This window comes from Schistocerca gregaria, chromosome 6 (assembly GCF_023897955.1).
Source record: "Schistocerca gregaria isolate iqSchGreg1 chromosome 6, iqSchGreg1.2, whole genome shotgun sequence".
Taxonomy (NCBI): Eukaryota; Metazoa; Arthropoda; class Insecta; order Orthoptera; family Acrididae; genus Schistocerca; species Schistocerca gregaria.
The window spans coordinates 48,790,821-48,862,909 of NC_064925.1; the positions used below are offsets into that span (position 1 = coordinate 48,790,821).

The 72,089-nt window shown below is 40.3% G+C and overlaps 1 long non-coding RNA gene across 1 annotated transcript; it reads right to left on the reverse strand.

Annotated features, from left to right (window-relative positions):
• Nucleotides 1-12,541: 12,541 nt before the first annotated feature.
• On the reverse strand, nucleotides 12,542-60,424 carry LOC126278614 (uncharacterized). Its single transcript, XR_007550731.1, has 3 exons — nucleotides 60,406-60,424; nucleotides 24,546-24,616; nucleotides 12,542-12,613 (listed from the first exon to the last, which is right to left on the reverse strand). It is a non-coding gene; the product is annotated as an uncharacterized LOC126278614 (long non-coding RNA).
• Nucleotides 60,425-72,089: the final 11,665 nt, after the last annotated feature.

Sequence of the window (72,089 nt, forward strand, 5' to 3'; positions counted from 1 at the left end):
TCTCTGGATTCTCGCAGATGAGATACAAGGATTCTTTGAAGTAGATTAAGCTACGAAGCAAAAACAATTATATTAGAAAGTGACTGTCTACTGTTGATCCAGAAGAGAATGAAACTGCAGATGTCAGTGGAGAAGATTGTACAGACAAATGGATTTGAAGTAAGGAAGGTGCCGCTGCTTCTAGTGATAATTAAGTTAAGTGAGTCACAAACACTAATAGTAGCAATGACAGTGACAGGGTTGACAAGAACCGTGAAGCTACTTTGTTTTCCGCAGACATTCTACGTGGTAAAGATAGAAATGAATGTCACAATGAAGCTTCTGGGAGAAGAAAATTGCCGAAGCATATAATTTTGTGGGAAATGGTTGATCCGACAACTGCAACAAAAGTTCTTAACATAAAAGATACTTTCAAGTTTGTATTTACAGACAAAATGTTTCATATAATGGTACGTGAAAACAACAGGAAGGTGAAGCTGATATTGCTAAATTATAATCAATTGTGAAGGAGTCGTGAAAGTCTGGAAGTGATTTACAACTAAAGAATTTTGCACTTGTCTCGGTATACTAATTATGGCTAGATTAAAGTTCTCCAACAGTAAACACACAAAGGAAATGTGGAAAGCAAATTCTTTCTCTTTGCATTGTACAAACTTATCCTTCAACAGGTTTTGATAGGTAAGCAAATTTATAATATCTATTAGTGTGAACACTAGGGCTACACTTTTGGAAAGAGAGAAAGCTCCTGCAGTATTTGAAATATCCGATATACTTAATTCAGATTTTGGAAGATGCTATATTCCTACCAATTGCCTAACTGTTGATGACATAGTTTTTTTCCTTAGAAAGGAAAGGCAAGATACACAGAACATACACCCTAAAATCTAGGCAAATATGGCTCAAAGGCTTGCTGGGTTTGTGATTTGCAAAATTCTTACCCAGTAACTGCCCAACTTTATTCACTTAATGAAACATTGATTTCTGCCTTTTATCGTTGTCAAAAACAACTGAATCAATCCTATTGAACTTGGGCTGCTGAACTTCACGGCGTCAGTAGAAAGTGTCGATTTGTTACTGAAGTTCACAAACAATCCATGGTACAGGATGCTATTATCCAATCGGCGCCCAACAAATAATTTTGGCAACATGCCCTTTAGTTGGCAAATCGGACTCTAAATGAAGTCCTATCCGTCACTCCGAATTTTGAAATTTCTCGCACCGTTGGAGTGCAAAGAGAGACATGGGGCGACGTCGCAGAAATACAACCTCTGTGCAATGTTGAGGAAGCGTGTGGCATGTCCCCTCCGGCCAGGTTTGCCGCAGTACGCTCCCAGGCACAGCCTCGGCCTAACTGTAAACGAACCTCTAAGAAACTGCAGAGAAACCCATGACAACTTCCTTCACGTCAGTGGTGTTTTACGAAACATTCACGAGTAGATTGTCCACAACATTTGGCTGTGTGTCACAGATGTGAAAGAAAAAAGGGTCATGTGTCATTCATTTGAAAATCTGACAGCATACATGATGTTTATGAACATGACACTGAATCTGATTCTGTGTTGTCTGTCAATTGCACTTCTTCCCTTTCAGGAAAGCTATTCCTCACTGTCCAAATACTTGGTCGAGATGTTCACATGCAAGTGGATACTGGTTCTGCTGCCACTATCATCAATTCTCAGACGTATCTTCAGTTGGGTTCTCCAATCCTGTCACCTGTTACTAGGAAATTATGGACTTACAATAAACAGAAGCTTTCTCTCTTGGGACAATTTGACACTGAGGTATCTTACAAATCTGTCATTTGCACTGTTCCCTTATTTGTGGTCGACCATAGTAATGAGTAGAATCTTTTTGGTTTTGATGCCCTTTACGTTTTTGGGTTCTCCATTAGATGACTCTGTCAATATCATCTCTGATGCTAATCCTTATGCTCAAATGGATTTCTTGTCACTGACATTTTTGTCCCTTTTTTTCTCTTGGGTTATGCCGTGCAAATCACTTTGAAGTTCCTATCACGCTCAAATCCAGTGCTCATTCTAAGTTTTTTCGGGCTCCACCCATTCTGTGGCTCTTCATGATAGGACAAACGGGAGATGGATTGTCTCCTTGCTTCAGGGGTCTTCCTTCCTGTCACTTCCTGTGAGTGGTCCGCTCCTATCACTGTCGTTGCTGAGCCAAATGGTGAAATTCGTCTTTGTGGTGATTTCAAAGCCACTGTAAATGCTCAATGCCTGAACACTTACCCTATGCCTCAACCTGAAGAATTGTTCACTAAACTTGCTGGGGCCAGTATTTTTCTAAACTTGACCTGTCAGAAGCTTATCATGACACTTCCTCTTGATGCTGCTTCCCGTGAGTTTCTGGTCCTTAACACCCCTTTCAGCCTCTATCAATACCAACGATTGCCATTCGGGGTTGCCAGCACCCCTGCACTCTTTCAGAGATTCTTGGAACAATTATTGTTCACTGTCCCTGCGTGTATAAATTACCAGGACAACATTGTTGTCACTGGCTCCACCACTGAAGAACATATTCAAAATTTCTGCACACTTTTTCACGTCTTACAGACTACCGGTCTTAAGCGTAATCTTCAGAAATCAAATTTTTTTCAGGCATCTATCACATACTTGGGGTTCAACTCTCTTGAGATGGTATTCGTCCACTTCAGCAAACTGTTGCTGCAATCGATGCCCTTCTTCACCCTATATCTGTTAAGTAACTGTAGGCCTTCTTACCATCTGCTGCTTCGGTGGCTCAGCCATTGCAATACCTCTTGCATAAAAACGTGCCTTTTCACTGGTCCGCATCATGCAATGTGGCTTTCCAGAAACTGAAAACTATGCTGAAACTGGCCCCGTGCCTGGCTACTTATCGACCTGGCCAACATCTTGTTCTTGCCACGGACGCCTCTCAATATGGCGTCAGTGCAGTCCTTGCACATCGTTTTTCTGAAGGTTCTGAACAATCCATTGCTTATGCCTCAAAATGCTCACAGATGCCCAACAAAAGTGTCCTCAAATTGAAAAAGAAGCTTTGGCCATTATTTATGATCTTCATAAGTTTGGTGTTTTTCTCTATGGATTCAAATTTCATCTTGTTTCGGATCACAAACCACTTGTTTCCTTGTTTCATCCATCAACATCACTTCCCGAGAGGGTTTGCACACCACCTCCAGCGTTGGGCTCCTTACTTCTCTCATTTGAATTATGAGATTCATATCCGGTCAACAGCTCAACATGCGAATGCTGATGCACTGTCTCACCTTCGCATGGGTCCTGATCTGGCATTTGATAGGGATGAACATTTGTGTTTCCATGTGGATGTTGCCGAGCAGTGGGTTGTGGTTGGGTTCCCTATCACCGGGGACCGCCTGGCAGCTGCTACAGGTTCTGATCTTACCCTCTCCAGGGTTTTACACTGTATTCGGAAGGGTTCACCAGATCATCCATTTGCTAAGACTTCTGATCTGTTGCGGAACTACTACACTTTGCGTTACTGCCTCATGGCTAGGGATGGTGTTATCCTCCTTTCCACCGAAAATGCTTCAATGTGTATTGTGGTACCTGTGTCTTTGTGTGCTTCGGTCTTGCGCCTCCTTAACCAAGGGCACTGGGGTTCTCTCACAAAATCTCTGGCGTGCCTTCATCGACCAGCACCGACTCTGAAATCGCACACAAGATCGCTGCCTGTGGCCATTGTGTGTCACAGGCCACTGCCCTGAAGTCATCTTTGTCACCGTGGCCTATGCCTGAGAAGCCGTGGGAGCATATTCATGCTGACTTCGCAGGACCTTTTTTAGATACTTATTGGCTTCTTGTTATTGACGCCGACTCTAACTTTCCTTTCGTTGTCCTTTGCACATCGCCTACCACCGCTGCAACCACCAATGCTCTAGTTTGTATTTTGTTTTTGGAACGCCTTCTTCTACTCTTGTTACTGATAATGGTCTGCAATTTGCCTCTATCGATTTTGTGGATTTTTTGCCCGTCACGGCGTCATGCATGTCACAGCCCCTCCGTTCCACCTACAGTCAAACAGTAAAGCTGACCGTCTCTTTTGCACATTTAAGGCTCAGATGAAGAAACTCCTGACTTCTTCTTCTGCTGGTGATGATGATGATGTGATTCTCCAACTTCTGGCTTCTTACCATTCCACCCTCATGGGCGACCACAGCCCGGCTGAGCTCTTCAAAGGCCAACAGCCCCACACATTACTTCATCTTCTGCGGCCTTCCACCTTACGGCCGCGGGTGCCTTCACTTGGCCGGTTCACCGCCTAAGACCTTCTATGGTTACAGGGATATGACAGTCAACCAAAATGAAGTCCTAGCCGCATCTTATGACACCGAGGCCATTGCCTGCATGTAATCCAGATGGATACAAGTGTTGCAGTGCATCTTTCGGACCAGCTTCGGCCTCGTATGCTGGCAATGCCTGTTCCAGATGCCGCTACACCACCTTTGGCTCTACCTGATGCTCGGGATACTGGAATCTCTCATTTCTCAGAGGTAGAGGTACAAAGTGGTGCATGTTAACATGTCCAGAGCAATTAAAGAGTTAAGTGCCTAGCAGAGTCCTCAGAGTCATCTTCACAATTGTCTACCATTCCAATCCTGTATAGTTTTGTATCCTTCGGTTTTCCTTATTTTACCACAGTGATCATTTCTCCATATGTCAGTCAGCATCAACGAAATATTTTCACATTTGAAAGAGAAAGTTGGCGATTGAAATTTCATGAGAAGATTCCACTACAGTAAAAAACCTCTGTTTTGGTGATGTCCACCCCAAATCCTGTATCATTTCAGTGTCTCTCTCTCTCTCTCTCTCTCTCTCTCTCTCTCTCTCTCTCTCTCTCTCTCTCTCTCTCTCTCTCTCTCTCCTATTTTGCAACAATACAAAAAGGTGCTGACTTTCCTTTAACTTTCATTATGTACTCCATTAATCCTATCTGGTAAGGACCCCACATCGCATAGCAGTATTACAAAACTGGACGGACAAGCATAGTGTGGCCAGTCTCTTTAGTAGATCTGTTACCCCTGTCCTACCAATAAAACAGTGTCTTCAGTTAGCCTTCACCACAATATTTTCGATGTTTTCCTTCCAATGTAATTAGTTTGTAATTGTAATTCCTATGTATTTAGTCGATTTTACAGTCTTAAGATTTGACTGATTTATCAGTGAACCAGAGTTAAATGGACTCCTTTTGGCACTTACGTGGGTGTCCTATCACTTTTCATTACTTAGGGCCAACTGCAAATTTTTGAACCACACAGATATCTTTTCTAAATTATTCTGCAATTTGTTTTAATTTTCTGATAGCTTAACTAGTTGATAAATGGCAGTGTCATCTGAAAACAACCTAAGAGAGCTGCTCAGATTATCTCCCAAATCATTTATATAGATAAGAAACAGCAAAAAGCCTATAACACTATCTCGTACAATGCCAGAAATTACTTCTGTTTTACTCGATGTCTTTCTGTCAGCTACTATGAACTGTGAGCTTTCTGACAAGAAATCATGAATCCAGTCATGGAACTGAGACCATATTCCATAAGCATGCAATTTCACTACTTGTGTGGTACAATGTCAAAAGCCTTCCAGCAATCCAGAAATACAGAATCAACTTTAAAACTTTTGTCAAAAGCACCTAACACTTCATGTGAATAAAGAGTTAGCTGTGTTTTGCAAGAATGCTCTATTCATACACAGGCAGCACAGATTTAGAAAACATCACTTTCTTCAAGGTAGTGCATAATGTTCAAACACAATATATTTTCCAAAATCCTGTTGAATATAATATGGGCCTGTAATTTATTGGGTTGCTGCTACTACCTTGCTTAAATATTGGTGTAATCTGTTCAGCTTTTCAGTGTATGAATACGATTCTTTTGTCAAGTGAACAGTTGTATGACTGTTAACTATGGAGCTATTGTATGCATAAAGTTTCTTCACTACTCTGAGTATACCTGTTTCTGTGTTACTCATGTTGGCAGCTGTTCTTGATTCAAATACTGGAATATTTACTTGATCTTCTGTGGTGAAGGAATTTTGGAATGGTGTGTTTAGTAACTTTGGTTTGGCAGCACTGTTTTTGATAGTATATTCATTTCAATAGCGGAGAAAATAATCATTTAAAAATGATCAGTGTCATCAGATGCAAGCAGACATTTGTTCTTTTTTCCACATGTGGCCACGAGATATCAGAAGTAAGAACATGATAGCCTTTTACAGAGAAACCTACAAATTGCATTCAAAATATACTCTAATAAATGAAAGCGTTTAGACACTGATACAGAGTGATGAGTTGTTGATTGTGGCACTGAAGATTGAATTATTTACCTTGTTTTGGAGTGATGATAAACCCACTGACATTCTTATCTGGCTTGCAAGCAAACTGAATCTTCTTTGTAAACAAAGGATATGGTGGTCAAACAGTGCTTAGTGTTGGAGTGAATTATTCAAAGCAATATAACAGATACAGCGTCAGAGCTGAAAATGGATATAGAGTATTGTCTCATCAACCAAATTCAGCAATTACATGATTTAACTATCACAGGGCATTAGCTTTATGAACTAGAAAATAAAATCTTGTATTAGTAAATGAATATTTTAGTGTATCAGTAAATGACTGCTGTTAACATCCTTTCACAAAGCTGTATCCCCTTTTGGAGTTTTATAGGTTCAATTGTAGTGATTTTAAGTGCATTTTTCTTTATCTGTCAACACTGCAAATGTGTCAAGATTCTTTTTAGTTCCTGTTTAGAGCAGTGGGTCATTCATGAATGCTGTGAAGAGGATCAATAGTGTATCAGTATCCTACAAGAGAATTGGTGAGATGTAAATCTGCTGAAAATACTACAGAGAGAATAATGTAGAAGTGTTTGAAAGAATATTCATCAGATATGAAATAAGAAGTGTTGGCGATGTAACATCTGAAATAAACTGGGTCCCAAGGTTATATTTGGAGGATATATAGAGAGTATAACCTCTAATGCTAATGTTAATGTTAAGAACAGACAAAAGACCAAAAGATGGTATTATATTCAAAATATAAACAACAAAAGACAGTGCATGTAACTCTATACTATACACATATCGTGTGTTATTCTTGATAAGAAACTGAAGAATTTATCTTTTAAAAGTATGTATTTAAGAAGATTACATGTAAATGTAGGTGTAGGTGTAGATGTAGGTGTAGGTGTAATGTCAGGTGTGCCCCATGGAAGTATGCTGGGACCCTTTCTGTTCATGTTATATATTAACAACCTATCAGAGGAGTTGCTAGTGTAATGGTACTTTAACTACGCAACTATTGTGGCACCTCACCTGAACCTCTCGATACCAGTAATATTCTACTGTATTTCTATTAACTACTTGACATATTTCTGAGCCAACATTCAGATTTGATTTCACTTTTGATAAATCAATATGTTTATATTGCAATGATATTATTCTTATGTGTTTTCTTTCTTTTGTCACTATGATCTTTGACATACTTGTAACTCTGAGTTTTGGGCACGTAAGCAATTGTCAGTTAGTTGTTATGTTGTTAGAGTGTTGGATGTTGAAAAGGTCAAGTGCTGGTCATCATGTTGGAAAGATGCTTAACATAGTCTGCTTATAAAATATGAACTTTAACAGTGACTGTGAGAAAGATGTTTTGTGTTTACATGATATTACAATTAAAAGGAAGTGTAACATGAATTTGGAGTGCAGTTTTTCTTTTTTTTTTATTTATTTATTTTACATCACTATTGTGCTAATTTTGAAAGGTTTAATCTCCAAGAATGGTTTGTGAAGCGCATCTACAAAACTTTTGAATATAGCAGGATAAAACCTAGGCCTCTTTGCATCTGAGCTTGGGATCATAACCACCTAGATTTTCAATGACTGAGCCATGATTTTACATGAGACAAGTGTGGGAAACACGAAAAGATGAGTGCCTAGTATTTTTTATTATTATTACATGAAATGGCTTTATTAACTGTGCTCTAATGACACCTGCCACATAATATGACTGTTGTTGCCCAAAAATGCAGTATTTACCAGCGTAAAATTGTGACCTTTGTTGTGGTAGTGTTGTTAGACTAGTCTCCTCCTTAGCCTCTCTGTAGGTGGTGAATAGGAGGATGCTCACCAGGTATTGTGGGTATCAGGGAAATTAAATACCAGGGGCAGACCAAAACTAGTACCAAGAGCATGATGTTTCCACACACCAGTGGCAGTACCCAACAGCTGCTGTTCTACATGTCAGTGGTGGTGGATTAATATCCTCAGTGGTAGGCAACCTTATCAGGTACACAAAGCTTGCTCCACTCAAGGTTGATAGCCTCTGACAGTCAAATATTAAATGGTCTTCTACAGAAAAATTTCCACTCTCCAATGCAGTAAGGAAGGAGTAGGCAACATCAAATTCAGTGGACAGCCAACTAGGAGACTCAAATGAATCTGAGCATTTCATGTCACTCATCCCTCATCAAGTGCACAATGCCAAAATACAACAAACACACTAATTGCATTACAACACATTAATGCACTAATGAAAACTGGAAAGCTCAAAAATGTAACAAATGAACTGGCAGACAAAACATCATAATAGTACGATTCCAAGAAATAAGAAATATAACAAGAGATCGATTTGAACCTTATGGGTATATAATTTACAATGAAAGAAAAGGGAAAAGAGTTATGAAACAGTGTTCACAATCCAAGACAGGGTTTACAGATCACAATACATTCAACAACTGATTTTGAAGCTATTTCTCCATAAATTGCAATTTTAAGTCTGAAAAACACACACACCAATGAGAAACTTTCCAACAAGAACTATGGTAAAAATAGAAAAATTCTGGGGTTTTTATGATCAGGAAATAAATCAAGTCAGTAAAAACAACATAAAGATCATAATAGAGGATTTTAATGCCCAACTGGGAAAGCAAAATTAATCGAGAGATATTATCAGAAAATGAGCTCCACATACAAAAACTAAAGAAACTGACAAAGACACAAATTTGCAGAATACATGGGCTCATCTCTAAATCTACACATTTTAAAAGAAAGGTGCCAGCTGAACCATGTCTACATTGTTAAATTCTTTCATAAATAAATTTGAAATGAAGTTACTGAGAGGAACCGACAAAGGTTTGGATCATTATTTGGTCAAAAAGCCAAATTCATCCCATTAGGGAAAAAAGGATAGAGAGCAGTAGGAGATAAAGGAAAGTATTACATAATAATTTAATCAAAAATGAGAGCTATAGAAAAACACACAAAATGTAATAGTAATGGATAATATTGAGGGCCTAATACCAACAAAAAAATCATGCTGAAGAATCGGCCACAAAAACCAACATAAGAATTATGCATGGTGGACTATAGCATGGGTTGAACTTCAAGCTCAGATGAAATTTCAAACTCATAAAGTAGAAGAAAATTCAGCTGACCTCAAGACATGAGCAAAAACATGAGAAAAAAATTCTCTCAGATTATCAGAAAAATATGTAAAGGATCTATTGAGTGACTGTGAACAAAACTACCACAAACCAAATCCCAAGTGCATTTCAAAGCCTTTGGTAAAGAACTGCATAATTACAAACCTCAACAATAATTCTGAGAAATAAAGATTCAAGAATAGCTTGCAAAAACAAGGAAATCACAGAAATCTTGGCAAGTGCATTTGAAAAGTGAGAAAATACAAAGCATGTAATGAAAATCAAATTTTTGTGGAAATATGCAGGTAAAACAACTTTGACATCTTTAAATATTACATTCTGATAAGAATGGACCAGAGTTGTAATTAACTCACTTCACATCGTAGGAGACTTAAGTAATTCGGAAAACTATAGACAAATCTCAGTGTTTGACCGTACCTAAAAGATTTCTCCAGGATTTAACACAATAGAGTCACAGAACAACTGGATAACGAACTAGGGGAATACCAAGGAGGCTTCAGACCTTGGAGAGGTTGTGCCAAACAAATAATTACTCTGAAATTAATCATGTCATTACTAAAAATGAAACAAGCCTTTCTCAATTATGTTTGTAGATGTCAAGAAAGCATATGATTCTATCCATAGACCTTCAATGCTAAAATTTTTGAAAAATTTCAAACTCCACACAAAATTAATTAAACTGATAGAAATCACCATAACAAATTAAGACTCGAAAATTATGTTCAGACGAGAAGTTTCTGGATCATTTTTGGAAAAAACTGGTTTAAGGCAGGGAGATGCCTTGTCTCCACTCCTTTTTGATTGTGTCCTCAAATACTTAATGAGGGTACCGTTCGCAGACAACTCGAAGAACATTAGTGTTGGAACACAAAAAGATGGCAAATTTTAATGGTCTAGAATTTGCTGACAACTTCTCTGCTCACCGACAACATTAAATAAACCAAACAAGAAATAAAATTACTAGAGGAAATAGGAAAGAGTATTGGCCTTAAAATATCTTTCGAAACAGCAGAAATAATGCGAACCAGAACCATCACTGGCAAACAAAATTAGAACTGGAGAACATGATGACATAAAAAATTGTTGAAAAGTTTAAATTGGGAGAAATAATAACACACAATATGAATGAGAAACCATCATGACAGAGGAGAATAAACAAATTGATTGAAACGTGTTACCAAGCACACACGTTACAAAAAATACCAATCAGTAGCCACAGAACTGAAACACTACAAGAAAGTCACACAGCCCCAAGTAACATATGCTACAGAAATGTATTTAAAACAACCAACACAGTAGCAGTCAACAGATTACTCAAAATAGTAAAATTATGTTTTTATCTCATAGTGGCAACACAACATTCTTTCATGGTTCTCTGTACTTCAGGAAAAGGAAGATGTCACAGGCAGCCACATCTGGACAATATGATGGCTGAGACACTATAACAGTTTTATCTTTTGCCCAAAAATCACGGACAAGCATTGAAGTGCAAGTGGGAACATTATCACGATGCTATCTTCACAAGTAGTTTTGGCGCAATTCTCGTCATTTTCTTCAGATTGCTCTACAAAAATGGTGCATAACTGCCAAGTAGTGCCTTACTGACCATATGACCATAAGGCAGGAAATCATTATCAACTATCCCATTTCGATCTAAGAAAACAATGAGGAGAACCTTCACATGAGCTCAAACTTTTAGAATTCTTTCTGTCTTGGGTCTTCAGACAGTTTCCATGGGAACAATTTGTCCTCCGTTTCAATTTCATAACCATATACCCACATTTTGTAACCTGTCACACCCTTCTTTGAATGTGCTGGACAATTGTTGACTTCATTCAGCAGTTCCTGAACAATGTCTATGCAATATCTTTTTTAGCAAAAGTTCCACAATGTTGGAAAAAAATTTGCTGCTGCATGTTTCTTGCCTAACATATCAAAAAATTTGCTTGCCATGAGCCAAAGGATATGCCAGGGTCATCAGCAGTCCCTCAAATTCTCCAGAATCATTTTTTTTCTTCACTTCTTCCACAATGTCTACTGCAATTGGTGTGCTAGGGAATCCACAGTTTTCATTGTCTTCATTACCTGCAGTAGAGCACTTGCCCACGAAAGGCATGTGACGAGTTCAAGTCTCGGTCTGGCACACAATTTTAATCTGCCAGGAAGTTTCATATCAGCACACACACACACACACACACACACACACACACACACACAAACACACACACACTGCTGCAGAGTGAAAATCTCATTCTGGAAAGTCGTGAACTCTTTTCACACTCATAGTACATTATTCCATTTTTAAGCAAATTTTAATGCATATTCCTTGATTCATCTTTCTATCAAGTAAAATTTTGTCCAGAACTAAAAAAAAGATGTATAACCATCTCAATTGTCAACAAGAAACTAAATATTCAAAGAACTAAAACTAGAAACACATCAGGAACATACATACGTAAGAGATAAAAAATTGGAAATATGATACATGACACCTGTGAAATTAAAAAATCCCCATTACTTTTTGATCACCTCTTGTACAGTATGTTGCTGCCTCATGAGATTAATGCCAATTTCTTATCCTAAACTTTTGTCTCATCTCAGGTATTGGTCAGAGTTTCCTCTTCCTTTTTGAACACATTTCCTAGCCTGGAAGGTTTCCACCCCATAATTTCACACTCCAACACAAAGAAATTGATGAGCCTGCCACACAATTGCAACTTAAAATCAGGTTACTCTGATCCTGACCCGCAATCAGGATGCTACTGCTGTGAAGGTGTATTTATTACAGAACATGCAGATACCTGTTTATTGTTCTGCTTATTCAGCATTTCCAAATTTATCCCCTGTAATTTTTTTAGTTCATCAGAAGTCATTATATGATTGGTGATGCCAATTAACTACAGGCAGAAAAAAGAAAAAAATGAAATACAAACTTAAATACAAGAAGAAATGAAGGTCCAAATGTAGGAATTTCTAAAAAACACTGTTGACTGACGATATATTTAACCTTTGAAATACTTACGATTATTATCATCCCGCAACTCGCCGAGGAGATGGCAAGTGTTGCCATCGGTGAGTCTGACGTGACTGCAACTCTGGCCCTGGCCAACTCTAGCCTTCACAGCTGCAGTCACATATCTCATTACACTGCCTCGGAAGTACCTAATGACCATAAAAAATGAATTACATCTGTGTATTACTTTACATTAAACTGCATGCAATTTAAAGAAAAAAAAAATGATTTAAGAAATTTTCACTAAAACTTAATAGTTACAAAACTCTGTTTGAGGACTGTAGAAATTTCATATCTCCTGCTTTAGGGTACATAAACTGTATAAACATTTACCTCAGACCTATGGGGCAAGTAGCACCCCAAGGCCCATACAATGTTTTGAGTACTTTTCATTGGGTTTTCTTCTGAATGATGATGGACATTCTCTTCAAAGTCAGGAGTGAGACATGTCCATGTAGCACTCATTATCCTCATACATGTAAATGTACCTGTTTCTTGCAGCCATTGCAGTAGTCAAATGTAAAGTGGTATGTTGTTCTTGTGGTCTTCAGTCCTGAGACTGGTCTGATGCAGCTCTCCATGCTACTCTATCCTGTGCAAGCTTCTTCGTCTCCCAGGACCCACTGCAACCCACATCCTTCTGATCTGCTTAGTGTAGTCACCTCTTGATCTCCCTCTATGATTTTTACCCACTACACTGCCCTCCAATACTAAATTTGTGATCCCTTGATGCCTCAAAACATGTCCTACTAACCAATCCCTTCTTCTAGTCAAGTTGTGCCACAAATTCCTCTTCTCCCCAATCCTATTCAATACTTCCTCATTAGTTATGTGATCTACCGATCTAATATTCAGCATTCTTCTGTAGCACCACATTTCAAAAGCTTCTATTCTCTTCTTGTCCAAACTATTTATCGTCCATGTTTCACTTCCATACATGGCTACACTCCATACATATACTTTCAGAAATGACTTCCTGACACTTATATCTATACTCAATGTTAAAAAATATCTCCTCTCCAGAAATGCTTTCCTTGCCATTGCCAGTCTACATTTTATATCCACTCTACTTCGACCATCATCAGTTATTTTGCTCCACAAATAGCAAAACACCTTTGCTACTTTAAGTGTCTCATTTCCTAATCTAATTCCCTCAGCATCACCAGACTTAATTCGACTACATTCCATTATCCTCGTTTTGCTCTTGTTGATGTTCATCTTATATCCTCCTTTCAAGACACTATCCATTCTGTTCAACTGCTCTTCCAAGTCGTTTGCTGTGTCATTTCCTTTACTGCTTGCTCAATATACAGATTGAATAACATCAGTGAGAGGCTACAGCACTGTCTCACTCCCTTCCCAACCACTGCTTCCCTTTCATGTCCCTCAACTCTTGTAACTGCCATCTGGTTTCTGTACAAATTGTAAATAGCCTTCCGCTCCCTATCTTTTACCCCTGCCACCTTCAGAATTTAGAGTTAAGCATTAGGAAGTCTCTAATGCAGGTATTCGTCTTGAGTGTAGTAAAGTATGGCAGAAACATAGACAATAGCAGAGTAGAAGCTTTTGAAATGTGGTGCTACTGAAGAATGGTGAAGATTCAGATGGGTAGATTGTGTACATAATGAAGAGGTACTGAACGGAATTGGTTGAAGAAGAAATTTCTGTTACAACTTGAGTAAATAAGAGAGAGGTTGATAGAGCACATTATGAGGCATCAAGGCATCACCAGTTTAGGAGCAGAGGGAAGCGGCGGCGGTGGTGGTGGTGAAATTTGACTCTACAGAGAACTATGTGTGCTTGTCTGTCCCTGTTACACATCCTCTGAGAAGCTCTTCTAGTGCATCACTCACAATCCTTCTTAACTGTAGAACATGGTTAGTATAACCCTATTGTAGGTTTGCTGTTTGAACATAAATGGATTTACTTAACATCCGTTAAGTACAAATAATTCTCAGAAAATAACAGATCACTGCTCTTCTTAAACCAAACATAAACAAGATTTCCTAGAGGCAGATACATCTTGGAAGTTGAAGCACTCTCAAAATTTACCAACAACTCTAACATTAGTGCTGGAGAACACTAACATTGCCAGGCTACGAATCCTCTTATATGGAACACACATTCCATGCACACAAAGCTGAGAGTGCACTCACAGTAGGCACTACATGCAGTTGAATAGAGGATGAGGGCTGCCCACATTAGGAAAACAGACATGTCTGCATGCAAGCCAAACAGCAGTGGTTAGGGAAAACAGAGTCCAAATCAGTGTTCATGAATAGCTAAATTTTCTAAGCTCACAATAAATATGTCCTCCAGACACTACGTAACACTCTTCAGCGAGTACATACAATAGGAGCTGAGGTTGACTTTTGCTGCCCTTTCATCTGCTGTTGGTTTTTAGCCACTTGGCCTGGTGTTGACACATTTATCACTACATGCCATCCTCTGTTGTGCCTAGTGACCTCACTGGGTGTGTTTATAATCACTCTGATTGATCCATCTTACTTCCAGTGGAATTATAAGAAATCTCATTTAATAATTGGAGCAAGAGTTGCATCACAGATATTAGTCCAACCTACAGTCAAAGGCAACAACTGGTCATTGTGCTGCTAAACCGCAATGAAACACAGACTAGTGAGGCCTGTTGCATGCTACAATCCATTCACGTCATTTTTAAAGCTGTGATTAATTTATTAACTAAAACACACTGTACCTCCTCCTGTAAGAACCTGAACATCCCATTAGAGAATTTGCTCAAGGCATGTTATTCTCTGAAACGTGGTTAAGTGTGGCACTTTATTTCATGACCATTACAAATATGGGACTCTACACCTACATTTTTTTTTTCTCTACTGTGTGTCTCGCACATCTCCAGTGGCTGTTATCAAGCCGCAAGATTCTTTTCTTTCTATTTTCTAATGTTTATGACAAACATTAATGATATTCCAATGAGTCTGCTGCATTCCATTTTAACAAATTTGATAGCCACTTATTCCAGGCAACAAGCCAAACTCTTTGTTAACCTGAATTGCTGATGTGATTTCTATATTTTTTCATTTTCCTTTTTACTTGTTACTCTTTCCCAGTTCCCATTAGATTTTCTTTTGTCAACCTTTCAATTGTAGCTACATGGTTACTAACTTTGCATGATGTACACTAATACTTGTCCTCTACTCTCTCCTGCCTAACCCACAGCTGTGAGACAGGATCATCAAGCACTTGATCCCTCCTTGTGACCAAACCACAAAATCGATCCATAATCATTACATGCCTTATTGAAGAGGTGCCTATATTATGTCAAACTTCGGCTAAATCACTAGAGGCAAGCACAAGACTGACTTTCTTGAACATCCTCTCTCAGTCCAAGATAGAGTTCCATTTCAAATGACCCGACTGGTGACAGGATATTCAACCTTAGTCGTCTCTCATTCCTTTCTACCTCCCTTACTTCTTATCTTAACTGAATACCCACCTCTGACAATATGCCACTACTTATAGCAGTGACTCACAGGTCACTCTTTCACACTTAAGGACTTTTTGGTGTTAAGATGCCTAGATGGTTAAATGAAGGGACTAAATCTTTGCACAATACCTGTCCAGTCTTTATACAATGACACGACCCTAGAAAAATCCAAAACTCATGTCTCACTAAACTCAATAAACCTAGTTCAATAATGGAAGCAGCCAAACCATGATGGAAACTACAGCAGCAATATACAGAAGACACCAGAGGCCTTTTGAGCTCTACAGAAATTTTGTCACTGTGGTGGGTTAAAAAAAAACTGCCCATGTGTGGCATGACATCCACTAAGTACACAAATTCATGTTAAGTTTGAAAAAAAATGTCACTGACAAGGTGTGACACATACCTCAAGTCTCTTTCAGTTAGGATATTTTTACAATCACTGTTAACATGCTGTGCTACAGAGCTATGAATGTTACAGCTGTCCAAGGAGATATTACAGAAGGTATACCACTTTTAATGACTTTACTTCAGAGAAAACTGTTTGTTCTTACTTCTCTTTATCTTCTATCAAATTTTTAAAACTTTTTACTAATTACTAGAAATACTTGATCTAATTAGTATAAACACTCAAATCTGTTTTGAAATATGTCTCAATCTTTCACATCCAATGATAAACAGGCACTGGGCAATATTTAACTAAATACATGTAATACAACTCATTTATAAAAGGATCTACATCTACACCTACATCTATGTTTATACTCCACAAGCCTCCCAGCAGTGTGTGGCGGAGGGCACTTTACGTGCCACTGTCATTACCTCCTTTTTCTGTTCCAGTTACATATGGTTCGCGGGAAGAACAACTGTCTCAAAGCCTCTGTGAGAGCTCGAATCTCTCTAGTTTTACATTCGTGATCTCCTCAGGAGGTAGAAGTAGGGGGAAGCAATATATTCAATGCCTCATACAAAAACGCTCCCTCTCGGAACCTGGCGAGCAATCTACACCGCGATGCAGAGCGCCTCTCTTGCAGAGTCTGCCACTGGAGTTTGCTAAACATCTCCATAACACTATCACGGTTACCAAATAACCCTGTGACAAAACACGCCGCTCTTCTTTTGATATTCTCTATCTCCTCCATCAACCCGATCTGGTCTGATATTCCGTAGGCTGTTACTTTGTTTATCATGCGACAGTGCGGAAGTCAAGGAAACTAGCATCTACCTGGGAGCCTGTATCTAATATTTTCTGGGTCTCATGAACAAATAAAGCGAGTTGGGTCTCTTGCGATCGCTGTTTCCAGAATCCATGTTGATTCCGACACAGTACATTCTGGGTTCCCGAAAACAAGCTGTTAGAAGGGGGGCTAGTTCTTTCGCGTACTCTGAGTAGAATTGAACTGGTATCCCATCAGGTTCAGTAGAATTTCATCTGATGAGTGATTGCAGTTGCTTTTCTATTCCTTGGACACTTATTTTGATGTCAGCCATTTTTTCATTTGTGCGAGGATTTAGAGAAGGAACTGCAATGCAGTCTTCCTCTGTGAAACAGCTTTAGAGAAAGGTGTTTAGTATTTCAGCTTTACATGTGTCATCCTCTGTTTCAATGCCATCATCATTATGGAGTGTCTGTATATGCTGTTTTGAGCCACTTACTGATTTAACCTAAGACCACAACTTCCTAGGATTTTCTGTCAAGTCGGTACATAGAATTTTACTTTCGAATTCACTGAACGCATCACGCATAACCCTCCTTACACTACCTTTGACATTGTTTAGCTTCTGTTTGTCTGAGAGGTTTTGGCTGCGTTTACATTTGGAGTAAAGATCTTTGCTTTTGCAGTAGTTTCCTAACTTTGTTGTTGAACCATGGTGGGTTTTTCCCATCCCTCACAGCTTTACTCGGCACGTACCTGTCTAAAATGCATTTTACGATTGCCTTGAACTTTTTCCATAAACACTCAACATTGTCAGTGTTGGAACAGAAATTTTCATTTTGACCTGTTAGGTAGTCTGAAATCTGCGTTCTACTACTCTTGCTAAACAGATAAACCTTCCTCCCTTTTTTTTATATTCCTATTAACTTCTATATTGAGGGATGCTGCAATGGCCTTATGATCACTGATTCCCTGTTCTGCACTTACAGAGTCGAAAAGTTTGGGTCTGTTTGTTAGCAGTAGGTCCAAGATGTTATCTCCACGAGTCAGTTCTCTGTTTAATTCACATGAAACACACAGTATACAGAAGTGCTCAACCTATGGTTTTTATTTTTATCTAAGTCTGATGACCTCAAACAATAGTTTACAATGGTATCCAATGCCACTTAAGTCTTGTGTAGGCTTAGCTACAATTTTAAAATATGTTTGATTTATGAATGCATTAAGGGATGTGTATCCCTGATAATTAATATACCGTATTCAATTATAATTTTGTTGTAAACAACAAAATAGACTATTTTTTGGGAGTGTGTAACTTTATCCACCCCATTCATATGTATAGGTTTGTGTGTTGTTCCAAACTTAAAATTTTTAATGTTTTGAATCATATTTCATCACCTCCTTTGCGATAATTGTGTACGGACTGCAAGGTGACTGTTATGCTACCAGCACAATGGCTTCACGCTGACGGTTTGTCAACCCTCAGCCCACAGATGTCTCTCTCCACTAGTGTGTACTTACGAATACCACAAGGACATCCACATTGTGAACATGATGCAGTATAGAAACGATTTGTTGATACACGAAGAGTTACATGTGCCACCAGGGGCACTAGCCACATTTCTGCAGAGTGCACTCATCAGGAAACAGAGGGCAGAGCTATCAAGGAAACACATGCCATCTGAACATGATGTGGTAATGTACATTCCATTGTTTACTCAGTTCCACTCCAGGTGTTGGCTAAATCTCATCTAGCCCAGACCAGCACAGATGCTCCATTCTACACCACACTGCCACTGCACTGCATCATTGTATACTAAACAGTGTGCTGCCCCGCCCCCATCCTCTTACCTTCCCCCCTCCACCACCATCCCCTTATCACCTTCACACCGTGTGAACACCTCTTGTAATAGTGTCTCAGGATGAGGCTTCCCTCCAAACTTGTATTATGACAGTAGACTTTGTTTTTCCTACTCTCAAGTGTCCACAGATGATACATCACTGGCTGTCCAAACAAAACTTCATTGTGAAATTGTGCTGCAATTGAAGTGTTCTTCAATTGAGCATGGAGATTGTCACTCACTATCACACACAACATGTCATAACACTAATAATGATTTTTTTTGTGGTTTTTGGGCTCACGACTACAATGGTCATTAGCGCCCTGACTAATTTAGGAATGATTAAAACAGCAACTAAAAGGGTCAACACTATAAAAGACATATTAAGAGGCATAGGATTAAAAAACTACAGCATAATGAAACGTCCTTAGACAGGTGTATCAAGTTGATAAAGCAAAGAACGCGAGCAGCAGCTCCTGGGTCATCCGCTAAAATGGCATCCAGAGTACATGGAAGGCCAAGATCAAGACGCAGCGTAGTAAAATCTGGACAGGATGTTAAAATGTGGCGGACTGTCAGCAATTGTCCACATGGACAGAACGGCGCCGGCGCTGCCATCAGCAGATGGCGATGGCTGAACCGGCAGTGTCCAATTCGTAGCCGAGCCAAAACGACCTCCTCCCGCCAAGTAGGAGGTGAGGAGGACGTCCAAGCTGCGGGAAGAGGTTTCATGGGCCGAAGCTTGTGGTCCGTAAGTGCAGCCCAATCGGCATGCCACAGCGATAAATTGCACTGACAAATGAGCGTACTACAATCTGATGAAGGGACACAACAAGAAGCCGTCCGAGGCTGGAGGACCGCAGCCTTGGCCGCGGCATCTACAGCTTCGTTCCCAGGGATACCGACATGGCCAAGAACCCACATAAAGCTAACTGCAGACCTGTCGTCCACCAGCTGCTGAAGAGAGCGTTGGATCCGGTGCACGAAAGGGTGAACCGGATACGGATGACTGAGGCTCTGGATGGTGCTCAGAGAATCGGAGCAGATGACATAAGCAGAATGTCGGTGGTGGCAGACGTAAAGAACAGCCTGGTAGAGGGCAAAGAGCTCAGCTGTGAAGACCGAACAATGGCCATGTAGCCGGTATTTGAAACTTTGTGCACCGACAATAAATGAACACCCGACCCCGTCATTGGTCTCAGAGCCATCTGTATAAGTGAAAGTCATATTAATGAACTTCGAACAAAGTTCGACAAATCGGGAGTGGTTTACTGAACCGGGGGTAACCTCCTTTGGGAGTGAGTGGAGGTCAAGGTGAACACGAACCTGAGCCTGGAGCCAAGGTGGCGTGTGGCTCTCGCCCACTCTAAAGGTTGCAGGGAGTGAAAAATCAAGGTGTTGAAGGAGATGACGAAAGCTAACTCCAGGGGGTAGCAGGGCAGAGACATACAACCCGTATTGACGGTCGAGAGAGTCGTCAAAAAAGGAACGATACGATGGGTGGTCGGGCATTGACAGAAGCCGACAGGCGTAACGACAAAGAAGTATATTGCGCCGGTAGGCGAGTGGCAATTCACCGGCTTCAGCATGAAGACTCTCGGCGGGACTAGTATAAAACGCTCCAATCGCAAGCCGTAAATCCCGATGTTGTATGGAGTTGAGGCGGCGTAAGATGGACGGCCGTGCAGAGGAGTATACAAAGCACCCATAATCCAGCTTGGAGTGGACGATCGACCGATAAAGGCGAAGTAGGATGGTTCGATCCGCTCCCCACGACGTGCCACTGAGAACACGGAGGATGTTTAGAGAACGGGTACAACGGGCAGCCAAATATGACGCATGTGGAGACCAACTAAGTTTCCTGTCAAATGTAAGACCTACAAATTTTGTTGTCTCCATGAATGGGAGAGCAACGGGGCCGAGTCATAAGGACGCTGGGAGACACACTTTGTAGCGCCAGAAGTTAATACTGACTGTTTTGTCGGAAGAAAAACGGAAGCCATTGGCGACATTCCAGGAATAAAGACGGTCAAGAGAACGCTGAAGACAGCGCTCCAGGAAACATGTACGTTGCGTGCTGCAATAGATGGCAAAATCGTCCACGAACAGGGAGCCTGAGACATCATCTGGGAGGCAATCCATTATTCGATTGATCGCTATGGCGAAGAGAGCGACGCTCAAAACTGAGCACTGTGGCACCCCATTATCCTGACGAAAGGTGTCTGACAGGAAAGAACCTACACGTACCCTGAACTGTCGATCCATTAAAAAGGAACGAATAAAAAGAGACAGGCGACCGTGTAAGCCCCATGTATGCATGGTGCGGAGAATGCCCGCCCTCCAACAGGTGTCATAAGCCTTCTCCATATCAAAGAACACAGCCACGGATGGACGCTTCCGCAAGAAGTTATTCATAATGAAGGTCGACAAGGTAACCAGATGGTCAACAGCAGAGCGGCGCCTACGAAATCCACATTGTATATTGGTAAGTAGGCGTCGAGATTCGAACAGCCAAACCAAAGGAGAGGTAACCATTCGCTCCATCACCTTACAGACACAGCTGGTAAGCGAGATGGGTCGATAACTGGAAGGCAAGTGCTTGTTCCTCCCCGGCTTAGGAATCGGTACAACAATAGACTCGCGCCAGCATGCGGGAAAATGTCCCTCAATCCAGATGCTATTGTAAGTATGAAGAAGGAAACCTTTACCCGCAGGAGAAAGGTTCTTCAGCATCTGAATATGAATAGAATCAGGCCCCGGAGCGGAGGACCGTGACTGGGCAAGTGCATTTTCGAGTTCCCCCGCATGGTGAATGGGGCATTGTAGTTTTCACAATTCGAGGAGTGGAAATTAGGTGGCCGAGCCTCCTCTGCCTGTTTTCGTGGGAGGAAGGCAGGGGGGGGGTAATGAGTGGAGCTCGAAACCTCTGCGAAAAGGCGGCCGAAGGCATTGGAGACATCCTGAGGGGCCACAAGGACGTCATTCTCGACCGTCAAGCCAGGAACTGGTGAGTGGACCTTAGTGCCAGATAGACGGTGCAGGCTACCCCAGACAACAGAAGAAGGAGAAAAACTGTTGAAGGTGCTTGTGAAAGCAGCCCAGCTGGATTTCTTGCTTTCTTTAAAAATACGACAACACTGTGCACGTAATCTTTTATAATTGATACATTTCGCCACTGTAGGGTGGCGTTTAAAGGTGCATAAAGCACGTCGACGAGCACGTAAGGCATCTCTACATGCTGTGGTCCACCAGGGGACCGGTACGCGGCGTGGAGAAGAAGTAGTGTCAGGGATGGAATACTCAGCAGCAGTGAGAATGACTTCCGTGAGTTGTGCGGCCTGACTATCACAGCTTGTGAAGGTTTGATCCTGAAACGTCGCCCTGGAAGAGAAGAGCCCCCAGTCTGCTTTGGAGATGTTCCAACTAGTTGAACACGGAGAGGGGGGTATGATGCAGGAGATGGATAACACATGGGAAGTGGTCCCTCGAATATGTATCAAAAAGTGCATACCACTCACTCAAACCGGCATGCAAGTTGGGTAGTACATACAGAGAGGTCTAAATGGGGATAGGTGTGAAAGGTGTCTGAAAGGAAAGTAGGGGCACCAGTATTGAGGCAGATATAATTGAGCTGGTTGAAAACGTCTGCTAACAGGGAGCCCCTCAGACAGGATGCTGGAGAGCCCCAAAGAGGATGGTGAGCACTGAAGTCTCCAGTTAACAAAAATGGTGCAGGGAGCTGAGCAATAATTTGCACTATGTCTGCCCTGATAACAGCAGACGACGATGGAGTGTAAACGGTACAAATGGAAAATGTAAAAGTGGGGAAAGTAATGCGGACGGCAACTGCCTGCAGGCTGGTGTGCAATGTGATGGGATCATAGTAGATATCATCCCGGACCAGCAACATGACCCCTCCATGAGCCGGAATACCTGCCACAGTGGTAAGTCAAAACACACAGAGGTGTAGTGTGCCAAGGCAATTTGATCACATGGGCGTAGCTTCGTTTCCTGGAGGGCTACGACGAGTGGACCATGCAAGCGGAGCAGCAATTTCAAGTCCTCTTGGTTGGAGCGAATGCTGCAAATATTCCAGTGAACAAGTGCCATCGTGAGAGGAAGAAGATGCAAGAAGGGTTCATTTCGAAGCCCGGCTTCGAGCGAGCACTGCCGCCGCTAGCAGGAGGCGGACAGTCATCGTCCATTTGTTCTATAGGTTCATCGGCCATCTTGTGAAGATGGCCGGAAGGGGGAGCTTCCTCCGCTAGTGAACGGCCAGATGTTCGGCTACCAGTGGTGCGGCCAGGCGAAATGGATGACAGCCTGGGGCAGCAACCGCTGGGGGGCGCAGGAGGAGAAATGCACCGTGGCAGGGAAGGAGAACTGTGCTTCCTAAGAGCCTTTTTGGAAGGTCGTTTTGTGGAAGGATTGGTCGATGGCTGAGGGCTTGAGGTATGTAGAAGGTCATCACAAGACAGTTATTTCTTGAAGGCCCGTGCTTCTGACTTCTGTGTCTTCGTCCTGGCAGAAGCTGATAAAGGTGCTTGTGTCACAGGGGCGACGGGAGGAAGAGGAGACGTCGACCGGGCTATCTTAGCACTGGCCGAACAGACGACCGTAGTGCTGAAGGTCAGGTCACATGTCTGCATCGCTACCTCCCTAGTAGTCTGAGGAGAGGCGAGGACAGTACTGTACATCCCCACTGGGAGCAAGGTGGGCTTCCTACTAGCGAATAGCTTGCGAGCAGCCGAGGTGGAGACTTTCTCTTCGACCCGAATTTCTTGGATACAGCATTCTTCCTTGTAGATGGGACAGTCGCGGGAGGATGCTGCATGGTCACCGCAACAGTTCACACAACGAGGAGACAGAGGTGGACGGTCACCCTCATGGGCATCCCTGCCGCAAGTCACACGTGTAGCTGCATTGGAACAAGAATGGCAAGTGTGATTAAAACGCTGACACTGGTAGCAGCACGTAGGTCGTATTGCACACAAAAAATGTAGATTTGGAAAATTCCACATGCAAGAGGACCAATGTCTAATTCAGCACTTGCATCATCATCATCATCATCATGTTTTCTGTTTCAGTGATGAACTAATGATTGTTCACCATTGAAGTCGAGTGGTGTCAGATACTGTAAAATCTCAAATATTACCAAATCAGTAAAATCAGACCTGTACTTTTATTATTAGTTTAAATTCAAACAGGTTAATGGGTTCAGTGGAGTTCCGGAACAACAGAATCTTGCCCTCTATGTAAAGAAGTTTTCGAAAAAGCCACAATGCTGAGGAAAATTAGAAATATTTTTACTTTTTCCTGGCAAATCTGTAACTAATTTTCCTAACATTTTCATTCTGATACCCAAATTATTATTTTAATTAGTGGCATCTGAATTCATCATACAACCCTAGAATCCTGGTAGGCTCCTTTTGAAGAGAGGTTAAGACTGTGATCAAGTCAATTGTACTTTGGTCTACACAGAATCACAGTGACTTGTGATGATCTTGAACAGTGGAACTAATAAGGAAAATGGACTGGAGTGGAGAAAAACAGCAAGCATTTGTAAAGGCACATCTGTATGTAAGGGGAAAAGTTAAATTTAAAAAATGATAAATACCTCAATCCCTCAAAGTGGAGATTGCCCGCCTCCAGTATAGGGCACCAATCAACCAGCTGTATTTCCTGTTCCTGAAATAAATTGTTTGTGTGTAAGGTCTAGAACAACAAACAAGCAAATCTACAAAAATTAAATAAGATTATACTATGTTACATTTAAAGCAATTTGCCAGTCATTGCATCGGTTTGGAAACCTATCGACACGTGACTATTTTTATACAATACATCACTACAGATAAATGTCATCTCTGCAAAGACTGAATGTCTATTAATATTGCTTGTCTTGTCATCACTATACAATGTAATGTGCATCATAACATGATTTCCTTGCTGGAAGCTACAACTAATATCCATATCCATACCTGCCTTATTTTTTGCGTTAGGTCGTAAGTGCCCATTCTATCAGAATATTAAAATCATTGGGGGAAGTGACAACAAAACAATAATTCCCATTGGTGTGTAGAATGTATGAGTCTGGCAATATACCATCTGACATTCAGAAGAATATCGTCAGCTGTTGTGAAGAGTAGGCTGACATTCAAGAGATTGGTCATGAAGACTTGATACACAAAGAAGTGCAGTTGATCAATAAAAGAAGGAAGTACAGAACTGTTCAGGGAAATAAGTCACTGAGGGATGAAATAAATAGGAACAGGGAAGCTAAAATGAAATAACTGCATGAAAAATGTGAAGAAATCGTAAAAGAAATTATGGTCAGAAGGACTAAATCAGTATGTAGAAAAGTCAAAACAATGTTTGCTGAAATTAAAACTGAGAGTGGTAACATTAAGAATGCAATACGAATTCAACTGATAAATTCAGGGAAGTGAGTAAATAGGTGGAAAAGTACTTTGAAGTCCTCTGTGAAGGGATAGATTTGCCAGCTGTGGTAGAAGAAGAAACAGGAGTCCATCCGGTATTATGTTTCCATCCAAGAACAAATTCAGAATTTCTATTTCTGTCTTTTTTATATGAGTTTGCTTTTTTGGTCTAGGCAAATGCGTAACAAAATTACAACATCTGCTTCTAACACTGGTAGGATATTTATTTTTCTTCCGTTTAGTTATTCCATCTTTCCCTAAAAAAATGTATCCTCTTGACTTCCTTTTTTCTTTGATTCAGTCTCTGAGTCAGTGCCATCTCTATTAGCATCTTCATCACTCAGCTCATTGAACCATTCCACCCATACGTTAGGATCCCTACTGAACTCTATCTGAGATTTTTTGCCTTTGCCATTTCTTCCACAATTTAAAAATAAAGATAATACTAGGCAACATGGAAGGCAACTGCAATGAGTTTCAATTCATCTAAGTTTACACCTATGAAAGATTGACTGAATCTAGGAAAGCAATAAAGTAATACAGACCTAATTTGTTTCAGACTGTGGCAGCACAGCTGTCCTCCAGACTATAATAATGTTTCATAAACAATGATTGGAGCTAACTGCCAGAGAGTTAACAGAGAGGTACTGAAAATGGTGTGAACTGAATCCAGCCCTGTCAGAGAAAACTGAGCAAGAAAAATGGTGTGGATGATGAGTGCCATCCATGCAAGCAATGAAGGGTTACATGTACATTGAAAAATTGCTGTCACTTCTAAAACAGCCTGCATGTTGTATGCTAAAATGGCCAATAATTCATGCAGCAAACATATAGTGAAACATAAGCAGTTCAGAAAAAGCTATTGGCTCAAGAAATAGCAAACCACCAATTCATTATTATGACAAGCACAAATTGGTGAAGGATCGCTGCTTATCAAATGGTAATGGCCAAATAGACAGTGCCCAATAAAAGGCCTAGCTAAAACAATCATCTTGTGATGAAAGGGCCAAGAGGTGGCCAGCCAAACCATTGGGAGAGGTTCAGTTCCCTGGAGCTTGTTCCTGTGAAGAGAAGACCAGCAGTTATTCCCAAGTGGTACCATCTACCAACAGACAGCAACAAGGAGATCATCCGAAGCAACCAAAGAGCTAGCAGGTCGAGGTAGGAATGCAGCTTCGGTAGCAGCCTCATTTCTCATCAGACCAACATGACAAGGAAATCGTGGTGGCTCCCTCAAAAGCAAGCAAGTGTAAGCTTTCTTGGACTTGTTGCACTAAGCACAATGAGGACCTGAATGCTGCTGAGAGAATTGGAGCATACGGCACAGTTAAAAAGTATATGTTGTTGGGTGTACTAGGTGGTTTGACAGAGGAAATAGCTCTGCTGTAAAAATCTAGCAGTTTACACGAAGCTCATAACAAAAATGGTCAGTGCCAGTCACCAAGGCACATCTGACGCCACGGGCTGTCTGAGTCAACAGTCTACATTAAGATGCTTCCACTAATTTGTGTGCAAAGGCTGACGAATCCAAACAGAAGAATGGTGTGGCCCATACAGGCAATTGAGGGAGGCATCAAAATACAGGGCATAGGATGTGTGGCTGGGCACACACAACGAATGGCATTCATATCCGCCAAGGAGAAGATCATGCCAGGAGTGCAGTTGTAGTTAGGCAGCTTCTGCATAGAGGCTCTCAATGGGACTATGTAAAGGTTGCCAGTGGCCTAACATATTCCACTTGGGTGGATTGGGTTACATCCATGTAAGTGGATGGATGTGTAGATTAATAAATCAAACAGATGTAGTCTAGTTTCAAATGGACAAGGGATCAGTAAAAATGGAGCAGGGTGATCTGATTTAAGCCCCAGGAAATACCGCTTTGGACATGTAGGACACTGATAGACTGGATACAGTGTGTGGCCAAATAAGACACGTGGGAGAGACAAAAACGTTTCCTAACAAGCACAATTTCCATGAATTTTGTAGTTGCAGTGAAACAAAGAACAATAGGTACAAGATGTAATGATGGTGGAACCCATTGCACCACTAGAAATTTGTATAAACTGTTTTTTTTTTTCCAATGGAAAAGCAAAAGCCATTTTTGATGCTGCACAAGTAAAGAGAATCGAGACACCACCAAAGATGTTGGTCAAGGAGATGAGTCCATGGAGAACTGCAATAGATTGATAAGTCATCAACTAAAAAGGAAGTCAGAGATGCCTGGGGGGAAACGCTTTAGCAGGGTTAATGGCGCTTAGGACAGAGCCTCGAGGCACTCTGTGCTTTTGGATAAAGGTATACAATAAGGGTGAACTGACATGTACCTTGGAAATTTGGTCTTTTAAAGATTTGTACACAATATGGGGCAGGCAGCATGGGAAGCCCCACATGTATATAGTACAAAGGGTACCAGTTCTCCAACTGGTGTCACAGGCTTTCTCTAGATCAAAAAGCCTGTTCACAGTCCACAGTTAGTAGATTGTGAGACTCCAGGCTCCACACCAGCTGGCCATGAATCATACATTCCATCATCCTGCAAACATGACTGGTGAGGGTAATGGAGTGGCAGTTAGAAGACACGAATTTTGTCCTTACCAGGCATATGGATTGGTACAAGAGTGGCTTCTGCCAGTGTCGGGAAAACATGACATCTGCCCAAAAGAGTGTGTTACTATGAAGGAGACAGTGATTCCATTCTCTAGTGGGCAAACAGTGTCTGGCTCTGGGTTGGAGCATTGGGATGAGGTGACAGCACATAAAGGCTACATTGTCGTATTCATAATTCTGAGAGGAGAAGTGTATCGTCCAAGCTGCCTCCACTCATTTCAAAAGGAGTAAGTTGGGGTGACAGTGAGTGTAGCTATAATTCTACAAGAAATAGTGGCCCACACTGTTGGAGACAGGTGTAGGGTCTACAATGACATCTGCTACAGTCAGACTGGTCATCTGTCAACAGACCTCCGTCACAGAGAGACGTTGCAGGGTGCACCCTGTGACAGAAGATGGGGGTGGAACTGTTGAAAGAATTAGTAAAAAAAATTCATTTAGATTTCTTGCTACCCCAAAGAATGAACTGGCACCGAACATGCAACAGTTTATAATCAATAGATTTTGCCATCGTGGTACGACCGTTAATAAAGGGGAGAGCACTTCCCTGCATGTAAATTGCATCACAGCATGCCTCAGACCACCAGCTGACCAGGACACAGTGTGGTAAAGAACTGTGTGGTATGCAACATTCTGCAGCAGTAAAGGTAATGTTCATAAGGTACTGTATCTGGTCATCTTAACTGGGCAGATGATGTCCGTTGAAGGTATTCAGGGGCAACAAAACCTCCAGTCAGCCTTGGGAAGGTGCTAATTGGGTTTACACATAGATGGAGGTATGAGTCAGCAAATGGATAGTGCCCAGTAAATGGTTGCTCGGGTTTGTGTCAGAGAGAAATGACCACTGAAGATGACGGGCAAGCTCGGCAGTGCAGAACAAGACATCCATAGGTGTGTATCTTGTCTGAAAGGAACTTGGGTGCTGATGTGTTAAGGTAGATGACATTGAGTCAGTTGAGAAGGTCAGTCAAGAAGGAACCTATCTGACAGGTTTTCAAACAGCCCCAAACAGGATTGTGGACATTAAAGTCATTGAGCAGGAAAAAAGGGGTGAGGGAGCTGACCATTAAGCTGCAATTGTGACAGGTAATGATGGAGGGACAGACCCTGAGAAAAGGTTAAATGAAGAAGGAAAATGTGGACTGCAACAGCTTGCACCTGTGTATTCAATAAGATTGTTTGGTACAGTCACACCAAATGAGCAGCATGATGAGTGATTTCAATGTAATTTTTCCCATAAATTGGTAAAATCCTGTGTAGACCTGACCATACTGATATTGGTTTCCAGGAACTAATTAAGCTTGTTTTCAGATTACATAACAATTTGTGGAACTTTAGTCAATATTGCCAGTAGCTGTGGAAGTCATGGATAAAATATTGTAAGTAACAAAACAAATTGTTTCCATCCCATCGAACTCAACATCAGGACCCACAGGCAACTGAGACTATGCAATGGCAACATCATACCTGGTGTTGGGCCAAAAGTGGCTATCATCAAAATAATTGTTGAGAAATATTCCTCAATGGTGTAGTGTGAGCCATCTTTTCAGGAAGTCTGGCCTTATGTTTTAACAATGGTACTTACTATTTATGATCCATGACCAACTGTGATTTGGAGCCATACAGGGAAACTTAAAGCTTTTTTAACACCACCTCTGTCAGAGAGTAATTCATTTTTGTGTGTGGAAGGGTCTTAGGCCCAAAGATAATTATCTGCTGTGATGCATCAGTAGCCAATATTAAGGTTTTCTTGGGATCAAAGGTTGTAAGGCAATGATCATCAACAATGTTTTAACCACAAAAGGACATTCTGACAAGTGTCTGACCAAACAAATTTTGCATCTTTCTTAAGGAGCTGATTGAGAGAGTGAGAGACCACAGATGCTTTTGGTTTGGATTTGTTATAATAGTTCCCCTTGGCAAGGAACAACAACATCCAGCTCCTTCAAGTTCTGATGTACAGGCAGCTAATCAACTGGTAGAAAGCAGTCATTTAAGGCATGGCTTAATACTCGACACGGGATGCAAAAATGTACAATTTCCCAACCTACAATGCAGACCACTGTCCTCCGCACCTGAACCACCACCTGTAAGTACTGAAAATACTGGCAGCACCTCTGAAAAGTAGAGCATCCAGATAAGATGCACACTTCATGTTATGGTGAGCTCTCTGCTTGATGACATTCTCCAACTGTAAGAACACCAAAAGGCAATCTGGTAAACTTATAGAAGCCAAATGTCATATTAGTAATTGGCAACTGCAGTTACTTGTATCTCTAATCAGTGTTTGAAAAATAATGTCCACCAGCCACCCTCATTAGTATCTCCTTGGTGCCAGTGACCTGATCAAGTTCCACCTCACACTGGTTTTTAATTGTGGCTTTAAAACTGCCACATGATCCAATTACTGCACTGAGTTTTTTTAATCAACATTAACTGTATTGCCTACTGACTCAATGCTGCAGGCAAAATAACCCTTAATTCCTATAGTTTGGCTAATTCAGTGGCAACTGCAAAACTCATAGCAAATGGCAAAGTGCAAGCACAGGAAACCTTCAGGTTCATAGGTCACTCTAGCTAAATGTGGGCTAGCAAATCCCTTGCTTTACCCAGCATTTGCTCAAAACACTGTTTATGCAACTTCAAAAGTGATTCAAGGTCACAGAAGGAAATGACTGATGACACTAAATTAATGCAGTCAACAACTTTGAAATCAAAATGCTGTGATAGCAACTAATTGAAAAAAATGTTGTCAAAGAGGGATCAACCACCAAGAATGCTACTCGATTCTCCAAATTCTCATACTATGCAGGCCACAACCAGTCGACCTCTTAATGGAGCTATTTGGCAACTATAGGAGACACTTTCTTTGCTAAATGCTACACAGCTCGTGATACATATGGCACATTTACCAACAAGGCCACAGTGCCAATATCAAGCTGAAACACAACCGGCCATCTCAAAACAGACAAGTGCATTATGAGATTGTGAGCTGTTTACCTGATTTGTGAGCTAGGCATGGAAAATGTGTTAATTGACAACTAGTCCGCATTGTAAACACTACACTCCACAGCATAGACATCAGTGATGTGGCTACTGTGGTTGCACTTGACAACACCTTTGTTTACATGCAGACATTTCCCGCACTTATGTTGAGTGTAGCAACTGAGGCATGCCCTACAATCTAAGAAGCTTACCAGTGCCAAGGAGGTGGCCAGTATCTTCTCTTATACTGGACAACAAATTGTGATACCACTGCACCTTTCATATGAAGACATGTCCACTAACGGGGAAAGCCTATCCCTACTGTCTGTCTTATTAAGTTGCTTAACAGAGCTGTAGCAAGACTGCTTTTTGACAACTAATGGTGGCAGGTGCAGATAAGTCCCAAGGAATGAGACCCTATTGTGTCATCTGACAATGTACTACAGGAACAGCTACAATCTTCTTATGCTATATGGCACTCGTCAACAAATGCTTCCCAGGTCTGTGCAGACAGCTTGTATGTCCATACCAACTATGCTATGTCATCTACAGATACATCACTCAACTGAAGACTTCACTTTCAACAACTGATTAAAAAGTAAGCTCATAATTATATCACAGATAATGGCATCTACATAAGATATGCCACACTGATGATATTCAAACTTATAATTTCTAAACGTATCCTGTAATTCTGCTATCCACTCTGCATCCAATTTTTTAGCACACATCTATCACCAATTTACCTTAAGCTACATTGCCACAACTTGCAATTTACATTCAACATTTGCAGTTATTGCTTTACACTAACCATCAAATTTCAGTAAGTTGGGTTCACACGAAATTATAAAGAAAGGATCTAGAATGAATGAAGTCCGCACTCACAGCCAGTTCAGGTATTTGTTCCACTTCATACATACATACATAATAACGTCTAGAAATTTGGATGGGTTAGGGGAAACGGGAAGGATGCCTGGTGTCAGCGATATGTGTTTCTATAGTTTCTCTCAAAATGACAACACTTGAAGAAGGTGAACTATCCAGCATGTTGTTACTATGGTGCTCCTGCTGATGCCGTTGCCACTGCCATAGTTCTGTAAAGTGGCTGCATGAGATGATGCAATTGTATCGATGGATGCATGAGCCACAATTGTCACCACTTTTACAACTCACTCAAAGGTTTCAGGTTCAGGTATGCTAGGTCACAAATGGGGGTGGGGGGTGATGACATCACACCCTATCCAGCCTATACCAAATTGTGAACAGCAATAATTCAAACTTTCGAAGAACTGAGCCAATTCAACACTAGACAGAAAAGGGAGCATAATATATCAAGAGAGGAAACAGGCCACATCTATGACTGGTAGAATATCAGCAGACCTGACTTTTAAGCAACCACCCTACCAAAAGCATCAAGTCAGTGGTTACCTTCCATTCCCTTTACGCCTCATAAACCAGAGGCTTTTCCAACATACATGATTAGGTCAAGCCCTGTCAGCAGACACTGTAACTGCACCCCATTTGCTGGCTGCTAACATTGTTGTTTCTGATCTGAGAAGGGGCTAGGCAAGTGAAGGAAAATGACTAATGAACGAAGGTTGAGCCCAGGAGGGGTACAGAAATGTTGGGTACATTCTAGGGAGAGTTCACTACTGTGAAGTTCAGATACGCTAATGTTGGTAGGAAGAATGCAGAAGGCACAGGCTGTGAAGTAGTCTTTCAAGGGAACAACATGTCAGGCAGCATGCCCGCCAACTGGATGGTCTATCTGTCTCTCAGCAACATTATGTCAGTGGCCATTCATATGGAAATACAACTTGCCGGTTGCCGTCCTCACGTAGAATGCAGCACAGTGATTGCAGCTTAGCTTGTACATCATGTGACTTGTTGCATAGGTGGCCCTGCCTCTTGATGAGGTAGGTGATTTTGTGACTGGACTGGAGTAGATGGTAGTGGTGGGAGGAAGTACGGTCCAGACCTTGCATCAAGGTCTATTACAGGGTTATGGGCCAGACAGACAAGAGATTGGGAGCAGTGGTTGTGTATGGATGGGTGAAGATATTGTGTAGGTTTGGTGGGCAGCAGCATACCACAGTTTGAGAACTGGGAAGGATAGTGGGTAGGACATTCTTCATTTCAGGCCACAATGAGTGGCAGTTGAAACCCTAGGAGAGTATGTGATTCAGTTGTTCCAGTCCTGGATCACGATGAGTCATGAGGGTAATACTCCTCTGCAGCTGGACAGTGGGACTTTGGAAGATGGTGGGTGACTGGAGACATCACAGGCCTCCTCTCTCCAGTCATTCAATCACCCCCAGTAAGCCCCACCATCCGGCCACAAAGGAGCCTTGTCCTCGTGACTCAGTACCACCCAGCAGCGGAGTAACTGAATCACATTCCCTACTAGGATCTATTGCCATGGCCTGAAATGACCAATGTCCTTCCTACTAACCCTCCCACCCATCCCATAGTGGTATTCTGCCACTCACTAAAACTACACAGTAACTTCCTCCATCGTTACACAACCCCTATTCCCAAACCCTTGCCAGACCAAGGTTTCCCACCACCACCACCACCACCACCACCACCACCACCACCACCACCACCACCTGCTGCAGTCCCATCAGAAGCAATTACTATCCCATAAAATGCCAGGCTATTTGTGAAACAAGTCATGTGATGTACAAGCTAAGCTGCAACCACTGTGCTGCAATCTACTCAGGCAAAACAACAGATAAGCTGTCTGTGTGTATGAATGGCCATGAACAAAGTATCTTGAAGAAACAACTAGACCACCCAGTTGAGAACGCTGTCCAACACTGTGTTGTAATGACTGCATCCACCAATGGGCTACCTGCCAACTGCAACTTTTTAATATTATACAGATAAGGTATATGTTGATGTTGTTGTTGTTGTTGTTGTTGTTGTTGTTGTTGTCGTCGTCTTCAGTCCTGAGACTGCTTTGATGCAGCTCTCGATGCTACTCTGTCCTGTGCAAGCTGCTTCATCTCCCAGTACCTACAGCAACCTACATCCTTCTGAATCTGCTTAGTGTATTCACCTCTTGGTCTCCCTCTACGATTTTTACCCTCCACGCTTCCCTCCAACGCTAAATTTGTGATCCCTTGATGCCTCAAAACATGTCCTACCAACCGATCCCTTCTTCTAGTTAAGTTGTGCCACAAACTTCTCTTCTCCCCAATCCTATTCAATACCTCCTCATTAGTTACGTGATCTACCCATCTAATCTGCAGCATTCTTCTGTAGCACCACATTTCGGAAGCTTCTATTCTCTTCTTGTCCAAACTAGTTATTGTCCATGTTTCACTTCCATACATGGCTACACTCCAAACAAATACTTTCAGAAATGACTTCCTGATACATAATCTATATTCGATGTTAAATTTCTCTTCTTCAGAAACGCTTTCCCTGCCATTGCCAGTCTACATTTTATATCCTCTCTACTTCGATCATCATCAGTTATTTTACTTCCTAAATAGCAAAACTCCTTTACTACTTTAAGTGTCTCATTTCCTAATCTAATTCCCTCAGCATCACCTGATTTAATTTGACTACATTCCATTATCCTCGTATTGAAACTTCCTGGCAGATTAAAACTGTGTGCCCGACCGAGACTCGAACTCGGGACCTTTGCCTTTCGCGGGCAAGTGCTCTACCAACTGAGCTACCGAAGCACGACTCACGTCCGGTACTCACAGCTTTACTTCTGCCAGTATCCGTCTCCTACCTTCCAAACTTTACAGAAGCTCTTCTGCGAAACTTGCAGAACTAGCACTCCTGAAAGAAAGGATACTGTGGAGACATGGACGTGAGTCGTGCTTCGGTAGCTCAGTTGGTAGAGCACTTGCCCGCGAAAGGCAAAGGTCCCGAGTTCGAGTCTCGGTCAGGCACACAGTTTTAATCTGCCAGGAAGTTTCATATCAGCGCACACTCCGCTGCAGAGTGAAAATCTCATTCTGGAAACATCCCCCAGGCTGTAGCTAAGCCATGTCTCCGCAGTATCCTTTCTTTCAGGAGTGCTAGTTCTGCAAGTTTCGCAGAAGAGCTTCTGTAAAGTTTGGAAGGTAGGAGACGGATACTGGCAGAAGTAAAGCTGTGAGTACCGGACGTGAGTCGTGCTTCGGTAGCTCAGTTGGTAGAGCACTTGCCCGCGAAAGGCAAAGGTCCCGAGTTCGAGTCTCGGTCGGGCACACAGTTTTAATCTGCCAGGAAGTTTCATATCAGCGCACACTCCGCTGCAGAGTGAAAATCTCATTCTGGATCCTCGTATTGCTTTTGTTGATGTTCATCTCATATCCTCTTTTCAAGACACTGTCCATTCCATTCAACTGCCCTTACAAGTCCTTTGCCGTCTCTGACAGAATTACAATGTCATCGGCGAACCTCAAAATTTTTTACTTATTCTGCATGAATTTTAATACCTACTCCAAATTTTTCTTTTGTTTCCTTTACTGCTTGCTCAATATACAGATTGAATAACATCAGGGAGAGGCTACAACCCTGTCTCACTCCTTTCCCAACCACTGCTTCCCTTTCATGTCCCTCGACTCTAATAACTGCCATCTGGTTTCTGTACAAATTGTAAATAGCCTTTTGCTCCCTGTATTTTACCCCTGCCACCTTCAGAATGTGAAAGAGAGTATTCCAGTCAACATTGTCAAAAGCTTTCTCTAAGTCTACAAATGCTAGAAATGTAGGTTTGCCATTTCTCAATCTTTCTTCTAAGATAAGTCGTAAGGTCAGTATTGCCTCACGCGTTCCAACATTTCTACGGAATCCAAACTGATCCTCCCCCAGGTCCGCATCTACAAGTTTTTCCATTCGTCTGTGAAGAATTCGCGTTAGTATTTTGCAGCTGTGACTTATTCAACTGATAGTTTGGTAATTTTCACATCTGGCAACACTTGCTTTCTTTGGTATTGGAATTACTATATTCTTCTTGAAGTCTACGGGTATTTCACCTGTCTCATACATCTTGCTCACCAGCTGGTAGAGTTTTGTCATGACTGGCTCTCCCAGGGCCATCAGTAGTTCAAATGGAATGTTGTCTACTCCGAGGGCCTTGTTTCGACTGAGGTCTTTCAGTGCTCCGTCAAACTCTTCACACAGTGTCTTACCTCCCATTTCGTCTTCATCTACATCCTCTTCCATTCCCATAATATTGTCCTGAAGTACATCGCCCTTGCATAAACCTTCTATATACTCCTTCCACCTTTCTGCCTTCCCTTCTTTGCTTAGAACTGGGTTGCCATCTGAGCTCTTGATATTCATACACGTGGTTCTCTTATCTCCAAAGGTCTCTCTAATTTTCTTGTAGGCAGTATCTATCTTACCCCTAGTGAGATAAGCTTCTACATCCTTACATTTGTCCTCTAGCCATCCCTGCTTAGCCATTTTGCACTTCCTGTCAATCTCATTTTTGAAACGTTTGTATTCCTTTTTGCCTGCTTCATTTACTGCATTGATAAGATATATAGCAGCGTGAATTCCCCTGTTCCCATAAACCTACTGGTCTGTACTTCTACTACTTAACTGCTTGCCTGTTCCCTGTTCAGGATCACACAACCTTTTTTTCCACAAGAGCACTCATAGTCTTTTTTCCTTCCCTCATTCCCCAGTTCCCCTCCAACACACCATGTGAACTCCCCAATGCATCTCACTGTCCTGCCCTCTCCTCACCATATCCCTGCATAAAACTTGAAACAACATTTGTTGGACTAGACGCACTGAAATCTTGAGGGTGGCAGGGATGAAATACAGCGAGCAAAATATTATTTGCAACTTCAGAAACCAGCTGTAATTGTAAGAGAAAAAAACAGATAAATGTGGGCATTGCAGTTGAGGAGAGAGGGAGACAAGATTATAGCCTATCCCAAATGTTACTAAGTACACATTTACACCTACAGTTATACTCTCTGCAAACTGCAGTGTAGTGTATGGTAGAAGGTACTTCCTATGGTACCATTGTTTGGGCTCCTTTCATATTCCATTCATGTATAGATCTTTGAGAGAATAACTGCTGAATTCATCTTCCTCAGTATCTATAAATGATATAAATATGGGTTTACCCTTCTTCAAGCTATTTTGATAGGCAAATTCTAAAGACAGTATTGACATTTCTGCAGTACAAAATCTAAACTTCCTAGAGATAATGTTCTATCTGTTTATTGACAGCATGTGATTTTGCAGTTCTAATCAACACTTCATAATAAATTTTTGTCAGCAGTCACATCTCCCCCAGGAAATGTCAGTTTAAAATGTGGTGTCAAAATATCTATCTCACCTTTAGATTATATTAAAAATAAAGATTCCAAGACTTACCAAGCGGGAAAGCGCCTTCAGACAGGCACATGAACAAAACACACAAACACACACACAAAATTACGAGCTTTCGCAACTGGCAGTTGCTTCGTCAGGAAGGAAGGATGGAGAGGGAAAAATGAAAGGGTGTGGGTTTTAAGGGAGAGGGTAAGGAGTCATTCCAATCCCGGGAGCGGAAAGACTTCCCTTAGGGGGAAAAAAAAAAAGGACAGGTGTACACTCGCACACACACACACACATATCCATCCGCACATACACAGACACAAGCATTCATAGAATATGTCTGCTTGTGTCTGTGTATGTGCGGATGGATATGTGTGTGTGTGTGCGAGTGTACACCTGTCCTTTTTTTTTTCCCCTAAGGGAAGTCTTTCCGCTCCCGGGATTGGAATGACTCCTTACCCTCTCCCTTAAAACCCACACCCTTTCATTTTTCCCTCTCCTTCCTTCCTTCCTGACGAAGCAACTGCCAGTTGTGAAAGCTCGTAATTTTGTGTGTGTGTTTGTGTGTTTTGTTCATGTGCCTGTCTGCCGGCACTTTCCCGCTTGGTAAGTCTTGGAATCTTTATTTTTAATATATTTTTCCCATGTGGAAGTTTCTTTCTGTTTTATTTACATCACCTTTAGATTAATTAGAAACCTTCCAGTGATCCCAGATATTTCCCAAATATACAACCATTTTTTATTGTAGCTTGCATTTCATTTTCTTCTTCCCCTCCTCCTCCTCCACCTCATTCATTGTTAAACCTATTCCATGATTACTGCTACTTAACTTTGTGTTGACAGCCCTGAAATGCCCTGACCAAATATCCTATTCTTTCTTCCACAGTATTTTACTAGTTCTCACTACATATATCTTTTCATTACAAAGGAAGATACAGAAGAATTGGTTCAGTTTCCTTTTTACACCACTGCAAAGATGACTGATGTAGATATTAGTGTCACTTGAATTCAGAAACAGCTAAAATCACTGACATTGAACAAGAATTAAGGGCCAGAAGAAATTCTTGTCGTGACCTATATACAATTTCCAGCTGAGGTAGCTCCTGTTTTCACTCTAATACATTACACCATAAATACCTCGAGCTAACAATCTGTGCCCAGTGATTGTAAGGAAGGACAGGACATACCTATCTACAAAAAGGGTATTAGAAGTGTTCGACAGAACTAACATACTATTTCATTGACATTCATAAATTGCAGAACCTCAGAACATATTTTGAAATCAATATTTGAACAGAATTACATACTAGATGCAAACCACCAAAGATTGCATGCTGTGCGAAATGTTGGGTGAAGGATGTAGGGACAGTAGGTTACAATAGGTTACCATAGGTTACCATAGGTTGAGGCCAGGACGATTTCTGGAGCAGTGAATGTGTTGTAAGGATAGCTCGCAGCTTCACAACTTGGAAAAGCTTGTGGTGGTGGAGACAAACCAGATGGCCTGAGCTGTGAAGCAGCAACTGTAATTTGATAGGTTATGTTCATCTGCATGTTGTGCACTGTGCTCCACTTTGCTCTTGACCACGTGTCATGTTTACAATGAGCATCAGTCTGTCCTTTACAGAACTGCTTTTTTGTCGTCAGTTATCTGACTGGTTTGATGTGGCTCACTATGAATTCTTCTCGTGTTCCAACCTCTTAATTTCAGATTAGCACTCGCAACCGATGTTTCAATTATTTACTGGATGTATTCTAACATCCTCTACAATTGTTTCTATCTACAGCTCTCTCTAGTAACACAGAAGTCATTCCCTGATGTCTTGACCCATGTCCTATCAACCTGTCCCTCATCCATATCAATGTTTTCCACATATTCCTTTTGTCTTCAATTCCGGGCAAATCTTCCTCATTCCTTAGCTTATCAGCACCTATAATTTTAAATATTCACCTAGAGCACATAATCTCAAATGTTTTGATTCTCTTTTCTTCTGGTTTTTCTGCTGTCCATGTTTCACTATCACACAAGGCTGTGCTCCAAACATACATTCTCAGAAATTTCTTCCTCAAATTAAGGACTATGTTTGATACCAGTTGACTACTACTGGCCAGGAACACCGTTTTGCCATATCTAGTATCCTTTTGATGTCCTCCTTGCCCATCTATCATTGGTTGGTTTGCTGCCTAGGTAGTAGAATTCCTTGATATCATCAACCTCATCACCATCATCTCCAATGTTAAGTTTCTCATTCTTTTCATTTCTGCTACTTTTCATTACTTTCATCTTTCTTTTAATTTACTCTCAATTCAAATTCTGTACTCATTAGATTGTTCGCTCCATTCAGAAGATCACTTGATTCTTCTGCACTCTATATCTGTAGTACAGTTCACTGATTACATTGCTACTCTCACCTTCAATTTTAATCTCATTACTGATTTTTCGTCATTGCTCCTACACTGTACAGATTAAACAGCGGGGGGCAAAAGATTACATCCCTGTGTTACACCATTTTTAAACCAAGCAATTTGTTCTTGGTCATTCACTTATTTATCCATCTTAGCTATTTTAAATATTGTATATTACCCATGTATTCCTATAGCTTACCACTATTTTCCTCAGAATTTCAAGTACCTTGCACCATTTTACACAGTTGAACACTTTTTCCAGGTCAACATATCATACAAACATGTGTGTATTTTTTTTTTAATCTTGCTTCCATTATGAACTAAAACATCAGAAATGTCTCTCTCATGCATTTACCTTTCCTAAAGACAAACTGATCATCATGCAATACATCCTCAATTTTCTTTATGATTCTTATTCTTGTCAGTAACTTGGATGCATGACCTGTTAAGCTGATTGTGTGATAATTCTCACATTTGTCAGCTTGCAGTCTTTGGAATTGCATGGACGATATTCTTCTGAATGTCAGATGGTATATTGCCAGACTCATACATTCTGCACACCAATGTGAATTATTGTTTTGTTGCCACTTCCCCCAATGATTTTAGATTTTCTGATAGAATGTTATCTACGCACTGTGCCCTATTTTATCTCAAGGGTTCCAAAGCTCTTGAATTCTGATTCTAATACTGGATACCCTATCTTTACCGGATGGACTCCTGTTTCTTCTTCTACCACAGCTGGCAAATCTATCCCTTCACAGAGGACTTCAAAGTACTTTTCCACCTATTTACTCACTTCCCTGAATTTATTAGTTGAATTCGTATTGCATTCTTAATGTTACCACTCTCAGTTTTAATTTCAGCAAACATTGTTTTGACTTTTCTACATACTGATTTAGTCCTTCTGACCATAATTTCTTTTACGATTTCTTCACATTTTTCATGCAGTTATTTCATCTTAGCTTCCCTGTTCCTATTTATTTCATCCCTCAGTGACTTATTTTCCCTGAACAGTTCTGTACTTCCTTCTTTTATTGATCAACTGCACTTCTTTGTGTATCGAGTCTTCATGACCAATCTCTTGAATGTCAGCCTACTCTTCACAACAGCTGACACTATGAATTAAGTAACTGAAAGCCCAGTAGAATCTTTAGTTTAGATATTCAAGGAAATGCTTCTATGATACTAGACAGTCAATTTATTTCTCTGTATTGGGGAAGAAATGTAAATTATGAACATCATAGTTTTTCTGGTGTAAATTACAAAGAGTTACTCATCACGTTGCCTTTATTAAATCTAATACAAATTTGAGTTAGCATTTACAGACACAAATAATGAAACAAGAAAGGTAAATAAAAATTTCCAAGTGGCATTGAAATGTTCAACTGTCATTTTACAGATAATCCACATGACCAGGATAAATAACGGTTCTTTATCTTCAGAACATAATAAATCTTGAAATTTGATGCTGCTCTCTCCTGGGTACCATTATGTCCTGATTGGTTTTCTAAGCAGGTTACCCCATTAGGCTGTGATGTTCTGTTTCTTTGCATGGCAAATATTTTTGGTTTTGTTGTGAACCATAACATTTTGTTGGTGTTCCTTTTCTGCTAGCAAAAAATTCAAAATAACATTTGATCTGAGTATTTTGAGACCTGCAATGAGATGGTTGTTCTTTTTGCTATAGTTGTGGAGTAGATATAATACCATGAAATGCTGTAGCATGTGTGTTAGATACTGTGGCCATGTATCTGTCATTCTTCGGCAGTGTTCTGTGAATGTTCTGGATGAATTTTCTCTAAATTAGAGTTATAACTTGGGGAGAACTGTTCACTGCTGAATGATTAGATAATAAGTTAAAGTCATCTCAGGTGAAATTTGACACTCTGTACAAACTGAACATGCAAATCTAGACTTGGAAATAACTTGAGGATTTGAAGGAAAGATTCCTGGTTCTTTGAAACAGTCAGCTCACCTGGTGCCATTTCTTTCAGCCAGGCACTTCCAACAACAACACATGTGACTGGTTTATCTCTTCCAATTGTCCAGTACTTAGGTCGGCAACATCCCATAATATTCAAATGGTTTGAAAATACCCTTGTCAAGTAGGGAATGTTCACATTTCTAATTTCTTTAGAAGCAATAAAGTATCTATGGTTTCCTTAAGCAGCAGCAACAATAATTGGCATCATGACATGATTTACCTCCATTAACAATGAGGAAGGTTTTGTGAGGATACTGGCTATCACTGAGCCTTTCCTATACTTCATACAAGTGTTACCATATTAATTAATGTGCCTTTCATCTTTATACATCCTTCCTCTAAACAAAATCATGGGAGGAATACTTTTAAGTACAGCATTTACATGTTCAACTACTGTTACATTCTGAGCTTGTTCATGAGCAATAATCTAAAGTCCTCTTATTACAACAAATGTATGAAGCAAGTGCCACCAAGGTTTTATTAGAGATCTACTTTTCCTCATTCAGCTACTCACTAGCTTCATACCACAAATAAATTTGCAAATTTAATAACTATTTCCTAGTAACAGAGAAATGAGCGTTTGAGGCATATATAATGACAGTTTTCTCACAAATTACTTTAGATATCTGAAGTCACATTATTTGAAGCTGGTCTAATGTAGCACTCTAAACCAATTTTTTAAGGGGTGAGTGGGACAGTTGGGGGGGGGGGGGGGGGAATGATATCATAGCTTAAATACATTACTAGTGCCTTAAGCATATACAAGCAGAAGATTCAGTGCAAGCTGCAATCTTCCACATCTCACTCTCACTTTCAGAACTGTGAGCTGTGGGTTTCATTTGAAACTGGAAACTTACTTCTTCATGCCCCATTCGCTCATAATAAATTATTCACAGTAATCAAGTTAAAATAATTGGATCTAAAACAGTTTCCACAGTGAAACTTTGGATTTTCTGCCAGGTTTCGAGACAAAGAGATTCTGGCCACATGTGGAGTATGTTAGCAGCAAGAAACAATCAATGCCTTCTCTACATGATTGCAATGGAGATACTACTGAAGACAGTGCTACTAAAGCAGAGTTACTAAACGCAGCCTTCCAGAATGCCTTCACAAAAGATGGAGTAAATATTCCAGAACTCAAATTGTGTAGAGCTGCCAAAATGAGTAACATAGAAGTAAATATCCTTGGAGTAATGAAGCAACTTAAATCATTTAATAAAAGCTAGTCTTCTGGACCAGACTGTATACCAGTTAGGTTCCTTTTGGAGTATGCTGATGCATTAGCTCCATACTTCATGGTCATATACAACTGTTCGCTCAATGAAATATCTTTACCCAAAGACTAGAAAGTTGCACAGGTCAGGAACAGTACTAGGAGTAACCCACTAAATTACAGGCCCATATCATTAACATCGATATGCAGCTGGATTTTAGAACATATATTGTGTTCAAACATTATGAATTACCTCAAAGGAAACAGTCTATTGATGCACAGTCAACATGGGTTCAGAAAACATCGTTCATGTGATAAAAGAGCTAGTTGTGTTTCACAGGAAGTGTTGAGTGCTATTGACAAGGGATTTCTAAAACAAGTGACTGGTACTGAAATTGCGTGCTTATGGAATATTGTCCCAGTTATATGACAAAATTTGGATTTCCTGCCAGAGAGGTCACAGTTTGTAATAAATGATGGAAAGTCATCGAGTAAAACAGAAGTGGTTTCTGGCATTCCCCAAGGAAGTGTTTTAAGCCCTTTGCTGTTCCATATCTATACAAATCATTTTCGAGACAATCTGAGCATCCATCTGAGTCATTTATCGACTAATAAAGTCATCAGAAGAATAAAACAAACTGCAAAATTGTTTAGAAAAGATATCTGAATGGTGCAATTGACCATAAATAATGAAAAGTGTGAAGTCATCAACATGAATGCTGAAAGGAACTCGTTTAGCCTAATCTAAAAGCCACAAATTTAACTAAGTACCTATGTATTACAATAACAATCAACTTGAACTGGAAGGAACACACAGAAAATATTGTGGGGAAGGCTAACCAAAGACTGAATTTTTTTGGCAGTTCAGTTAGAAAATGTAACAGACCTATTAATGAGACTGCCTACACTACACTTGTTCATCGTCTTTTAGAATACTACTGTGCAGTGTGGAATCCTTACCAGATAGGATTGACAGAGTACATCAAAAAGTTCAAAGAAAGGCACCACATTTTGTCTTATTGAGAAATATGGGAGAGATCGCGAAAGAAATGATGCAGGATTTAGGCTTGAAATCATTAAAAGAAGGCCGTTTTTCATTGCGACGGAATCTTCTCATAAAATTTCAATCACCATCTTTCTCCTCTGAATGCGGAAATATTTTGTTGACACTGACCTACATAGGTAGGAACAATAAAATAAGGGATATCAGAGCTCATATGGAAATATGTATGTGTTTTTTATATAAATAGCAAAACTCCTTTACTACTTTAATTGTCCCATTTCCTAATCAAATTCTGTCAGCATCATCCAACTTAATTCAACTACATTCCATTATCCTCGTTTTGCTTTTGTTGATGTCCATCTTACACCATCCTTTCAGGACACTGTCAATTCTTTCTGACTGTTCTTCGAAGTCCTTTGCTGTCTCCGACACAATTAAAATTTCATCGGCGAACCTCAAAGTTTTTATTTTTTCCTCCATGGATTTTAATACTTACTCCAAATTTTTCCTTTACTTCCTTTACTGCTTGCTCAATATACAGATTGAATAACACCGGGGAGAAGCTACAACCCTGTCTCACACCCTTCCCAACCACTGCTTCCCTTTCATGCCCCCTCGAGTCTTATAACTGCCATCTGGTTCCAGTACAAATTGTAAATAGCCTTACACTCCCTGTATTTGCCCCATGCAACCTTTAGAATTTGAAAGAGAGTATTCCAATCAACAATGTCAAAAGCTTTCTGTAATTCTACCAATGCTAGAAACATGTGTTTGCCTTTCCTTAATCTTTCTTCTAAGATAAGTCATAAGGTCAGTATTGCCTCACAAGTTCCAGTATTTCTATGGAATCCAAACTGATCTTCCCCAAGGTCAGCATCTACCAGTTTTTCCATTCATCTGTAAAGAATTCATATTAGTATTTTTGCAGCTGTGACTTATTAAACTGATAGTTCAGTAATTTTCACATCTATCAACACCTGCTTTCTTTGGTACTGGAATTATTATATTCTTCTTGAAGTCTGAGGGTATTTCACCTGTCTCATAGATCTTGCTCATCAGATGGTAGAGTTTTGTCAGGACTGGCTCCCCCAAGGCTCTCAGTAGGAAAATTGAGAGAAGGAAACCTAGTAGGTGAACATGTATTGGAATGTTGTGTAATCTCGGGGCCTTGTTTCAACTTAGGTCTTTCAGTGCTCTGTCAAACTCTTCACATATCATTTTCATCTACCTCCTCTTAAACTTTCCTAATGTTGTCCTCAAGTACATAGCCCTTGTGTAGACGCTCTATATACTCCTTCCACCTTTCTACTTTCCCTTCTTTGCTTAGAATTAGGCTTCCATCTGAGCTATTGATATTCATACAAATGGTTCTCTTTTCTCCAAAAGTCACTTTAATTTTCCTGTAGGCAGTATCTATTTTACCCCTACTGAGATAATCCTCTACATCCTTACATTTGCCCTCTAGACATCCCTGCCTAGCCATTTTGAGACGTTTGTATTCCTTTTTGCCTGCTTATTTTAATACATTTTCGATGTTCTTCTTCTTCCATCAATTACATTCAGTATTTCTTCTGTTACCCAAGGATTTCTATTAGCCCTCGTATTTTTACCTACTTGATCCTCTTGCCTTCATTTCTTCATCCCTCAGAGCTACCCATTCTTTTTCTACTACATTTCTTTCCCCATCCCTGTCACTTGTTCTTTTATGCTCTCCCTGAAACTTTATACAACTGCTGGTTTATTCAGTTTATCCAGGTCCCATTTCCTTAAATTCCCACCTTTTGCAGTTTCTTCAGTTTTAATCTACAGTTCATAACCAATAGAATGTGGTCGGAATCCACATCTGCCCCTGGAAATGTCTTACAATTTAAAACCTAGTTCCTAAATCTGTGTCTTACCATTATGTAATCTGTCTGATACCTTCTAGTACCTCCAGGATTCTTCCAAGTGTACAACTTTCTTTTATGATTTTTGAACCAAGAGTTGGCTATGATTAAGTTATGCTCTGTGCAATATTCTACCAGGCGGCTTCCTCTTTCATTTCTTACCCCTAATCCATACTCACCTACTAGGTTTCCTTCTCTCCCTTTTCCTATTATCAAATTCCAGTCACCATCACTATTAAACTTTTGTCTCCCTTCACTACCTGAATAATTTGTTTTATCTCACCAAACATTTCATCAATTTCTTCATTTGCAGAGCTAGTTGGCATATAATCACATACTACTGTCATGGGCATGGGCTTCGTGTATATCTTGGCCGCATTAATGTGTTCATTATGTTGATTGGAGTAGCTTACCCAAACTCATATTTTTTTATTCATTATTAAACCTACTCCAGCATTACCTCTAGTTGATTTTGTATTTATAACCCTGTATTCACCTGACCAAAAGTCTTCTTCCTCCTGCCACCGAACGTCACTGATACCCACTATAACTTTAACATATCAATTTCTCTTTTTCAAATTTTCTATCCTATCTGCCTAAATAAGAGATCTGACATTCTACACTCTGATCCATAGAACACCACTTTTCTTTCTTCTGATGACTATGTCCTCTTGAGTAGTCCCCGCCCGGAGATCGGAATGGGGGACTATTTTACCTCTGGAATATTTTACCCAAGAGGACACCATCATCATTTAACCATACAGTAAAGCTGCATACCCTGGAGAAAAATTATGGTTGTAGTTTCCCCGTGCATTCAGCCGTTTGCAGTACCAGCACAGCAAGGCCGTTTTGGTTAGTGTTACAGATCAGTCTATCATCCAGGCTGTTGCCCCTGCAACTACTGAAAAAGCTGCCCGCCCCTCTTCAGGAACCACACGTTGTGGCCTCTCAACAGATACCCCTCCATTGTGCTTGCACCTATGGTATGGCCATCTGTATCACTGAGGCATGCAAGCTTCCCCACGAACGGCAAGGTCCATGTTTCACGTGGGGGATTTATCTTCAAAAATAGATTAAGGGAAGGCAAGCCTATGATTCTAGCATTTATAGACTCAGAGAAAGCTTTTGACAATGTTGACTGAAATACTCTCTTTCAAATTCTGAAGGTTGCAGGGGTAACACACAGGGAGCAAAAGGCTATTTAGAATTTGTACAGAAACAATATGGGAGTTATAATAGTCAAGGGTCATGAAAGGGAAGCAATGGTTGGAGAAGGGAGTGAGACATGGTTTTAGCCTATTTCCAATGTTATTCAATTTGTATATTTAGCAACAAGTAAAGAAAAAAAAGAAAAATTAGGAGTAGGAATTAAAATCCATGGAGAAGAAATTAAAACTTAGAGGTTCGCCGATGAAATTTTAGTTGTCTCAGAGACAGCAAAGGATTTGGAAGACCAGTTGAATGGAATGGACAGTGTCTTGAAAGGAGGATATAAGATGAGTATCAACAAAGCAAAATGAGGGCAATGGAATGTGGTCGAGTTAACTGAGGTGATGCTGAGGGAATTAGCTTAGGAAATGAGACACTTAAAGAAGTAAAGGAGTTTTGCTGTTTGAGGAGCAAAGAAACTGATGATGGTTGAAGTAGAGAGGATATAAAATGTAGACTGGCAATGGCAAGAAAAGCGTTTCTGAATAAAGAGAAAATTGTAAAGTTTGTGTATAGATTTAAGTGTCAGGAAGTCGTTTCTGAAAGTATTTGTAGAGAGTGTAGCTATGTATGGAAATAAAACGTGGATGTTAAATAGTTCGGGCAAAAAGAGAATAGAAGCTTTCAAAATGTGGTGCTACGAGAGAATGCTGAAGATAAGATGGGTACATCACATAACTAATGAGGAGGTATTGAATAGAATTGGGGAGAAGGGGAGATTGTGGCACAACTTGACTAGAAGAATGGGTCAGTTGGTAAGACATGTTCTGAGCCATCAAGGGATCACCAATCTAGTATTGGAGGGCAGCACAGAGGGAAAAAGTCATAGAGGGAGACCAAAAGATGAATGCACCAAACAGATTCAGAAGGATGTAGGTCAGTAGATACTGGGAGATGATGAAACTTGCACTGGATAGAGTAGCATGGAGAGTTGCATTAAACCAGTCTCTGGATTGAAGACAACAACAACAACAACAACATATGAGATGTGAATAATAGAAAATTGTGAAGGTGGTTCTATGAACCATCTGCTAGGGACTTGAATGTGATTTGAAGAGTGTGCATGTACATATAGGTGTAGATGTAGATGTAGTGACACTCAATGGAGTGTCTCATACTTTACACGACCCTCAGCTTAAGACAGTGGATCCAGAGGTGAACCATTGATATCCAACAACTTTACACATACATTTTATGTCCCATACAGAGAAGACAGCTCTCAGTAATATAACAGCAGTCTCTCTACAGTTTAAGTAGTAGTTTTTATGTACAAGTGAACAAAGTGAAAGAAGTAGATGCATAATCCATAAACACAACCAGAATGATGAGAGACCAAACTGAAAGCCAAATGGAGGATGAGGGATGGGTAAAAATTTGCGAGCATAAATTCAAGTGAAAGAGGAGGCGTTTCATTTCAGCTGATGTAACACTGGCTGAAAAATTTAAGAATGATGATGTTACGCATTTCATTGGTTACAGTACTCCAATGACATTTTCCAGAAACATAATTTTACAGAATCTCAATTTGCTACAGTATCACAACGCAAACAGATGAACAATTTTTGTAAACAGCAAGACACCTCAGTACATTCATACATAAATATTTGAACAATAAAGACTCTGCATGTACTGGTAGAATAGAAGACTGTGTAGTAGTGCATTTGGAGGACAGGGACTAATAAAGTTTGATGCTGGTGGAAGAGGGGGGGGGGGGGGGGGGGGAAGAGATGAGGTGTGGTCTCCAGGGACATATGACATATTGCAATGGGGAGGGGGCCATTCGCACCTATGCAGTTCACAGAAGCTAGGTTGGGAAAGAAGGGTACAGATGGTACATGATGTGAAGCAGTCATTAAAGGGCAGGACGCTCTGTCGGGCAGGATGTTCAACAACTGTGTAGTCCAGCTATCTCTCTGTAAGAGTTTGTGACCATTCACGTGAACCTACAGCTTGTTGGTTGTCTCATCCAATAGGACATGGCACAGTGATCACAGCTTAGCTTTTAGATTACATGACTGCTTTTAGATTACATGACTGCTTTTACAGGTAGCCTTGTCTTTGATGGGATACGTGATGCTTGCGAGTGGATAGTAGTAGGTGGTTGTTCAGTTGCTACACTTGACCGAGCCAATGGAGTACACTGCCCTCTCTCAAGCCATTTCTATCTGAGGGACAATGGCCAAGATGCCACCACTCCTAGTGTGGCTAACAGGACACTTGCCACAGCAAGAGGGGGAACAGTTGTGAAAGAGTACTTAATCTGGCATCTGTCACAGGTCACTGCATATGGTCCTCTTACACTAAAGGGTGAATGTGTGTGTTTTCTGTTATGTGTGTCAAGTGTTAATTATAAGTGATTCTTTACACACACCCTCATTCACTGCCATCTGAATGGATCTGAAATAGCAAGTGGGGCAGACACCTGTGGGTGAAAATGCAGTGAGCTCCAATGGAGCAGCATGGGGATGAAGGCAGTGACAGACACGGCACATTATAAACTAAGTACATGGTCTGGTTGTTCTGCTTCCTGCAAATTTGCCACTCATTCTGAATGCTGCACCTGCTTATACATGCTTTGCTAACCTTCCATGATGGATGAATTTTTAAGAAAGGAACTTGTTATTACAACCTCAGTGGTGAAAGCATGGCTCACATGTTTGCCGAAGTTTGCAAATGAATTTGGCATAAAGGGGATTTTGAACACTTTGGGTACTACTGTCAGGCTGGAACAGCTCCCAAAGATAGTGGATAAATATGAAGATGCACAGCCACAGACTGAATTGTTTAAGACATAGACAGACAGATGTGCTGATAACAGGGAAAACTTCAGAAACATGCTATTTGAGGTTTCAAAATAACAGATCATGCCAATGCAGGTGACAGGATTTCATTACATGACGGAACTGACTTGACCAATTGATTCATTGAGAGGGGTTATGGGACCAAACAGTGAGGTCATCAGTCCCACAATTCCAAAGTTAGACACAGATGAAAGAGAGTCCGCTGAAAGTATATGGACCCAGTCAGGGGGTGTCAAATAATAAAATAATGAAGATTAAAGAGACGCAGAAAACGGCATAAAAGGTTAGACCAAATCTAAAAACTGGAAAAAGAAAGGAAAAAGCAGAAAACGTGGAGTAGTCTTTCCATGGGGGAGTGTTCATGGGGTCCCACACCGAAAAGACTGTAAAAGAGGTCCCAAGCCCTGCTCTAAGATTACTGAAGTACAAAATTATATCTGGAAATAAAAACCACTTTCACAAAGGAAAGTTAAGTAATATTTATTGGTTTTTCTTTTTTAAACAGATGCTTATTGTCTCTAAAATTTTGCACTTTTTCTTCTTTAACTCTTGTTATATACAATATTTTTTTTACAATTTGTTATAAAAATGAAGGCAAAGAAGTAACCAATATTATGTATAAATTTCATTGATATACTGTTAGCAGTTTTTGAGAAAATGTTCCTCAAAGATAAAAATTTTAAAGTTACGGAAAATGGCTTCCGAAGTTTTTTAATACATTCCTGCCCCATATGATGGATTATCAGCATCCTCTTCTTTTTGCACTGTTAGTTTCCTTTTCACCGATATTTTCTTCCCTTTTGCTGCATGTTGTAGGCTTTTGTCTCTTCTTCCTGCACCTCTTAGTCTTTCTCCATCAATTAGGCACTTTGTGGAAATTGTGGTGTGTCCTGGTTGTAAACCTGAACATTTAAGCACATCATATTTGACAATGTTTCCTTCATTGTATGTTTCCACTGCATCATACACTCCAAAATGCAATGATTTTATCTGTACTAACACACTTTTGGGAATCCTAATCCAAATTAAATTATTTACACCTTCATTTGGTTTTTGAGTTTTCCCATGTAAACACTTTTCCAATAAATTTGGCTGTGATAAATCTCTGAATATGGGCTTAATTAAATCAATTACTGCATTTGGGAAACACTTTTTATGGGCATATTCCTTTCCTGATAGGTACTTACACCATGAGTCATCACCTGTGGGGCACAGTGCATGTTGTCGATGTTCATTTGTTGATGCAGTATGAAAAAATAATGCCCATATCGCTCTCCTCATATGAGCAATGCTTCTTGTATTTTGTATAATTGCACACCCATAATACCTCTGTAATCTATCAATTGCTTCATCTGTCAATCTTCCTCTTCCTCCTAGCGTCTTACCATCACCAAACTTCTGCGATCCTAATGTCTGCTTTAGTTTGCACAAGTGAGCCCCCATGTGTTTCTGCACATGTCCAATGCTCTCCTGTTTTTTAATGTGAATTTCATTACCATAAGGTTTGAGTTCCTCTACAGCTTTATATCCCTTAGAATCGCCATCTCCTAGATAGTGTATTGTACATCATACCATTCCTGTGATCTGAAAAATATTGCTTTCACTCCCTATACTTCCATCGCTCCACTCACGCCATGAACATTTGCTTCACAACTTCCAATATGGTCGTCCTTGGTATTGCCCTTACATCTACAATGTTTTATGATAACAACAACATCAATTACTTGGCAACTGTCTCCACTTGTAGCTGTCACAACTCCGTTTAGAGATTTATGACCTCTACGTTGCCTTGATCTATGTAAAGCAATGGTTAAATCTCTAAAATTCCCATTATCTGTTACAGATTCTTAAACTGCTTTCTTCTGTGTTGCTTGAGCAATATCTTCAGCAGAAGATCACACCAATTCATTACAAAATTCAAACTTGGTTGGTGGTTTTGGCAAGTTCATAATTCCACATAACATTTTCCCTGCAGCACTGCCCTTGCCAATGCAACGCAAGCCATACATTAGCCTAACAATTATATCATACACTTTCATTACACTATTACCACTATGAGGAATAATGTTAGAAAATGAAACTTCTGCAGCACATTTGTTACACTTCAATAACATGCCAAACCAATGTTTGAAGTTATTTTCAATTCCAGTCCTCTTTCTTTGCAAACTTGGCATAATGTGTTACGTTTCAAAATATTAGAGAGCAAGGAAAGGTTAGTTATTTCATTCACATCATTACTGTCACTTTCATAATTTTCAAATTTTTCTTTCCTGTCACAAAGGTTCTTGCTGGAAAAAGTTATATCACATTCATTTGGAGTAGTCGGTGAAGCAGTCTGAGCAGCATCTCCCTTTGAAACAAAACAAAACAAAACAAAAAGATTTCTTCTTCCTTTCATTGTGCCTTTTCTTAAACACTCAATTGTTGAAGCAGGGCATATTGATATCCACAAACGAAATATGTAAAACAGGTATGAGCAAAATTCATCAAATATGCAAAATTGAACAGCTAAACAACACAAAGCAAACTCCACAAGTCAACACATATGGCATAGCATTTATGTTTACAGATATGAACAGTCACTTGTCACACAGATAGCCATACAACATCTGAAAACAAGACATTGTCTAATTCCGCAAAGATACCCTGCTTGCAGTCAGCAAGCACTGCCATCAGAGGTTACACACCAAGTTGCTACAACCATTTATGTGCTGCATCTACTTTGCAGCAATAAAAAAACACACTTAGAATTCCATGAGAAGTGTGAAACTTGATTTGTTTTATTCATAAAATCGAAATAATTTTATACTGAAAAAAAGAAACATTTACAGGATACCATCAGTCTGGCTCAACAACCACATTGAGTGATGGGGGAGGAGGGGGGGGGAGGAGGGGGGGAGAGGGGGGGGGTATTACATAGATTACTTAGGAGGAAACAATGGGTGAGCCTGGTAGGACCAATGCATTGATGGCCTAAAACATTGGACTCCCTCTGAGAGGAGTAGACTACTTGATTGTGGGGAGTTTATTACTATGAGCAGTAGCACATGAGCTGTCATTCCATTTTTGGGCAAAGAGGGATATGACATAGATCCGCATATCCACACCTGGAATCATGGAAGGAAATGGCAGTAAGTATCTACTTCTCTAGTCAAATGGTTAGCCAGTTCATTCCCAGGGATGCCCACATGACTTGGGACCCAGAGAAAGACAACTAAACAGGCGGCACACTCAAGGGCAGAGAGAAGGGCATGGATAGCAGAGACCTAGGATGATGAGATTAGCATTGGTCGATAGCATCCATGCTGCTCATTGAGTCTGAAGTATTGGAACACTTTGAGGGAGGCCTGAGAAACAAAAGTGGAGGGCTCTGAATTGCTAGAATCTCTGTTGTGAACACACTAAATGATCCCAGAAGTAAATTTTTTGGTAAGACAGTAGGAGACATGAAAGTGTATTCCACCTTACTGCCTGTCTTATAACTATCAGTGTACAAGATTGTGGCACCCTGGAGCTCTTCAAGGATGGCACGTACAAATTGGTGGAGAACCAAAGGGGCAACACAGAGATCTTAGGACCATGGAATAGATCAGTCCTTAACCATGGTCTAGTTACAGTCGAGAGGAAGGGGGGGGGGGGGGTATGGAGGGTGGGGGTATGGAAGGAAAGACACGAGGTGCATTACAGTGAGTGGAGATGGGGATCCTAACACAGGGAAGTGTGACGCATGCCAACTGTCAGTCCCACACATGTGCGGGTCTCAGGAGCAAGACATCCCTTATTGGTGAACAGCACAGGGTACATCGGATGGTCAGGGAACAGGCAAATGATGACTGCATAAGAAAGTGGTAGTTTGCTCTGTTGTATCTGTGGTGGGGGAAGCTCCACTTCTGTCAGGGCCTATCGATGAGACTAGTGTGAAAGGCACCCCACAATGCTAAAGAGCGTGAAGAAGTTTCAAAGTGGAAGGAGCTGCTGAGCCATAAACTTGACTACCACAATCTAGTTTGGACAAGGCCAGATCACAGTAAAGATAGAAAAGAGTGATACAGTTTGCACCCCAAGAGAAGAGGGCCAGCAGGCAGAGAGCATTAAGATCCCACATACATACAGTCTTTAGGTGGAAAATGTAGGGCAGCCATGTCAGCTTGTTACCAAAGATAAGGCCCAAGAAACAGGACTGTGGTACAACATCGAGGAACTGATCACCTAAATAAACTTTTGAATTGGCGTGTACTGTGAGTCAATGGTAAAAATGCATCACCCACATTTTGGAGAGAGAGTACTGGAACTCATAGGAGGTGGCTCATGCAGAGATCCATGGGATGGCATCTTGGAGCCAGCGCTCACCAGATGCTATTTAGTTGGAGCTACATCACATGCAAAAATCATCAATGTACAATGCCAGAGTAACCAGAGGCTCAACAGAGGTCGATTGCAAAGAGGAAGAGTGGGACACTTACCACCGACCCCTGTGGGATACCATTCTCTAGAATGCCAGGGTGCTGAGTGAAGTGCCAGCTTGAACCTGAAAGAGCCGCTGAGAGAAAACTTCGTGGATAAAATTATGAAGGGGACCACTGAAGCCTCAGTCATGGAGGGTAACTAAAATGTGATGGCACCAACCCATGTCATGTGCCTTAGGTAAAAAGAAGACCACAACAAGGTGTGGGCAGTGAGTAAAAACCTGTCGGTGGCTGTTTCCAATCCGAGTAAATGGTCGGTTGGAGATTGTCTTGCTTGATATGGGGACAAAAGGCACAGAGATTTGCGTACCCAACATAATCTGCAGCTAAGCATCCTCTCAAGCAGTTTACACAATACGTTCGTCAGCTTAATTTGGTGGTAGCTGTCGGGAGCTGTTGGGTTCTTCCTGGCCTTAAGGAAAGGAATAACTATACTGTCTGGTCATTGTGACCATAAATCAGATGTGAAGCAAATGCAGTTTAAGATCCAAGACAATCTGGTTGTGGATGTAATCTTGGCCAGGTGCAATGTCCCATGAAGAGGTAAGAACCTGCAACAATTTCCATTCAGTGAGGGGTTCATTATAGGGCTCCGTGTGGTGTGGGATGAAACAAACAGATGTCTAGTCAACACCGCACTTCTGCTGGAGAAAGTTAGTAGAAAAGAAAGATGATGTCAATGCCATCACAAAGTGTGTAGCAAGGTGTTCTGTGAGGACCAGTGGATCAGTGCACAGATCACATTCAAGGTTAAGGCCCCGAACAACTGATTGTCACTGGCAGCCCAGAACGCTGCGGAGCGTGGACCAAATCTGCGATGAAGATGAAGATGAATATGTCCCCAGAGAGAACACACAGTGCTCCCAGCATTCCTTTTTATGCTGCTTAATAAGATAATGAGCCTTATCATGGACACAGTTAAATGCGAAGAGGTTGGTCTCTGAAAGGTATCACTTAAATTGCTGCAATGCCCATCAGTGGTTATGGACAGCGATTGTGATGTCCTTGGCCCACCACAGTATCAGTTGACAATGGAGGACCTGTGGATGGGGGCACAGCAGTGCCAGCAGCGTGAAGAAGAGTGGCATATATACCTTGACTGACTATATCAATGGAATTCAACACGGAGGTGTACAAATGCATAGCAGACATATATAAAGGAAAATTGGCCCCGCATAATGCATAACTTGGGGACCTGTCTGCCTGGCAGCAGCAGGTAAACAATAGAATCACTGGAAAGTGGTCACTATCACAAAGAGTCATCATGTGATGACAAATGTAGGGAAACCACAAAGGCAGGGGAGGAAATCATGAGATCAATACCAGTAAAGGTGTCATGATTAGCACTGAACTGGGTAGAGGAACAATAATTGAGGAGACACAAATTCAGGTCTGTAATAAGCTAGGTATTTAAGAGACACCTACCCATTGAAGATATACTCTCCCATAGTGAGTTGCAGGCATTCAGGTCCCAAAGGAGGAGAAACGGGGGTGGAAATTGCTGGATTAAGGTACAGTGCAACATAAGGAGTTATCTTACCTGGAGAAAAGTGGACACTGCAAATGGTGATTCCCAGAGGTTGCTTCCAGGTTGATACATAGGGGGATCAGGTCACTAATGACATTGGAGTGAATTAAAGGGAAGATCCTACCAGATGCTGCCTGGAGCCAGTACAGTTCTGAGAGAAGGTTGCATTTCTGGTAAGTGATTATAGTATCCATGGCAATTCCTCTGGATGATTGTGTGGCCAAAATCCAGGTGAAAAAACCACCTCGCCGTTAATAGTCGTCACCGACAAGGATGAGGTGATATACCTAAATAAGATGACAGATGCGAGGGAGGAACACATTGTCTTGGGATTTATGTTTCCATTATTATTATTATTATTATTATTATTATTATTATTATTATTATTTTCTTTCTTATCTCAGACATTATGTCTGGTCTAAAGTAGAAAGTGACGCGAACCTTGATCAAGCGTGATATCCTTTTAACTGTACGGTACATGTTATATTGCATTTAGGAACTTTCGGGTAATTGAACATGTGTCAATAATTACGGATATCTGTAGTTGTATATATAAGTTTGGATGTAGCTGTATTGCATTTTTGTACTAGTGGATATTGTGTTGTATGAGTCCTGCAGTTGATAGAATAATTGGTATAATGTCAACTTTATCCTGATGATACATATCCTTGACTTCCTCAGCAGGTTGGATGTATTTTTCAATTTTTTCTCCTGTTTTCTTTTGTATATTTGTTGTATTGGGTATGGATATTTCGATTAGTTGTGTTAATTTCTTCTTTTTATTGATGAGTATGTTGTCAGGTTTGTTATGTGGTGTTGTTTTATCTGTTATGATGGTTCTGTTCCACTATAATTTGTATGCATCATTCTCCAGTACATTTTGTGGTGCATACTTGTATGTGGGAACATGTTGTTGTATAAGTTCATGTTGTAAGGCAAGCTGTTGATGTATTGTATTATTTTTGCTACATTGTCATGTCTCCTGGGGTATTCTGTATTTTCTAGTATTCCACATCCACTTGTTATGTGTTCTACTGTTTCTATTTGTTGTTTGCAAAGTCAGCATTTATCTATTGTGATATTGGCATCTTTAATAATATGCTTGGTGTAATATCTGGTGTTTATGGTTTGATCCTGTATTGCAATCATGAATCCTTCCATCTCACTGTATACTTAGCCGTGTGTTGAATGAGTCTTGATCGATGTGTGGCTGTGTTAGATGATACAGGTGATTGCCATGTAGTGTTTTCTTTTTCCTATTTACTTTCTTTGTATCTGTTGATGTTATGTGATCTGAAGGGTTGTAGAAGTGGTTATGAAATTGCAGTGGTGTAGCCGATGCATTTATATGAGTGACTGCTTTGTGTATTTTGCTGGTTTATGCTCCTTCTAGAAAGAATTTTCTTAAATTGTCTACCTGTCCATAATGTAGGTTTTTTATGTCAATAAATCCCCTTCCTCCTTCATTTCTGCTTAATGTGAATCTTTCTGTTGATGAATGTATGTGATGTATTCTATATCTGTGGCACTGTGATTGTGTAAGTGTAATGAGTGCTTCTAGGTCTGTATTACTCAAAATCACTACTCCAACTGAGTAGGTCAATATTGGTATAGCACAATTTTTTATAGCTTTTGTTTTGTTTCGTGCTGTCAATTCTGTTTTCAGTATTTTTGTTAGTCTTTGTCTATATTTTTGTCTGTATCCTAGATATTTATAGGCATATGTTTTTTCCATCGCTTTATGCAGTCACTGTGGTTATCCAATATGTAATCTTCTTGTTTAGTGTTTTCCCTTGACTATGCTATTTTTCTTACATTTGACTGTTCCAAAAGCCATATTTATATCATTGCTGAATGCTTACCTTATCTTTAGTTATTGGTTGAGTTGTTGATTTGTCACTGCCAGTAGTTTTAGATCATCCATGTATAGCAAATGTGTGATTTTGTGTGGGTATGTCTCAGTAATATTGTATCAATAATTTGTATTATTTAGCATGTTGGATAGTGGGTTAATAGCAAGGCACAACCAGAAAGGACATAATGAGTCTCTTTTGTATATTCCACGCTGAATCTGTATTGGCTGTGATGTGATGTTATTTGAATTTGTTTGGATATTAAGTGTGGTTTTCCAATTTTTCATTACTATGTTTAGGAACTGTATCAATTTAGGATCTACTTTGTATATTTCCAATATTTGTAGTAACCATGAGTGGGGTACACTATCAAAAGCTTTCGGTATTCAATGTATGCATAGTGTAGCGACCTTTGTTTAGTTTTAGCTTGATATGTTACCTCTGCATCTAATATCATTTGCTCTTTACATCCTCGTGCTCCACTACAACAGCCTTTTAGTTATTCATTTATAATTTTGTTCTGTGTTGTATGTGTCATTAATTTCTGTGTAATGACTGAAGTTAATATTTTCTATATTGTTGGTAGGCATATTATGGAGCGGTATTTAACTAGGTTTGCTGTGTCTGCTTGATCTTCAGGTTTCATATAATTTATTCCATGTGTAAGTGTATCAGGGAATCTGTATCGATCTGCAATGTAACTGTTAAATCATTTAGTTTGATGCGAATGTGTTGAGGTGAAATCCTTTAGCCAGAAATTTGCTATTTTATCTTGTCCAATTGTGAGTAGAATTAATTGCTTGGGTGACTTCATGTTGCAAAATTATCACTTCAGGCATTTGTGGTGTAATCTTGTATATGCCTGTTTCTGCTTGAATCCACCATGCATACCTGTTACACTGTACCAGGTTTGACCACATGTGGGTCCAGAAGTGTTCCATGTCTGTTATGTTTGGTGGATTGTCTATTTCAATGTGTGTGTTATCTATTGTCTGGTAAAATTTCTTTTGGTTTGTGTTGAATGTTTGGTTTTGTTTCCTTCTATTTCCACATTTTTGTATCTTCTAAGTCATTTGGCCAATGCTTGTAATTTCTGCTTCTTTTCATCTAATTGCTCTATTGCTTCTTGTTGTGAGATTTTACCTAACCTTTTTCGTTTTTTTCTGACATTTGATGTCTTATAAATTGTGTTAGCTGTCCAATGTCTTTGATCAGTTTTTCTATTCTCATCTGTAGCCTGTGTGGCCATGCTGGGTTGCCCGTTTCTTCTTTGTTTTGGTTGGTTGGTTCTGATCTCTGCCTAGTGTGTATATTTAGTGTAGTGAGTGCTCCTATATAAACCAGTAGTTTTAACTCATCCATAGTTGTGTTTTCATTTATTTTGTTGTGTATGATTGTGTTGATAGTTTTTATTGTTGTTTCGACTTGTGGGTTATTTGGCGGTCTATGCAAGAAATGTCTAATGTCTGTATTTGTGTCTTTGTATTTTATATATATGTCAGCTGAAATTTTTCTTCTATATCTAACATGTGTGTCTCTTCGTGTTCTATTTGTACTTGTTCTGGTGGCAGTCTTAAGATTTTGTTTTCCTCTGATAGTTTAATTGATACGAGTTGTTCTTTGTTTGTTTGCTCTGGGACCGGCGAGGGAAGGGAGAGACCGGCGAGGGAAGGGAGAGACCGGCGAGGGAAGGGAGAGACCGGCGAGGGAAGGGAGAGACCAGGGCTGCGCAAGAAAGACGTTAAAGGAGCAAATGAAGTAACAGACAAGAACAGAGAAGAAAGTTGAAGATACTAACAGTGGATGAAGTGTCTCATACTTACGACCATCCTCAGCAAAATACAGGTGATACAGACACATGTATACTTTGATCTTCTCTCTTGTACACTGGGCAAATCTGGAGAGTGGGTGGTGTGTCTTTCAGTTCATTTATCACACACAGGTTTTAGGACAGAGGGGCTTTCATCATGAACTCTGTGTTCACAGTCACTACAGGGTCTGCTGTACAGTGGAATGACATTCTCAAAATGCAACCATGGAAAGAAGCACATAGGAGGAGGGATGAATGGCTAACGTCACATCTGTAGCATGAAACCTTGACCTCCTCTGGGAGGGTATCCCCCTCAAAAGCTAGAATGAAGGCACCAGTATCGGATGGTTGTCTTTCTGGCCCTTCTGAACACATCAAACAAAAAGAATGCCACAAAAATCCAAATTAACCTAAAGTTCCTCATCAGTTTGCAAGATGAGATCCCTATGAAAAATCACTCTCTGCACCATATTAAGAGATTGGTAAGGGTAATAGACACTGGAACATTGCCAAGATGATCAAAGGTGCAAGCAGCTGCCGAATAGGTGGCAGAAGACTTTGATCAACAAATTTATGCTGAATATATTCCACAAAAAACAATGTCTTTCTCACAAAGCATGTGTCCCATATCTGTTGTCCCACAGATGAGGTAATGGAGGAAGAGTTTCTTATAATGGATTTAAGATAAAATTTCGGTCACCAGTGTAGACCAAGTTGCAAAAGTTGTGGGGCCAGGAAGGAGTGTGGTGCAAAAAACAATGAGAAAGAAAGTGGAAATGAGTAGGATACATAGGAAGGAGTTGACTAATTGAAATGAGATTGTGAAGGGAAGTGCACAAAAGGGATGAAAACCCTGAGCTGTTGAAATTTAGGAGCACCCAGGAAGAAGGCCAGGAAACACTGCGGGGTTCATTACATGCCACGAAACCTCACTTGTTTTGCTACTCGTGGGACTCACCTGTGCTCGGCCAGTCTCACAGGTACTATCCTCTACTCTCACTCACCTGAGCAATAGGAGGTGGGGCTTGCTCCTCAACAGGGCCTGATTGACAAGAAAAGAAATGGCATGTTAATATAATAACTACTTTATCTGCAAAGGTAACACAAACAGGTGATGAAGTAAGAATGTTACAATATGAAAAGATACACAAAAGAATTATTTCAATCTTTTAGAGTGCCTACTGATCATTGAACAACTGAGCATCTGATCTACACAATTATGTACAGCAGTGAACATTACTAACCCATTTACAGAAAGCCAGAACTTTACTCCAGCTGGAGGCTGCTAACTGAAGACTGACAGGGACAAACAAAATTTTTACTGTCAACATTTCACATAATGTAACAGGATTATCTCACTGTGGCAAGTGGGACAGTTAGGAACTGTGTGTATGACTGTTTATGCAGCTTCATTCACTGGAGGCATATGCAAACACTATATTCATTATGTATTTGACAATGAGAGCACTTAATGACTTGCAGGGAACTTCACCCCCAATTTCAAATTATCATGAATTTTTTCTCAGGGATACCCCAAATCACAAACTCTACATCAACTATAACTTCGGATTGCCATGACTATGTTGATAAGAATGTAGCCTTCAATATTGGCATCACCAGTGCAAAATACACATTAGGTGCCTTCAGCAGTGGTTCTCAGTTGTTACAGAGAGAGTGCTGAAATGGAGATTCAAGGAATAGTTCTCATAGTAGCAAATATTTTCCACTGGATCAGAGCATTCTCTATCTTGCCTTCACTAGAAATCTGTTTCATTAGCTGCATTTTGTTACACACAATCTGTGCTGCAATGAAGCTCTATTCCACTTGGCTACTCAGGAACATCTCTCTTTTTGTGCTGTTTTCATTACTTCTTTGTCTCTGGAAAATTATACCTCTGCCTTGTGTCCCACTGCATAGCCTTCATCACTGTGTTATTCCACCTCACCATCCTCCTTCAATAATCATGCGGCCCGATTCCTATATTATTCTTCCAGGTCTGTGCCTCCTGTATGCCACTGCCATTGCCTCCATGAGGGTGACAGTGGATATATTTTTTGCTGTTACATAGAAAACTTTTCCTCTGAGCACAACAACAACATTGGAATCTGGGATATCACCAGTACAACTTTGCAGTGTTCACCTAACACTTCAAAGAATGATTCTCATTAGTGACAAGCTTAGTGCATATATGAAATATTTTTATGTTGCTTGCACTAGGAAGCTGCTTCACTTGCACAACATTATCATGTGCCTTATGTGTCACAACAAAGTTCTAACGTTATGGCTATCTGAGCAATATTTCTCTCCTTGTGCATATGACCACGAGTATGGGTGGTAGATAGCAGTTCCGTGCTGGACTCCCAGTACAGAGGTAAGGCATGAATACAAACAGATTGGTCTGGGAACAGACTGTAGCAAATATCTTAATGGGAAATATTTTGCCAACAAAGGGACAGAGAAACTGTACATACATTACCTTTGGATACTTATTATCAGTCATTCTCTCCACGTGTGTGAAAACATTTCTTCTATGGCGACGTGGAAAGGTCAGAATGGGTGAGGAAACTGACTACGCAAGGTTGAGGCCAGGAGTGTTAAGGGAACAAAGGATATACTGCAGGCAGGATTCCCACTTGTGCAGTTCAGAAGGATCCATAGTCGCGAGTAAGCCTAATTTTTCGTACACGTATTTTCATTGTTTTCCGGTAACTTAATTGTCTTTGTGTCACTAAAATCGATTTGTACCACGAGTGTAAAGTGCCTGACGTGCCATAGGATCATTAGGTCCGGGGTCTGGTGTGATGGATGTAGTAACTTTTTTCATTGGGACGACTGTAGTGGCGTGGGAATTGGGAAAATGAGCGAGACTCATCAGTGGTTCTGTAGGCTATGCAGTAGAGATAGGAAGATTGTGGAACAGGAGGGGAAAATTGCTGCCCTTCAGGCTGAGTTAGATGAGGCTAGGCGAGAACTGGGCAGGTTAAGGGGGGAGAAGGGTAAACAGGGGTGGGAAGTGGCAACAGACATGAGGAACAGGCCAAGAAATTCTTCTGACAGCTTTGTTATTAATGTACAAAATAGGTTTGACCTGTTGCCTCAGTCAGAAACTGATGAGCCTCTCACAGAAGTAGATGTAGACAGGGCTCAACAAGCTTTCAGCAGCAAATTGATTAAGAATGTAGGGAAGTCTGCAAAGAGAAAGAAAGTCTTGTTGCTAGGTAGTTCGCATGCTAGGGGTGTGGGCCAACTTCTGCAGGATGAATTAGGGTTGGATTACCAGGTCACAAGTTTTTTCAAACCTAGTGCTGAACATGGGCAGGTTACAGAGGATTTAGGTTTACTATGTAAAGGTTTTACTAAGGAAGACACCGTGGTTATTGTGGGTGGGCCAGGCAACAGTATTGACACAGATCCGGGGTACAGCATAAAGTGTGACCTGGCAAAGATTGCATCGGCATCGAATCATACTGGTGTTGGGTTTGTATCGGTTCTGGAGCGCCACGACTGACCTCATTTGACCTCTCCTGTCAGGAGAGTTAATTTGGAGTTGGAACGGCTACTTGGATCTGGTGCAGGGTCACACATTGGTGTGGTTCCTGTTGATTCACTCTGTAGGTGGGACTATACTAGACATGGCCTACACCTCAACAGGAAATGGAAGGGTAAACTGGCTGGGCTGATAGCAGGAAATTTAAAGGGGGGAGGAACTACATCTCTTGGTGGAAACTCTTTTTTAGTGTAAGATCAGTGTCCAGTGGGAAACTCAGCCGGGCAAGTACTAAAGATGTTAAAAAAGTTCAAGGTACTCACAAAAGTAAAGTGAAAAATACTGTTAGTATATTTCATCAAAATATTGGGGGATTGAAGAATAAAATTGACGAGCTTCTGCTTTGTTTAGCAGATATAGAAACCAAGAATGTAATAGATATACTATGCCGGTCTGAGCATCACATTGTCACTGACATGCAAAAGGTTTGCATCAATGGGTACAAATTAGCTGCACATGTAAGTAGAGATAATATGATGAGAGGAGGAGTTGCCATATATGTCAAAAGCTTCCACAGTGCAAAAAATTTAGAAACTAAAAAATTTTGTGTAGAGCAACATATGGAACCATGTGCCACTGAACTTAAACTAAATGATAGCACTTTCATAATTGTAACAGTGTATAGGTCCCCCTCAGGGAATTTCCAGCTATTTCTAGAAAACTTGGATGCTTTGTTGTGCTATCTGTCAGACGGGGAAGCAAATTATCATTGGTGGGGATTTCAATGTTGATTCCCTGAAAGAGTGTAATAGGAAGAATGACCTTTTAGTATTACTCAGTTCTTTCAATTTGAGCTCCGTCATTGATTTTCCTACTCGGATAACAAAGAACAGCAGTACATTGATAGATAACATTTTTATAGACCAAGATAAGTTTAAGGACATAAATGCTTATCCTGTTGAGAATGGTCTTTCAGATCATAGTGCACAGCTTGTTACAGTACATGACATAGCTCCATGCAGTATAATAAATGAGACTTTCAAAGCAGTGCGTTCAGTTAACAATATAAATATTGCAAACTTTAGGGAAAGCCTACAGCAGCTAGACTGGGATGAAGTGTATAAGGAACCCGATGCAAACTTGAAATATAACTTATTTCACAATACATTTTTAAGGGCATTTGAAAATTGTTTTCCCAAGAAAATAGTTAAACATAATTCCAAGAAAACATATAAAAAAACCTTGGCTAACTAAAGGAATAAGAATATCTTGCAACCGTAAAAGAGAACTGTATTTAACAGCAAGAGGGAGTACTGACCCCAAAATTGTTCAATATTATAAAAACTATTGTGCGGTACTAAGAAAAGTTATTAAAAAGTCCAGAAGCATGTGTATCATGTCTGAGATCAGTAACTCTGATAATAAAATTAAAGCAATTTGGAATATTATTGAAAGGGAAACAGGGCAACCAAGAGCACAGGAAGACTTTAGTGCAATAAAACTGAATGACAAGTGCAGTAACAAACAATCAGAAATTGAAAATATTTTGAATAATCATTTTTTAAATGTTATGTAGAAAATAGGATCTAGATCTTCACTAGAAGAGGCAAGACTATTAATAGGAGAGGCCATACCTGCGCAGTTTGAAACAACTGTAATTACACCAACCTCTCCCTCTGAAATCAGTAAAATAATAAACTCACTGAAAAGTAAAAGCTCTTACGGAATTGATGGCATTTCCAGCAAAGTACTTAAACCTTGTTCCCCACAGATAAGTAGGATTCTCAGCCATGTATGTAATAGCTCTTTGGAGCAGGGTGTTTTCCCTGATAGACTGAAATATGCCATTCTAAAACCATTGCATAAAAAGGGGGATATGTCGGATGTCAACAACTACCACCCAATCTCTCTTCTGACAACTCTATAAAAAATTTTTGAGAAAGTAATGTATTCAAGAGTAGCCTCCCATATTTGTAAAAATAAAGTACTAACAAAATGTCAGTTTGGTTTTCAGAAAGGCTTTTCAACAGAAAATGCTATATATGCTTTCACTGATCAAATATTAAATGCTCTGAATAACCGGACATCACCCATTGGTATTTTTTGTGATCTCTCAAAGGCCTTTGATTGTGTAAATCATGGAATTCTTTTAGATAAGCTAAATCATTATGGTTTGAGTGGGGCAGTGCACAAATGGTTTAATTCATACTTAACTGGAAGAATGCAGAAAGTTGAAATAAGTGGTTCGAGTAATGTTAAAACAACAGCTGATTCCTCAAACTGGGGTGCTATCAAGCACGGGGTCCCACAGGGTTCGGTCTTAGGTCCTTTACTGTTCTTGATATACATTAATGACTTACCATTCCACATTGATGAAGATGCAAAGTTAGTTCTTTTTGCTGATGATACAAGTATAGTAATAACATCCAAAAACCAAGAACTAAGTGATGTAATTGTAAATGATGTTTTTAACAAAATTATTAAGTGGTTCTCAGCAAACGGACTCTCTTTAAATTTTGATAAAACACAGTATATACAGTTCCGTACAGTAAATGGCACAACTCCAGTAATAAATATAGAATTTGAACAGAAGTCTGTAGGTAAGGTAGAATTTTCAAAATTTTTAGGTGTGTCCATTGATGAGAGGTTAAACTGGAAGCAACACATTGATGGTCTGCTGAAATGTCTGAGTTCAGCTACGTATGCTATTAGGGTTATTGCAAATTTTGGTGATAAGAATCTCAGTAAATTAGCTTACAATGCCTACTTTCATTCACTGCTTTCGTATGGCATCATATTCTGGGGTAATTCATCGTTGAGTAGAAAAGTATTCATTGCACAAAAACGTGTAATCAGAATAATTGCTGGAGCCCACCCACGGGCATCCTGCAGACATCTATTTAAGGATCTAGGGATCCTCACAGTAACCTTACAGTATATATATTCCCTTACGAAATTTGTTGAGAATAATCCAACCCTATTCAAAAGTAATAGCAGTGTGCATACCTATAACACCAGGAGAAAGGATGATCTTCACTATGCAGGGTTAAATCTGACTTTGGCACAGAAAGGGGTAAATTATGCTGCCACAAAAGTCAGTGGGCACCTACCAAACAGAATCAAAAGCCTGACAGATAGCCAAATAATATTTAAAAATAAATTAAAAGAATTTCTAGATGACAACTCCTTCTACTCATTGGCTGAATTTTTAGATATAAACTAAGTAAAAAAAAATAAAAAAAACTTAATCATTAGTGTCATGCAATATTTTGTGTAATGTAATTTCTTGTACAAACATCTTTTATTAACCTGACACGTTCCACATCATTACGAAGTGTCGTATTCATGATCTATGGAACAAGTATTAATCTAATCTAATCTAATTGAGACCACCAGTACATTTTGAGGAGGAATGTTCATCACTGTAGATGTGACAACTGTTGGTGGATAGGCTGTATGGAAGGAAATTCTAGGTACTGAATGGTTGGCAGTTGTCAAAATGGAGGCATCACTTGTGTTTAGTATGTTGGATATGGACAGAAGCAGTGATGTAGCCGTCTTTGAAGGATGTCAATTTCTATGAAGGTGGAATGTTGCCTTAAGAAACTCCAAGTGAAGCAAAGGGGCAGAAGCTGCCTTTACTCTTGATCCAGATCACAAATATGTCTTCAGTAAATCTGAACAAGAGGAGGGGGTTTAGGATTCTGAGTGTTTAAAAAGGATTTTCAAACCAATACCTCATCACTCATATCCATGTTACAGTCCTAGATGTAAGACCTGTCCATTCACCACCACCACCACCACCACCACCACCACCACCACCACCACCACCACCACCACCACCACCTATTGCTCCTGTGCAGTCAAAATCACGACCTATCCCATCAAAATCAGGGCTACCTGTGTAACCAGTCATGTGATATATAGAACTTAGATGCACCCATTGTACAGTACTGTATTTGGGCATGACAATGAATGAGCTGTCTGTCCACAGAAATGGCCAGCTACGAACAGGGCAAGAAACAAGTTTATACCCTGTTCCTGGGCAGGCTGCGCAACACAACATCCTTCAGTTCAATTATTGCTTCACACCCTGAGCCATACAGATCATACCCACTAACACCAGCTGTTCTGAAATGTGAAGGTGGGAACCTTCCCTGCACGGAAGTGCAGTGGGTGAGAGGACTGGAGATGGGTCTATAGAATGCAGTACACATGTTGTGGTGCTACCAACAAGTCAGGCGCCATATACCCTGAAGCATGTTGTCATTTGGTAGTCAAATAGCCTCTTGGCAGGTGTTGGTGAACTGTGGCACCCAGATGTGTCAGGCTATTTCACACATCAGACAGGTGGCAAAATACTGCTTTGGGAAAGAAGAAGGATTACAAGGACAGTAGTCTTCATTTCAAGAGATGATGATAACGTTTCAAATCACTGGCCATGAATGTGGTTAACTTGTTCCGGTCCCCAAAAACTTTGTTAATTTTCCTCTTTAAGAAGCTCAATTATGCTGAGCAATAATTGTATACTTAAAAATATTTCTCTCAAGATGATGATTTTAGTATGAGCCATGACTACGGAATAATGGGACTGTGATCTAAACATTACTTCTTGTTGTAGTGTGCCGATTAGTAATATGAGCTTACCTTTACAATGACTTATTTTCTAAATGTCAATTTCCTACTTAAATAATTGTCTTCTTCCTCTTTGATCACGTTTTCCTCACAATCTACCACAGTACACATTTGAAACACAACTGCACATTTGTGACCAATCACTTGTAGTTACAAAGGCACTTCCAATTTTCAATATGAATTATGTACTAGGTAATTAATATCCAGTGTCAGGTTCTAGCATAAAATTCCGAACAACTGTTTCACAGATATGCTTTAGTACACAATCAATGAAGAACTAATGTCAAAGAAAATTATGAAAAAATGTGCCACACAAGATAACATTAAAGTGATTACTTTAACATGTAATTAAGCTACTGAAGAAAGTGAAAATCTCACCTGCTACTACCTCCTCTGCTTGCACCTCTGGTGGCTCCTGCAAGAAGAAAAAAAACTGAATAACTTTACATCAACTTAATTTAAGTGTAAATCAAACACCTTAAATGTGCCAGTGGTATGTCATCTCACTGCACATGCCCATCTAATTGTTAATGAGTTGGCAAATTAAATATTGATAGCGTTTAGGAATCAGTTGCAGTGACAAGTATATGGATATGAAATTCTATTAATGTGAGACTGATAAAGCTGAATAATGATCCAAGTTAAGAATCACAAAATATTTGAGTTTTAATTGAGCTTAAAGGTCTGAATTCCAGCTGCTACGTACAGCCATTGTCACAGAGTAGGACAAGGTGCCCACAAAACCCAAGTCAACAGGGTGGGAAAGCAAACCATAGTTGCTAGATGGTTGAAGGCTGGTGTAAGGATACTGCCAGTGACCAAAATAGAAGTACAGCATAGTTTGCTGGATCAAACACCCCTCACAATGACCTGGTGTAGTAGTCCAAATGATAGTGGAAGGGGAAATGTATAACAGACCATTATAAAATCACAGATCATAGAGATAGTGATAGGGGCCATCATGACTACATCTGCTGCTATTCGGACAGGAATTTGTGAGTGGATCTTGGTCCCAGAGAGCCATTTGAGGTTCACACACACAAGATGGAGTGAAATTGTTAAAAGAACTATTACATTATATAAAGTCAGCTTTTTGCTATCCTGAAGAGTGCGACGACACAGAGTGTGCAACTGTTTATAATGAATGCAATTTACCATCATAGAATGAAGGTTAAAAACATGGAGAGCACATCTCTGCATGTGAGATGAGTCACTACATGGCTCAGTTAGTTGAGTGACTGTGACATGGCACAGTAAAGATGAAGTGCAAGAATTTGTAAGATATTCTACCTGGGCATCACAACTGGGGAAATAATGTTTCTCGAAGGGTGCCAGAGACCATTGAATTTCTTGTCATCCTTAGAAAGCTGCCTTGTGGGTGTACACAAAGGTGGCGTAGGAATCAGAAAATGGATGTTGTTGTTGTTGTTGTTGTTGTTGTTGTCGTCGTCGTCTTCAGTCCTAAGACTGGTTTGATGCAGCTCTCCATCCTATTCTATCCTGTGCAATCTTCTTCATCTCCCAGTACTTACTGCAACCTACATCCTTCAGAATTTGCTTCGTGTATTCACCTCTTGGCCTCCCTCTATGATTTTTACCCTCAACACTGCCTTCCAATACTAAATTGGTGATCCCTTGATGCCTCAGAACATGCCTACCAACCAATCCCATCTTCTAGTCAAGTTGTGCCACAATTTCCTCTTCTCCCCAGTTCTATTCAATATCTCTTAATTAGTTATGTGATCTACCCATCTAATCTTCAGCATCCTTCTTAGCACCACATTTGGAAAGATTCTATTCTCTTGTCTGAACTATTTATCACCCACGTTTCACTTCATTACATGGCTACACTCCATACAAATACTTTCAGAAACAACTTCCTGACACTTATATCTACACTCTATGTTAACAAATTTCTCTTGTTCAGAAAAACTTTACTTGCCATTGCCAGTATACATTTTATATCCTCTCTACTTCGACCATCATCAGTTATTTTGCGCCCTAAATAGCAAAACTCCTTTACTACTTTAAGTGTCTCGTTTCCTAATCTAATTCACTCAACGTCACCCGACTTAATTTGTCTACATTCCATTATCCTGGTTTTGCTTTTGTTGATGGTCATCTTATATCCTTCTTTCAACACACTGTCCATTCCGTTCAACTAGTTTTCCAAGTCCTTTGCTGTCTCTAAACAAACTACAATGTCATCAGCAAACCACAAAGTTTTCATTTCTTCTCCATGGATTTTAATACCGACTCCAAACTTTTCTTTTGTTTTCTTTACTGCTTGCTCAAAATACAGGTTGAGTAACATTGCAGAGAGACTAACATCCCTGACCCTGTCTCACTCCCTTCCCAATCACTGCTTCCCTTTCACGTCCCATAACTATCGTAACTGCCATATGTTTTCTGTACTAACTGCAAATAGCCTTTTACTCCCTGTATTTTACCCCTGCCACCTTTAGAATTTGAAAGAGAGTATTCCAGTCAACATTGTCAAAAGCTTCATCTGAGTCTACAAATGCTAGAAACATAGGTTTGGCTTTCCTTAATCTAGCTTCTAAGGTAAGCCATAGGAGCAGTATTACCTCATGTGTTCCAATATTTGTACAGAATCGAAACTAATCTTCCCTGAGGTCTGTTTCTACCAGATTTTCCATTTGTCTGTAAAGAATTCGCATTAGTATTTTCCAGCATGATTTATTTAACTGATAGTTCAGTAATTTTTCACATCTGTCATCACCTGTTTTCTTTGTGATTGGAATAATTGAATTATTCTTGCTGTCTGATGATAGCAAATGACAAATGGTCACTAGATTTCTTACCATAGATACTTGGACTACTTCAAGCAATGTTCATGTGCTGATGGCATTACAACTAAATTAATCCTTGCAGGAAATAACTATATTTCAGCTATTTGTAGAAAATGTTGACCAGTCTGTGGGAACAGAATTTAAATCCCATCAGAGCTCAAAAGATTTCTGACATTAGGAGAGAGGTAGGTTTATCTGTAAAATAAATGCAAATCTGAAATCAAGAAGGATACAGACCTACATGGCACAGCACATATGGGAAAAAAACAGCAGACCACCTGCAACACCTAGCACTTTGTGCATTTGAGATTGATCTAGTCCCTGCTAGTGCTGCATTTGTCACGTGCCACTTGCCTCATACTTTGCAGAAGTGCAGAAAATTCAGGCAAGCCACATGTAGTGAACACAAACCTATTCTGATGCCCAACAAATTGTTTGCATAATTGCTTAAAGCAGGTTTGTAGGGCTTCTAGTTGCACATCTGTATGCTGTCACGCTTGTCAAAAATCACACCACACAGAAATAAAACACACAAAATGGAAAAAGGTAGGGGACTGTCCTAGTGACACAAAATACAAACACAATGGTATACATCCATCAACTGCATTGTGTTATTGCTCACCTAAATCATCCCTGGCAAACAAGTATTGCTTACAACAATGACAATATGGTTAAAAGATAGCAGTGGCACATGAAAAACTTATGCTCTCTCAGTTTCTGACTTGCAGACACGATTTATATCTCAACCATGTGCACAGTGCCTCTGAATTCACAAATGGCAAAGTAGAGCACAGATTCAAGGAACAGATGGAATCAAACCAGAAACAAAACAGTGCATCTTCGTTCAAATTGACTCCTGTATAAAAGTCTTCATTTTACCTTCTGTCTGTTTAATGTTGCTGAAGATAACTGACATCTCATCTCAATCACATTGTGTTGGATTTGATGAGTATAAAACTTTTTGATCCAGAATTTTGGTCACCTTGCAAGATCAACATGGTGTTGGGAGCAGAAGTTTGTCTGTACATTCAGAAGGCAAGGACTCTCCATAGGAACTGATCATCTTGTGCTTCAAAAGACAGAACTGTGTTGGGTTATGTATGTCAAAGCAGTATCAATTGGTAGAACAAAAAATTTTGTCAAGGTAGCCATTTGTGTTATGCTCTGTGAAGACTTACACTGACTTTCTTGAAGAAACTGAAGGACAGAAGGACCAAATCAAGTCTGAGCAACAGTATCTCTAATCTTGGTGGCACTGTATTCCACTGGCATCACTAACTACTTAGGTTTCTGATATTGATTAGATTGCAAGTTGCAAGCTAATATCTTTGATCAAAGCACACGTGCGATTGTGCATGTGTGTCCGTTTGGTGGGGCCTGGAGAACAGTTGGCTGGAGTGCATATGGCTGGCAATTTGTTACTTTTGGAGGACTCCCACTATCCAGTGCAGGACCCAAGATGCCACTGAAGGTCGAGTCAGTGAGAGAAAAATGGACCAGATCACATGAGGACCAACAGCGTTGACATGCGAGAAGACATACGGACATTGCACACAACCTGCTTGGCAAGTTATTGGCTTATTCTACAAGCTTAAATTTTATCGCTCCTTGATGATCACTAGTGGGGGTAAGATGCAATATTACCCTGGCTGGAATCCTACATAGGCACTGCTCCTTCACAACTGAGTCGAGTTTTGAGTTGTTTTGTTATATTTGAGTAAGGTCATGTCTGTGTTAACTAGAATTGCATCT